At 39.4% G+C, this 72,089-nt stretch overlaps 3 protein-coding genes across 4 annotated transcripts; 1 reads left to right on the top strand and 2 right to left on the bottom strand.

Annotated features, from left to right (window-relative positions):
• The first annotated feature begins 29,883 nt into the window (after positions 1 to 29,883).
• Positions 29,884 to 32,536, top strand: fzd8a (frizzled class receptor 8a). The gene has a single exon (XM_079447510.1). The coding sequence runs from the start codon at positions 30,257 to 30,259 to the stop codon at positions 31,994 to 31,996; it is 1,740 nt and encodes a 579-aa protein (XP_079303636.1). The 5' UTR covers positions 29,884 to 30,256; the 3' UTR covers positions 31,997 to 32,536.
• Positions 32,537 to 36,669: 4,133 nt separating this feature from the next.
• Positions 36,670 to 38,514, bottom strand: gjd4 (gap junction protein delta 4; the record flags this gene model as incomplete). Its single annotated transcript, XM_079487972.1, has 2 exons — positions 36,670 to 37,862; positions 38,451 to 38,514. 2 exons carry the CDS (start codon positions 38,512 to 38,514, stop codon positions 36,670 to 36,672), a joined length of 1,257 nt encoding a protein of 418 aa, XP_079344098.1.
• Positions 38,515 to 40,715: 2,201 nt separating this feature from the next.
• Positions 40,716 to 71,649, bottom strand: ccny (cyclin Y). 2 transcript variants are annotated; one of them, XM_079488173.1, is made up of 11 exons: positions 70,983 to 71,544; positions 54,903 to 54,977; positions 54,475 to 54,495; positions 51,559 to 51,593; positions 50,772 to 50,875; positions 50,487 to 50,522; positions 48,826 to 48,883; positions 48,620 to 48,739; positions 46,444 to 46,610; positions 45,378 to 45,540; positions 40,716 to 44,006 (listed from the first exon to the last, which is right to left on the bottom strand). In XM_079488173.1, the coding sequence occupies exons 1-11, from the start codon at positions 71,134 to 71,136 to the stop codon at positions 43,890 to 43,892; spliced, it is 1,050 nt and encodes a 349-aa protein (XP_079344299.1). In that variant the 5' UTR covers positions 71,137 to 71,544; the 3' UTR covers positions 40,716 to 43,889. The 2 variants fall into 2 exon arrangements, with proteins under 2 accessions (XP_079344299.1, XP_079344300.1); XM_079488174.1 differs by lacking the exon at positions 54,475 to 54,495 and having other exon boundaries at positions 70,983 to 71,649.
• Positions 71,650 to 72,089: the final 440 nt, after the last annotated feature.

Genomic DNA, 72,089 nt, shown 5'->3' with positions numbered 1-72,089 from the left:
AACCTAACATTGCTATGTAGTTATTATGGTGATGTTTTTTTTCTTTTGATTTGGATCTCTATGTGGTTGCATATTTTTGTTTGTTTTCCATCACAAATATCAACTTCATAAATCATGACACATTTACTTAAGAAGCAACCATAACACTAGCAAAATAAATGAATTAAGTAGTAAATTTAGTTTAATTCATGTTTTTGACCCTTTTGACCATTTTTGTCGCATGCATAAACTCAATTGTGATATATACTGTATATGTAGGGGTACATGTACTGGTATTGACAATAACTGTGATATTAAAAATCATAATTATCATCTATGATTATGTATGGTTACAAAATCTCTGGCTGAGCCTCACACTTTTACACTTTTAAGTGTGATATGTTGGCAAAAAAGATGACAAATCAAAGATTCAAGTAAAACCCCTCCTGTCTTCTGATAATGGGAGGGTTATTTATACTGTAGCACCACTGAGGTTCCATATAGCACTTTTCAAGGCAGGGTTTTTGTGGAACCTTATAAAAAGGGTTTTATTTAGCACCAAAGAGGGTTCTACCGAAGAACCCAAAGTTTGAGCAATAGTAATACTCCTGCTGATGTTAAGACAGGTTACACACACACACATTCTCAATGAGAACATCAAGTAAGCTGTCTGCTTGCGTTAATAAACCTTCACTAACCTTCGACAGGCCTGCGTTGCCTGGAGTTATATGGTTGTAAATGAGCGTGCACCTGTCCTGTTTAACTGACAGCTTTAACCTTAGGCCTTGTTTCATTATATCTGCCTCTCATACCCCCAGGCTCCATTAAAACCCATGCAAACTGCAAAGAATGTTGTTCAGCGGTCAAAGTTTGTCCAAAACACCAATGTACTGTCTACAAGAAGCCTTTAATGGATTTGACTTAAGCTCTGGAAGAGACCCTAACCAGAGTGTGTTTTCTTCTGACGGAGGGGCTGATGGAAGGAAATGGCGGCGGTGTGCTTGTTAGTTTGAGTATTTGCAGTGGAAGTCGGGTTTAAGATGAGTTCTCAGGTTTGGCTGAACTTTTCTCTCTAAGTAGAAAAACATTAATGAAAATTGGCCCGCTTACATTATCCTCCCTGTTCTCAGCGGCGGCTTTAACAGCTTAAGGGGGGCTGTTAGATGACCAAACATTAGTTACCACATGAATCCAGCACTCTGTAATATGCTTCATGTCAAGGTTTGGGTAAATATTACGAAGAGAGGGTTCGCTCAGCTAGGCAGGAATTGGTCACTTGGAGTGGAATTACAAATTAATTGCAGTGGCTTTTGCTGGAAGGCACAATGCATTGTTGGTATCCGACTTGGGGGAGATTGGAGTCCAATGGTCTTATTTGACAAACCACACACAATTTCGAAGCAATCTCCCCACAAGGTTTCCTGCCCTAAAACGGTCAAACTTCATGTGGTTACGTGACCAATTGCCACCCTCTCTCTTCATTGTCAGTGTGTGTGCATATGTGCATTTACTTACATGGGTGTGTGCACGAATCTTCATACATTAGCGGGTCCTTGCACGTGTTGTGAAAAGGGCACTTGTCAAAACGAGAGCATCGAAATGACAGGCTGTCAAATAAAGTCTGTAAAATCAAAGAAGTCAACTACTCTGTTTTCTCTGTCCGTCTCGCTCTGTCCCTCAAGAATGACTTTGGCTCTGCTCATTTCCTACCGTTCAGGTGAGGATTTCACGGATGACATGCGTTGACCAAACACACCGTGAGCACATCTGTTAAAAGTGTGTGCCCAGAAAGACACAGAGGTGCTATTTTAGGGGATCCCCATCTGTAATGGGTAAACTGGGCAGAAAAACAAACGTCTGAGAGTAATGATGGGCATAACAGTGAACAGAATGAGGGGGATGATGTATTAATGTTGGCGGAAATATGTACACATCATATAGACACTCTTTAGGAATACAATCTATGCACTTTTATACTGCACATGAGGTCCCAGAACATAACCATACAGCAACAACCCAGAAACCACAAAACACTCTATACATGTATTATTATAATACCCTTACAAACATTACTATAAAGTATATAATTATCTTTACAACATAAAGGGGATAGTTCACTCAAAAATGCCTTCAAACAATACAATGTGTCAGTATTCAGTCTCTGTTAAACACATTAGCTTAGATTAGTGTGGCTTGCGTACATATAAACGTAGACCTGTGACGGTTAATGACAGTTTAATGGCAGTTTACCTAAACACAAGTGAATGATTCTATAACTACTTCTCTATTTCCACATTAAATCTTTATTTTTCGACTATTCTTTCAGCAGAAATGTCCTCCTCGCTTATACAGTGTCTGGTCCAAGCACAATAATGCCATATTTCATGCAGATCTGGTGCTCAATCCTTCATAGAGGTCTGAAAAACAATCTGTATTCGTTTCAACCCTCGTAGTTGTCAATAAAATAGAAATGTACTTTATGATTATAAAGCTTGGGCAGGAGCCATGGTGAAGAAAACACAACATCTATTCTTTTCTTTCCTTCGCTCTCTTTCTCTGTCTGCGGGATTTGGCAGATTTGTTGTGGTCAAGCGACACTCCATCCTATATATAATACAGCTGGCAGTAGTGGAAACGAGCCAACAACAGAGCAGATATTCTGTTTTCATTACCAGCCCCCGATCCATCGATCTATTTGAGACACGTTCACCCAAACATACAGATGTACAGATGAAAGCTTGCACACCTACAGCTATTCCGTCGCAAGCGTCTGCAAGAGGGACTTTTAATTAACAGAAACTTCCATATTTGCATGATGAGTCGTAATACGTTTGACACATCGCATATCGTGATGAAAACCTGTCCTACTTTCCCTCGCCTCCACTCCAAGAAAAATTATCTTTATGAGAACACTGCTGTTTGGTTAGACCCAGTCGATACAGCAGTCTGTGAGCCTGGAGAGAGGTGAATGGAATAAAAATACTGGATTATCAAAAACTATTTTCATCTTTTGAATGAAAAATTCTGTCAAAATTGAAAATGCTGTCACTATTTACTCACACTCATCTAGTTCATATAAGTGAATGTAGCACAGGGAACAGCTCACAGTGATTATGAAAATAAAAAGTGATCTGTGTGACTTGTGTGCAGTATCTTCTGAAGTGATATTACAGCTTTGTATGAGAAACCTCAAATGAGTTGTCAAAATTATTATGAGCCTCAGTTTTAATGTTTCTCTTTTTGACCTTTTAAATGATTTCCACAAATACGATTTTCTGTCATGCATGACAATGTTCTCCTGCCACTGGATTCTCATGTTTTTACTGTTATATGGTAGGGGGCGCTGTTATGCATCTTCAGAAATTGTACAGTAACTACTAGGGGTGTGACGAGACAGTTATCCCAGAGATGAGACACCAGTCTGGGTTCACGAGAACGAGACAAGATTTGTAGACTTTTAAAAGTTGAAAACAATGAAACAAAGTAAACTTCTATTTCAATGAATGATATTATGCAGTAATAAACAATATGTAAACGTTGCAAAATGTTTTGTCACAAACTCGACTGACAGTTGCACAGATATTTTGCTTTGCTTTCTTAACAGCCATGGTTGTTTTCCTCATATGCTTTTGCAAAGTGCTCATGTTAGCAGAGGTGGCGATCATATGACAGTAACACTGTCAATCCTCCTTCCTCCACTGACTCAACCCTCGTAGCCTTTGGAGACAAAGTAAAACTACATAAACATCATGTTTTGTGCTTACATTGCACATATGTAAGAGTCAGATGATCTGTTTTTGAAGAAATTTGCCTGTGAATGAATTTAAAATAACGTAATGAGAATTTACAATTGCTATACTGTACTCCTGAACTGCCGTAACACTAGCACTAGGTGCTGCAGGTGGGGGTGCTGTCCGTCTAGGGCATGTTTACTGTTTACATAGCAAAACAGTGGGAAAGTAGTGCCACCGGATGGAAAATCACATTGCCTATAAATTGTCTATGAATTTAGCTCACAGCACACACATACTTTGTGCAGATATTAGCGTGTTCTTTACAGTAATGAAAACAGGTCACACCGCAACAAAATGTGCACTCGCACAAATGCTGCAACATACTGTTTATATTGAGGTTGCCCAGGTTGAATTTAGGTTGCATATGCGACTAGAATGGTCGCATTTTCGAGCCCAGCACTCCATCATGCCAAGTGCGTATTACTGTGCGTTACTTGTATCTACTGATCCAAAAAACAAGTGAATGCTCCTTTTAACCGTGTGAAAAAAGCTCTGGCAATTTCTCAGATTACTGCTCCAATTTTTCTCATTTATTTATGAAACCCACATTCAAGTGTGGATAAATTAATAAAGAAAGTGTAGAAGACATTTATTTATTTGTTTATTCTAGAGGCTCTGTTATTTATCTTCATATGTTAAATGTTTGCAACTATATGCAACAGACATTCGAGAGAGTTTTGTCACTATAAATATTATGTCATAAAATATGATCAAACTTGCTGCCGCTGGCTGCCAACTAAAAAAAAACACAGGCGTGGATTGGCTAGACTGCTGTGGTCACAATATTGTTTAAAGAATATCCTGCCATGTTCCACACAGGAAATATACTATAGGTTTGGAACAACATGGGGTGAGTGTGAAATATCATCTTTAAGACACGTCCATTTGTGCAAAGGTGTTAAACAGGAAGCTGTCTGGTTTGCTGCTTGAATGAGTCATATCGAGCCATGCAAACACTCACATGCACTCACCCCGGATGCCGTTCGGGAGAGCTTGCACATCCCAAAGCGAGGTGAGTTGATCCACTCAGCAGAAGTGAGCTGCTAAAGCAATAATCATTCAAGCAAATACATAAACACACGGGCTAGCATCTCTCCTAGCTCACGTCAGGTAGGATTTATGCTGACGCTGTTCTCGGGTGTCCGAGAGCAAGGGTTCAGCTTAAAGCGAGCCAACGCGGTGTCAGTATTGACGGCAAGTGTTGGGTAACATTCTCCTTCAAGGCTCAATGCTGTTCAACTCTTAGTTTCACCGCTAACGCTTTTTCCGTGAGGATAAACAAACACGCAAGCAAAGGTCCGTATAAACATATCTAAATTTAACAAGTCCTCCCCATCTAACTAAGTTGTTTTCTTCCTTTTTTTCTACTCTCTTTCTTCATTTCGCTCTGCTTTTTCTCTTTCACATGCTTTTACAGTGAGGTGCTCTGAAAGCGCTCTTTGTTGCTACGCTCTACGGCGCCTGAATAGGGCCAAACAAATGGCCCTGTCCGCCAGGCCCTGGAGAAGAGGTTGTGAATAGAATTCCTACCCTGACTTCTCCCTCATGAGCTTTACAATGACAGACTACTCTTTTCTTCCTGTGTTCCCACTAATGGATAAGACAATATTTGCAGGAGCATGAGGTGGGGGTCTCTCTTCATTTCGCTTGAATATTCAGACTCCGTCCATGCCAGCCAAGCCACCCCCGTCTCTCCCTTCCCAGTAAACACTCTGCCCATTCCTCTTTGATTTTCTTCAGTGCTCTTGTTCCCCGGGACAGCGTTTGTTTCTCGCTTTTTGGATGCTCCGAATCGAAATATCAAAAAGGAAGGCAAAGAGAAAGCAACAGGTGTGAGTGTGGGACGAACGCGGTAGACGATGGCCATCAGATTACATCAGTTTCTCCCCAATGAGAGAAAGGAGGTGCGGATTGTTTGATTTGGTGGTGAGACGGGCACGATCTACCTTTCCCCACTCGAACAGAACAGTGGGGGCTTCAAGTAAATCTCTGAATGTTGAATAAATGAACTGTTAAAAAGAAATCACAAACATGGATTGAACACAGCTCTGGGTTAAACACAAAGAGATGTGAATATGGCCTGAGGAAATGGAAATTAGTTCTGTCTGTCACCAAAATTAAATAACAGCAGCGATGCATTACTATTTACCAACAGTGGGACAAGATTTTTTTTTAATTGTTGTGGTAACATGATATTGTGGGAAAAAGAAAACAAGTATGGGGGATTTTGTTTGAATCTGTATGAAGCCTAATGCTGACCTTCCTGGAATGAATAAGATAATATGAATTCAATCAACATCCATACCCAACTGCCATGATATTGTGTTGGTCATGCTGTTCCTTTTTTATACAGGCCTGTAGCCAGGGATTGTTTACGCTTATTTTCAAATAGCATATTACAATCAATTTAAAATAGTAAATGATATATTTTTTCATTTTTGCTTGAACTATGTTCTTCGCCACATTATTTCCCGTACACTCTCTCAGGCCTCATCTCTCTTATCTTTTTCTATTTTGACGACTGTGGAATGAGCGACTAATTGTCACGGCAATGTTTTCACAGCTAACAGGACGAAAGAAAATTCCAGTGGATAAACAACTGGAGCATCACGGTCCCTAACGCTCGCTCTGTGAGTCAACGTGGCACAGTGACAAAGAGAAACACAGTCTCAGATCATTATGGTTTAAATGGTTGTACTGGAAGTTCGCCAGTTGCTTTCAAGCCCCAAACAGACCTGTGGTTTTCCAACGCATACGCACATACTTTAAGAGGGATATATTTAGTCATTTCAAGTCATTCATATCAACAGTGAATGTATTTTTTAATTCAATACAAAATAAAAGCTCTTTGTAATTGTTCGAAAAGGTACATCATCAAATCAAATGACATTGAGGTTAGTGGTGCTTGCGATTTTAAGAGTTTAATCTGTCTGGGTGATGAAGGAGGGGCTCCTAACCTAGACACCAGGATATCATAGACTTACTACAAACCCTAGCAACCATCCAGAACACCCTAGCAACTACCTAAAAACTAACGGCGACCACCATAAAATAACTCAGTGACAAAACATCAACATTATGCAGTTGCAACAATCCAAAACACCCTAGCATCAAGTGCAAGAATTTTACCTGGGCAAGCAACAGACGTATTTTGTGGTAAAAAATAGTTATTTTCTCTTGGAGTTCTTACTCCAAACCAAGCAAACAAAATGACTTGAGCAGATGTTTATCATCGTGGAATCTTTCCGTTGTCAAAGTTTGGTCACAAGCAGCTGTCAAAGCAGGATGTTTTTTATCATAACGAATGTAAAATGTGTCTGTTCTGTGCTGTTTCTGGTGTTTCTTTAGTTATTTATGTGGCTGAGGTTCAGTCAATGAACTGTGAATTGTGTTTTTTGCACATTCTTTAGAGCTCCAGGAAATCGCTCATCTTTGTCTCTTTAATAACGTGCTAAAGAAGAAAGGTCGGACCAAACAAGAAACAATTAAGGTCCATTGACACCAAAGACATAAAGATAAAGTTTTTAAAATTATAAAGAGAGTAAGGAGAGAACAGTTATAACACCGAAGAGAAATGATCTGGTTAGATGACTATCAAGGTTTTTCAGCTTTGTATTCCAAATGATAAAACAGTAACAGTAAATCAAAGTCCAATGGAGAGCTTGCGCATAATGTGAAAAATGAAACCTCAGCACATGTGTTCGGGAATAAACAACATTATCATCTGTTGATGTGAACGGTAATATAATGATCATTATAGTTCGTATAGTATCGTGATTAATGTGAACAGACTGGGGTATTTAGTTTGCTGAATTCGAAAGGAAACAGAACCGCAAACAGAACATAGCACATGATAAGAACACAGCGACTAACCTGTTGTTTGGGTTAAAGAGTCCAACTTTGAAATCAAATATTCAAGACAAAATATTTGTACTTCATTGTGTGTTTTGTACTTCATATACCCCCAGAAAACAATAATCACAATTGAGATCTCTTTCATTTCTCATTTGTTTCTCAGAGAACAAATCTTTTTCTGTTACAAAGAACTAATGTCTCCACTTGAGTTTTAAAAGAGATCCCCAGGCTTCTACCAAATTTAAAATATTGTCTGATTTGTTTCCATTTTTATTGAATGAATTAATGAATTACCATTTATTTTTATGTTTTTATTGTACTTAAAGATATTATATTTTAGAAAACACTTTGAGATAAATATAAAAAATATCATATATCCATAATGTAAAAGAGCAGCTGGTCTATCTTTCTTGTAACCTGTTTACTTATTTATTTCATGTAGGCTACATGGGGATGTAATATATCAAGCAGCAGAAATTTCAATGAAACAACATAAAAAAGCACACCTGGTCATGAAGGTGTCTGTTTCATCCTGTCATTCAAAGAGCCATACGATTCCCAGGCTCATTGATGTAAACATGTTGTTTACAGTACCTTTAGCTTTAGTCTGTGAGGGGAACTAGCCCATAAAATGATGCTATTAATTTAGTTCACCCTGTTTTGATTTAGATCCGGGCTGACAATCCAAGTGATGTGCAACCCAGTCTCTGTGGCATAGACACGAAATTTGATATAACCTGGATTTGGCTAACCAACACCTTACTACAGCCTAAACCCTAAAGGTGGAGGAAGGAAGTTTAAGCGAACGGGACACTATATTGCTGAATCTCAAAAAAATGTGATAGAAAATATAAAGGCAACAATCTTCCGATTTTAAATAAATCTTCCCTACTAGTTGCATGGACCAACAACAGTGCCACTTGTGAAGTACAGTTAGTGAACAAATGTACTATGAGCTGAGCCTGTTTTTCTTTTTATTATCAATAACTGTAGACATTTTTGTTAGTGTTTATTTAGGAAACAATTATAGGTATGTGTTCTTGCAACAAAATCTCATGGCAACTCCTAACTATTTTACCAACTAATTAGATCTAATTCTTACAATCCTATTCGGACGATTTGATTGTAAGGGGATTTTTCCAATAATCTTATGTTATGAATGGAGTGGGTCAGAGATGACGTATTTTATGCCCGGAAGCGAGCTAGCATTCAAAGACTTCCAGCTCCATCGCTCCAAAATCTATAGGTTTTTGGCTAACAAATCCTCTAAATATTTTCACGTTTTAATCCATGACATAAAACACACCATTGATATCCTGCTTGTGATTTTTTAAAACCTTTATTGTGTCTTTAAGACGGCGGTGGATAACAAGTTGCTAAAAGCAACTACTTCCTTTGGCAACATGGGCACAAATGTCTCAAATCGTTGTTGGGGAGTCATTCTTGGATTAATAAATTACCAGGGAGCCAGCTTTTAATTAAATTTGAGAAAGTTGAGGCTTGCTGGTGGTGAGGTTGATATAGAGCAACCACATAGTCTGTTTATAGCATCATGTTAGCTTCTTACTGCTGCCCATTGTATGTAGGCTTAAAAAGTTGCAAATATTTTATCAATCTGTAAAGATTATTTTAATAAAGAAAACGTGTAAACACCATGAACATTTCTTAGTCACAGATCTTCAAAAGTCTATGGAAATGCATAGGCTTTCGGTCGAGGGAACAAGCGCGGCGCTTAGTTCAGGGTTAGCCTACAAAATACGTCATCTCTGAGCCACTCAATTCCTGTGAGATATTGATCCCCCGTCCCCCCAAACACATATTTGCCATTGGTCATGAAATACCTGAACTTTGCTGGTTGTATTATGTCTGCACATTTTGTGTAATCCAACAAATGTTTGCTGGCAACTAAACATAAATTTCTCAGTTCTGGTGACATGGAAAAAGAGTAACATTGTTCATGTACTGTCATTGTAACAATTCAAAGTGGATTCAAAATTGGTGAAGTTACACAAAAGCTTACTGGAATTATTAGTTTTATAAGTCTAGCATTAAAGCGTTTAAACATCCCCAAAACATCCCAAAAAAATTCACACATCACCTTTAAGAAAGTGGAGTTATAGGAGGATCCTTACAAGGAAGCAGAATCGTTAAATTCTTTACGAGTCCTTACGATCTGCAGAGCGAGACAGAGAGAACAAGCGATCACTTGGGCTTTCTCTCTGCCCTGATTCTTATGTAGTCTAAGTGATTCGACATGAGAATCTCTGGAGTCTCTTGGTTAATCATGAACACTCTGCATATCTGATCAGGTTTTCGCAATGAAGACAGAAGGGAAAGAAAGTGTCTGTGTGAGAGTGCTGTACAGAGTGAAGACCAGATAAATGTGTATGTGTTTGTATTGCTATTGCCTCAGCCAAGTCTATGTCTGCCTCCCGCCATACTCAATCCAGCCAGACTGCAGGGTTCTGAATAACTGCAGGCGATATCTTGGCCTGTCTGTCCATCTGGCTGTCTGTCTATCTTGTCTGGCTGCCTGCCCGCTTGAGACCGACTCTCCAACAACAGCGAGACATCCAGTCCAGCAGCAAGTGAGCGCACTTTACCACGGGGCAGGTCTTCACCCCGTCCATCTGCAGAATTAACAAGACGAACTGCCTACCCATCACAAATACCAAACCCTCTTCCTGTATGACAGCTAAACACACCGCTCTGTGTGCCAAGACCATCCTGGACAGCGTGTGAATGAAAAGATGGGCGGTAAAGCCAGAAGTACTGTGGTCACGTCAAGATATGACAGCTGGTAAAGGTTGCGGCTGCAACTTGATAAACTTGTGAACAACCAAATGGCGACACTGTGTTTATTTGTATTAAGTAAATTTCATGACTGTCATCACTTTAATTAAACAAATAGTTCACCATACAGTAAAAATGAGTAGATTGAGGTATTTTGGAAGGTTCCTCTCACTGACATGGTGGCAGAACTTCTAGCTCTTTAGAAGGTACATAAAATAATAATAACTGCAATGCATGCAATTGATCATGATTATATATACTTCAACCCAGCGCGGGGTCTAAAATGGACAAACCCAACAGTTGGGTTTAACCGGGTTGTTTCAAACCAAATGCTGGTTTGTTTTAACCCATTGTTGTGTCAAATATAAACATTCCTGTTGGTTAATTTAACCCAACCGTTGGGTTAAAATAACCCAATCTTTTGGTTTGGAGTGTATGTCTATGGGAAGTCCTAGGTAGCATATTGTATTTTGAAAACACATACAAATAAACCCATTAAATTGTGATTATCATGGGAGAAATGAATTAGGCAAGCTGCCTATTCCTGAGGCAAGGTAAATTGTGGTAATATTTTAAGTCTGTAAGAGAATAAGGATGGCTACGTAACACACCATGCAATTACCCTAAACCGTCCTCCCTTCCTAAATCATCATACTCCAGGAATTCTTTCCCGTGGCACTGTTGTTTCACTAGGATTAGTGGGTTTGTTATGGCTCTGATACACCTGCTTTACTGTATACTTAGACTGTCAGAGTCCCGCCCTGGGACTAGAACAGATCCACACGTTCCTGTCAGTAGAAATTGATGGCGCCTCCACAACCATTTTCATGATATTTTTACTCTGGGCCCGTCTGTTGGTTATACGGTTACTGCCATGCACAAGAGTGCATGTGAAATGTATGTTTTGTGGGCCCGCTGACTATGAATTTTAAATGAGACAATGTTATTCATGTTGGGGTTTTCTTTTAGGGGTTTGTTTCATTGCTGAAAGGCTGAATGAATGCATGAGGTTCTCTGTGTGCGGGTGACCCAGGGTCAAAGGTTACCATGGTATTCAGGTCAGAGGGGATGCGGCTTCGGTTTTCAACCAGCGAAAGGGCCGAACCGGGTCCATCTGTCATACAAACGATACGCACGTTCACACGGACATCCAGTGGTCTTTCTCACACACACACTTTTACTTACTGACCTGCTGCCTAGAACAATTATATGCGTATAATGCACAAAACAAGTAGAACGTACATAAAAATGTTTTTGATGCACACATACCTGACACTATTTGAGATCTGGCTATATTTGTAATTTGAAGAATTTTGTTTAGTTTCAACTCCGCATGGAATTCTGGGATTGCCGCATGCCTCTGCCTGGACTTGGATGCAATGCACTTGTCCCAGTCTGCATTGAATACTTCTTAAACCAAGGTGTGGATGCGCTTAAGCTCTTTAGCATGAAACATAAGCTTATGGGGGAAAAAAAGGATAGTGACAGAAAGAGCTGTTCAGAATTGCTAATAGAACATCAGGCCATTTCAAAGGCTCGTCTACATTCTCCTGCATCACGTTCCATCGCAAAATGAGCGCCCGATCAGATAGCAAAGCTCTATTCGATTCTGCGGAGGAAACATTAGCGCTGAGGAACGATATGGATTTCTCTGAGTACCGGCGCCACTGAGATAACAGGCTGCTTTAATCTTCCACCCAGGATTCAGATTTCTGCTATAGATGCCTCTCTCACGCTCACACACTCACTCTATGTATCTCCATAGCGTGTTAGAGCTGACATGCAGGCATCTGATTGGTTGAAAGTCTGGAGGGGTCAGTGGTGGTCTTCTTCTTTAGAACACATACCTGAAACCAAAGCCTGTAAGCTTGTATATTGTATGCGAGAGGACATGAAATAATTAGACCCATATATGTAAAGCGATAGCCAATGGCTTGCGATCAACTCTTAACCGTAGTGCTACTGTATTCAACCTGTCTCTGCTTGTTCCAGTGACCCAATTAAATCAGCCATTTTGTTGTTTTATACAAACAAATATTTGTGTTTTAGCAAACAGATTTCACAAACATTTAGGCATTTGGCAGACGCCTTTATCCAAAGCATTATCCTATACATTTTACATAGGTATCTGCAATCCCCTGAGATCAAACCCACAACCTTACGTAGTTAACGCAATGCTCTTACCACTGAGCTACAGGAAATCTGACAATAAGTATTAGGTCAGTCATTGGAGAATGTAAGCTACTTTAGCCAGACAACTTGTAAGCTACTCTATTAGCATGCAAATGAACCTAATTAGACATTATGAACTATTTTTTTCATTTAAATAGAAACATGTTTGGATGTAATAATACTTTAATACTTTCAAACATGATTTTAACATTTCTGCAATTTGTTTAGCCACTGTAGCTCAACGCCGTCTTCGATGCTTAAATACTCTGATAAGCCTAACTCCTGTTGTTCTAAAATTGAAAAGACTCACTTGCTGAGACAAGGCCCAGTGTTTGTGTGGATGCAGAAAAGCATGGTGGTCCTGGCCCACAGACAATGGGTCCCATCCTATTAGCGTTGTGTAAGGAGGCCTGCTGAGAGAGGACATGCTGAATTAGCCCCACCATGTTCGGCTCATCTGTCACTGCTGCCAGGCCATACGGCAAGTAGGACACAGTTGTAAAGTGACAATAGATATTACTAAAGTCTTTTGTTGGCCACCAAAGATTGACAGGCGTGGCGGTGTGCACCATAGCCAAGTAGCCGGATGTTTGTCAATGTGATGTTTTGTCCTAAGCAAAATGGAAATGTTTCAGATGGTAAGCGTTTCTAACATTGATTTTGATATAAAGTGAGGGACCAGTTACAAGCAGATGGGCCATTTTACCTAGCTCTGGTAAGAGGTGCCTAAAAAACATGAAAAACACCCCCCCTTCCCTTTCAAAGCACTACTGCGCCTGGGAGATAGCGAGAAGGAGATATTGTTTTTACGAACACGTTCTGTAGAGCAGTTTGTGCGTATAGGGCTACTCTAAAAACAACATGATGAATTCCATTTAAGTGGACGTGCGGTGTATGTACATAGAAATGGCTCATTCTAAGGTCATAATGCTTCATTATGTTAGGTCGTTATACACCTCTGAAGACCTCATGATATCACCTCAATAGCTCCGCCAAAGAATACCACATTGGACCTTTAACACACGTGAAGTCCAAGAGCCAATTTAAAATAGCCTGCAATTTTATGTTTCAAACAGAGATGGCGATTTGGATGCAAACGTTATAGGCTGCAGATTTAATGTTAATATGTGAGTTAACAAACACCAACAAACAAAACAGCACCTAACATTGCATCTTGTTGACAATCTGCTGGTTCGTTTGAATAAATATGTAAATACGTAAACATGCAGTAGAGTCCAGTATGTGAGTAGTGTGAAAGGAGGCAAAATTAATTCCCTCTGCCCGACGAAAGCTTTTTTTGCCATAGGCTATATCACAGAATTTTGCATGAAAAACATGACATTCGTGGAGGCAATATAATGGCCACTAAACACAACTGTGTTTCCAGTTGTGAAATCCAATTCGACCTTGGTGTTATCCTTTCAACTGTCTGGGGTAAACAGTCAAATCACGTTGATAATAAGCAGAAAATAGTAATCTTTTGATCGCAAATGGAAAGTCTATGCTTTTGGTCTGTGTCCAAGGCATTGACTCATTTACACAGCCCAATCATGGAGGTGCCAGTTTTTATGAAGACTGTGTGATAATCATCCAATTACGTATAATTGGTTTGGTATTCACCTGCTAGATTAAGTCTCTTAGTGAGACACCACCACCTAATTTGCAGGTTAACTCTAAAGATACAAAGACAATGTATTAGCTAGTTTGCAACACCTCACAATCGTGCAGAAACAATCCCAATTAAGCTTAAACATCAATCATCTGTGTAAACGCAAACACAACACACATATACACACCAGGGAGAGGTGAAGCTAAAAGTTAAGGGATCCAATGTTTGCTTTCCTGAGATTGAATATTTAACGAAGCGTGCGGTTAAACAGTAACGTAATGCTCCCGCATTGACAGGCTCATTAATTTTTAACCTGTCGCGCTGAGATTCCACTGTGTTCTGTGAAACTGGTTATGCATAAAGAATCAGGACATGACATGAAAGCTGGGAGTTTAAAAATGGATCAAAAGTCCAAATGGACATGTTGCTCATTTCTGGTGTCCTCTCATCTCTCACTTTTTGTAACTATGACAACTAACTATGACATTTGTGCGACATCGTGCTGCTTGTTGTCTTTTGTTGCTGGCCATGTCTCCTGGGTCAGCGCTGTGAACAAAACACTGATGACTTAGTCTCTACCATCTCACTTTTGCTCAAACTCCAAGGACTGAAAACAGTAAGTGCGAATGTGCATACCTGGTTCGTCGTTATGTAGACAACATTTGTTTTCACTTCAACTCAAGTCATTGCCAAAGTTGGGTTGACACAAGCATCTACAAATGTTGATGACATGACCTGTTCAAGCAAAGTTGTTCATCTAAATGAGCACTGACATGATCCAGTGACAGCCAATGGAACTGCAGTGAAGCTCACATGAACCGCCCCCAATACCGTAGTTAAGTAGGAAGGCCAAGTATAACAGCCAACAGTATAGCAAGTTGTGTCTTATGGACAGGTTTGCTGAACTCAGCATTTTCATTGGCCTGTACAGATCACCTGTCTGAGAATACCAGGGATTGTCATGGTCAACAGTATATGTTGTTGGATGAGGGAACTATTTGATAAGGGGTTATGTTTTATGTTGTAACTTGCCCAGCAGGGTTCAGCTGTATGTGCCGAGGGGGCAGTGAACCTGATGTTAAGCTTGCATTAGGTGCCTGAGGGCTCTGGTGTTCAGGTCAATGTATCATACAATGTACCAAGGGGTCCAGGTGTTCTGCTTGTGGTGTATGCAGAGAGGGACAAAGGTGCCCAGGGCTCAGTTCAAACTTAGGGGCAAGGGGGTCCCTAGTGGCCAGCTTGTGCTGTATGTCCAAAGCAGCCCCAGGCCTTAGTGGTCAGAGACACACAGAAACAACAGGAGACAGACAGCAAGGGTCTCCAATTATGAGAGAGCTAATATCACAATTTCCTAGTTTGCATATGTGCATTAGCGTGTGAGTATATGTCTTTCCCAGTTAATGTTTGAACATTCTTAGACACAGTCTAAAAAAACAGTCAAGCTAGAACATGAGTGGAAAAGTCTTGCTGTCCATCCCATCATCACTGGAGAACATGTGATCGTAGGCGTCCGCCATTAGCCTGCATACCAACGCATAGAGCCAAACCTCCTTAAAGAGCACAAGGCGCCAACACAAACAGAAATCACAGCAATAACGCAATATAAGATACTTTCTCTCCTTATATAAAAGGAATTCTGAGTCTTTCCTTTCTGTAGGAGCCAGGTGGCCTCTGGAATTAAACCAACATTGTTTTCTTAGCGAGACTGGAGTAAAATCGTCAAGGTTTTAACAGTGTCAGACCCCTCGACCCACATTAAATTACATCGCGGAGACAACAGGACTGGCTTCTTAAGAAGTAATTTATTTCTACTTCAGCAAATGAGTGTACTTAGAGAGTCACATAATCATTAGCACCTGCAAATAACAATGGAAGGGGCTGCAGGGAGGGTCAAAATAATGAGGACGAATGACATCCCCTAATTCTCTGCTTTCAGAAACAAAACACACATATCGGCATCTTTGAGGCACATTGTTAGCTACTGGAATAAACATTGAATTATGAGTCTGGAAGCTGGAGAAAATGTACTACTGAATACTTACAGAGATTTGTTCTGTTCCAAATGGCCCTACGCAAACAAATCGATTCAATACACCTTTTTCGTTGTGTAAATGTGTCTGGACACTAATGCAGAAGAAAAAACAGCACAATACATCGCAAATAAAAAATTACATTCATTGGCATGTCCTCACTGTTTTAGTAGGTTGCTCTACAACTGCAAGACTCTAGCACAATATAAAGACAATCTGTAAATACTTTTATAACATAAGTCATGTTCACATTTTGAAAAGTTTCAAAATCACCACTAACAAAAGTCCTGAAGGTAACACAGTATAGAGAGCAACACATAAACTGCAGGCTCTGTTCTGGGGTGTGGCAGATAGGGTCCGGATGTACGAGACCTCCACAAAAGGGCACTGATATGTCTGTTCAATGAGGCATGGAGCAGAGGCGCTGGGAAACAGCTCCATGGTCACTCTCTGAAACTGGAGACGGCCAGGAGATCCTTCAGAGAGACGAGACATGATACCACTCTCATTCAGTCCAGATACAAGCCAGCCAACAATGCAATGGATGCTGCCTGTTCCTCTAACCTGCGTTTCTTTCTGCCAGGAACTTGAAGAAAATGGTGACAGATGTTTCTCCACAAAGAAGGTCTGAATTGAATGGGGAAGGTTAAAGACGACTGAAACCAATCCTTTGAATCTACGACTACTTTCAATAGCATTTCACACGCCTAAATCTGTCAGACACCTTTCCGCTCCTTTATATCCTTCCTGTTAGTTTTTACTTACCATTCATTGTGACCATAGCAGCTTCACAGACATGTTCACTAGGAATACAAAATAACAGACGGCATTGGAACAACATGACAGTGAGAAAATGATTACAAAAATGTGAGTTTTGGGTGAACTACTCATTTAAAGTGTTTGCAACTTGCATCATCCACTTAATCATTCACACAAATAAAAGAACGTAAGGAAGAACGTTTTCCTGAAGCTTTACACAATTTTGTAGCAGTGACTACAACCTATTTTCTACAACAGCTGTATTAGGATGATACCCATCAACACAGAATGTAGGTCGCTAAAAAAATGATCTCCATTAACCTCCATTACATTGAAAGCCTTCGTGTGAATGGACAAAATTTACGCAGACAGGAAGCTGTTGTTTCCAGAGCTTGCCGTAAACAAAATGACATTACAGCACAACTGCTCGATTTGATCTACTTAGGCTTAATGTAAACAGGTTGTCAAACCGCGGGTCTGTAAAACTAGGAAAAGCAGCATAGGAGAGAAGGTAATCTTCAGGTTCATATTCCACTGAATTCTAATAAAAGAAGAATTTGTCAAGGCATCTGACGACTGAAAAGTTTTGTATGAGATGTATTTATGAATAAAGTATGCTTTCTTTTGACTGACTGAAACAAACAGGAAGACTTAGTTAAAAAGTTAGGAAGGCATACTAAATAAATATGAGTGTTGTACTCATTATTGTCATGAAAGAAAATCGCTCATGGGCGATGGGCGCTCATTACGCGCATATATTTTGACAATTTTGCATAATCCAGAAATTAATCCGAACGCTGCGCAGTCTCCTCCATAATGACAAAGATAACAAGAGCACGACTGCAATACTTGTGAACATAAATGCTGATAACGTTTTAGCTGTATTATTTTAATATTAGGATTTGCTTTAAGGCACGAAGGCACGCTGTTACTATTCAATGTGTGCATAACAGTGAAACAGACGAATTATTTCACGGTAACCGTATGGGGAACTTTACAGTGGCTCTGGTAAAAGAGTCATGCTAATTGCATGTCAATAATTCAATGCATGGTTCATTTACTCCGCACCGCCGAGCGAGTGATTAACTGAGATGGGAGATAAAGAGACTGCGGGGAGAGAGAGGAAAGCCAAGGTAGAGTATTCTTCTGATTTCCAAAGCTCCTTCCTCGCTGTTCAGAGGTTGCTAAAATTCCAAGCAATGCCTGAGCTCTTCAGTAGATTTGATTGATTACAGGTAGACAGACAGACACATAGACAGCGAGATGGCTATTTATAGATAGTATTTATGTTATATAGCATATATTTTAATGTTAAATCATATTTACTACATGTTATTTACATTTATACAGATTGATTGTTACTCTGTATAATTTATTGAAAATGATTTCCATGATGATTGTCTACAAACTTTCAATTCAATTAAACTTTATTTATATAGCGCTTTTCACAATTTGCATTGTTCCAAAGCAGCTTTACAGGAAAAAAAAGGGTAAAACACGCTACATGGTGTTTTATATAATAAATTAAATTATTTTAGTAAATAATATCTAACAACATAAATCATTTTTATTTGTGACTTTGTTAAAACGTTTACTTTTTTCAATATTCAGTTTTTTACCGTATTGTGAGCCAGTATTTTCTAAATTATGGACTTTTTTATAAAAAAAAGATTATAGATATATAAAAAATAGATTATAGATGATAGATGAAATGATTAAAGATTAATTTTTCTATTATTTATATTGTATTCTTTGTCAATAAATAACAAATTATTTTATTAGCATTTACTTTTTTCATTATTCTTTTTTCTTTATGCTATTTTGTTAAACTGAGACAGATTAAGACTGTTTTTAAAAAAGCTTGTCTTTCTTTCCACTTAAAAAGTTATGGGTTTTTTTTCACTTCTAGTGAAAGTAAACATTTCTGATATGCAAGAAAAAGCAGGAAGTTTGCTGAAGTGCGGGGAAGAAAAGCTCAAGTAAGGGGCTGGATTGTCCCCTGCCTGAGTTGTCCTAAATGAAGCAGGTCTGCATTCGGTATGTCCCTGACAATGGGCCTGACATCCTCTGTGCCTAATGGCTGCTGAGCTCCAGCCTTTGTCCTTTGATTAACTGCTCTATTCAGGGCTCAGCCTGCTAATTGCATAGTCTGTATAGCTCCCCTGCATTACTGTAAGAATTAATGAGACACAATTACTGCACCCAGAAAATCTCTAGCTAGTCAATGCTAAAGCCTCCCCCCTCCCCAACCCAGCCTGAGTGCACTAGAGACTCTGTAGATGTGCTTCATTGTGCAGAAAAAGAGGTTGTTCAGTCAAATAAACGTGTTTATTACAGGCGAGCTCATAATTAGGCCATAGAGTGAGTGATAGACTGAGACGGAGGCTGAAAAATAGAGGAAAAACGGACACGAATCATGTTTCTGATGTATGATAACTCAATGGAGTGTGGGGCTGTGGCATTACATTGTATGTACTATGGTGTTATCAGTGTTTGAGACATGCAACATGCTTTGTTGAACTATCAGTCAAGTTTAAACACAGAGACTTGTTCCACGTGATTCTAACAATACTTGATCTCAAGATGTAATTGGTTAGAACCCATTTTGGACAGGAACGTAAAGAAAAGGAGCCAACAAGTCTCATATAAGGAGAGCTGCTTCAACATTGTCTCTCAAGTCTGTTAAAAAGTATGCATGAAGTTGGTTGAGTGTGTAAAGCTTAATGCAGTCGGACGGTTGTTACATTGATGATGTAATATAAAATTTTTGGTACATCATTTCCATAGCTCCATTTGTTTTAATTTTTCTTGAGTATTCCTCTAAAACATTAATAATAAAGCCAGAATTAGTTTTTCAGAATTTGTTCATAAATAGTGTCAAAATGTGTACAGAGCAAGTACCACGTTATCATTCAAAACTATCAAAGTATTATGACATCACCGTAAAAGAAACAGGGGAAATTAATTGGAGACAGAGAGACACTTTTTGGCAAAAAGTATGCATACTACAAAACCCACCACAAAGACTTTGAATCAGAATTTCCACAAGGACGAACTACCACACCTGCTCTAGGTGAAACCTCGGTAGGCTAAAATCTGTCGACAGGTGGACTTTTCTTCAACAAAAGGGCAAGCAGTGGGACAGGACCACCAGCCTGAAAACGACCTTCATAATCAGCGGCAAAAAGCTTAGAAACATTTGTTTTAAAAGTTTAATAACTAACTATGTGTATGCGTGTAAATGTGCATGACTGTATTATTATAAAAAAATTAGTTTGTTCAAGCATCACTATTACTGTTGCTCATGCATCTACTCAGAACATTTCAGTGCTGCCTAGCAACACCCTGACGACCACCCACAACACCCTGGTGATGGGTTTAAATCGTTTGTTATGAACACTGTGTTTTTGTGACACACTACAATGAACCAGAAATGTTCACATATAAGCACTTGCATTGGAAATACTAAGAATGTTAGACTCATAAATGCCCTTTACTGTCAGTGGTAGGCCTACTCTGATAAACAACTTTCTAAATAGCAATTCTCATGATTGTCTCATAAAAACTGTCAAACACTATTCACTGAATCAATCGTATGAACTTTATCAGTTTGACGCCAGGCTGGGCAAGTACGTCTGCATGTTACCTCAATGATGTTTGACGAGAGATATATTACTTAATGTGCCTAGTGAACGCCACCAGAACAATCTCAAGTCCTCACCTGTAAAGACTCAAAAACTCATTTCTCATCGTAAGACTGCGATTGGTTTCTCAGGAAGTGAATGACTCACCAGCTTGCATATGAAAAGCTAAGCTGTTTCTTTTGTGTAACTGGATATGTACGAAGTAATCCGGGGTTTCTTTGACTACACTTCGAGCACAAAACAAACTACTACACGCAAATCCCAGCTCATCTATGCATTTAAAAATGCTAACCGCAATTCACGTAAGCGTATGCTTACTCGGTAAACAGCGGGTTTTGACGGCCAGCATAGATGAAAATGTTGAATTCGGTGCATGTGTGAGAAAAAGTGCAAGTGTGTTGTAAAGAAAAGACTTCTCCAATCCTGCTCGTGAAGGAGTGAATTGTCGAGTGTTGTGAAAGAGAAGTGAATTAGCGTTAGCGTCGTAGACACAAAAGAGGATTATTGCTGCTGAGTATGGCATATTTTCAATACTGGTAGCAATTTCTGGAATGTCTATTCGGATTTGGAGTGTTTACTCACCTGTCAATCACCTCTGTCTCACCCCTTTTCCCCAGCTGAAGAAAGCCCCTCTGCACCATTCATCTTTGTCCTCTGTGTAACAATGCAAACTCTTGTACATTAGCCTCTTCGCCCCTTCTTATCAGACCAGGAGAGCGTCTCGGTCTGTACCTGACTGCTCTTTGTTTCTCTGTGACCCCCTAGTGCAGGTCACTGCCTGCAGCCATTCCAAACTGGATTTGGACATCATCAGGTTTCAGGCTCTCACACACAGAGTAGGTCAGGGGCCCCGGGTGGATCTTCCGCCATCCTTGTCAATCAACTTTCTGTTTCTACCGTGATGGCGAACGGCCCTGCATTTTTGCACCTCACGTGAGCGCGATGAGTGGAGCTAGTGTAATGTAAAGTTCTGTTTCGGAGGTGTTTGGTGGAAATCATACTTTCCTGTCTGAGGGAAATTGTAGGGATGAAAGTGTTCATAAGGACAAAGTAAAAGTGTTATGCCCATGTAGTTAATTTCGGACGGCGAAGTTGAAGTATTAGTGCACCCAAAAATGACATTTCTTGCATCGTTTCACAGCTTGTTCCATCTTTACGGTGGAAGATAAAAGGAGAAATTCTGAAGAAGGACTGTAATGTTACAAATATGCATAAATGGTATCTGTGTAAAAATCTTGCTCGTTGTTATCTTAACACTGATGAAGCCAATTGCCACCTTACTAATCACCGTGTGGTAAGTTTGTATGTGTAAGATTTTACTTTTCATATTGATATGTTTCACTTTTAGTTCTTATAGGGAACATAAGAAGTCAGCATCATTATATATGGTATGCATATTCTAAAACATGCTGTAATATTTTAACCTGTGGTTGCATAAAGTATGGACAAACCCAAATGTAAGTTTAAATTCACTCTTTGTCCCAACCATGGGTTAAAATGACCAAGCATTTAGGTCGATTTAGGGCTCTCAAAATGATTCATCCCGATCGATCGCATCCAGACTAAAGGTCTGTGTACTGTGCCTATTTTATGATGTAATTATTTATATTTACCAATAATTTTAATGAAATATAACATTCATTTTTTTTTCTTAAACATATGCATGCATGTGTATGTTTTAATAAAATTCAAAATGAATATGCTCAGTCCAGAAACTTACTGTATATTAGGCGAACACAAACTTTTATTCTGGATGCGATTAATTGCGATTTGGTTGGGTTTGTTCATGTTTTACCAAACCATGGGTTGAAGTCACTAGCATTTGGTCACTGTAACATTCTTCACAATTTCTCCTTTTATGTTCCATGGACGAAATAAAGCCATAGATGATGAAAATGAACATTAAAGAGATGAATAACTATTCTCTGTATTAACCTTTGAAGTGGTTGTAAAATTACATTAATTGTATTATTGAGATGGCGATTGGATATAGCACTCTATCATCATTCTTCTGAGGTTCTCATCTACTGTGCTTGCCCATGTTGATCATGTAAAGTCAAATGTTGTATATAGATATACAGTTTAATCGTATGTGCAGCACATAAAGGAGAAGGGTGGATTGTGTAACTAGGAGTGCCTTTTGTTTGTTCTGGATATATATGTGGTGATTTAGATCAAATATAGCTTATATAGTGCTATTAGTTATCATTTGCAGTTTCATCTTATGCTTTTGTATTACATCTATTTTTGAAAGCAAAATGAATTGAAATGTTATATTTAAATTGGTTCCTCACCACAAATAAACCACATATATGCAACCATATGATATAGCCAACGGACTTTGCTTTACACAGACGAGCACCATAGGTCAACTCAATAAACATACAAAGATGTGAAGTTTAACTCCTCGAAACACCTCTGTATCTTTAAAAGATAAGATCTGCTATCTTAAATTACTCACTTAGTACTTTCTCTGCTCTCGTTTGATGAAATCACACCATATTAAAACACTCAGAAGAGTCCACCGACTAACCTAATTTAGCTAACACCACACAAAACATAAACACCTCCCGACATTATGCAAATTCAAATGGCCTAATTATCATCTGCCAAATTACAATAGGGTGAAATGGAAGCAGTCTCTTTTAATCTGGCATGTTCTTGTCTGTCTTTGTGTTTATTTGTGTTTTGTGCTTCTAATGAAGGCACAGCAGAGTGAAGTGCGTTTCATTAATCTTGCATGATCATGCTAATATTGAAACGCCGCATTTAGGCTTATTAAAAAGTTTAAAGCCGGAGCTGTTGCCGAGCTGTCTTAATTTTTCTGTGGTGCATTAATCAGGTCAGATGAGGTAATTTTCATTTTAGGGTTTGCTTTACCTAATGTTACATAAAATTATGCGGTTCCAGCCATAGTTAGTGTAATAGTTCTCCCAAATATGAAACTTCTGAAACCATTTACTCGCCCTTGTCATTTCAAACCTGTATGACTCTGCACAACACAAAAGAAGATAGTTTGAACGATGTTGTTGACTGGCCCCCATTCACAAGGATACGAGGTTTCAGAAAGACAGCAGCGATTTGTAAATATGAATGGATGTAATGCTAAATACCAACCAGTATGCTAATAGCTTTAGTTTTGAACCAAGCAGCCAAAGCCTGGCGATGCATGACTTGTCATGCTTACTAAACCTTAAGGTCATAGTTTATTGTCCTTATCGTTCAAAGATCAAGAAGTGTACACCAGGAGTCATACATTTTCCCCACCCTGGCAACTTTCCTTCCTCCTTTTCTTTACACCTTTACTCTCCCGTAACCTCGCCCAACCCTTCCTCAGTCACCGATAAAGTACATCTATAACCTCTTTTCTCTTGTTTCCTCTGTATCTTACAAATTAAACGTAACCACCGGCAATTAGCAGGAGATAAAAACAAGACAGTCATATCAACAACAGCTCTTTGTGCTAGTCATTATCCAGGGCATGTATTATTCAAAAGATGCCATATCCATCAACAAGCTTCCACTTTGAGAGGATGTGGGTGGAAAAAACGAAACCGGAATCCAGAGGTGGCTTCATCTCCCGGGTGAAAAGGTAGACGATCGTGGGCGATTACAGGTCTCCCAGGGATGAGCATTTCTTGACCCCCCCTGCCTCTGCGTCGCTGGGACCGTTACTTAGCTTCCATCAACCCGCGGTTGCGTGCCACCTCAACCCTCAGCAGATATCCTAATGCAGACTTCAAACACAGAGTGCACACTTGCATCAATTCCCTCTTATCCAACCTGTCAAGTGCACTCAACGTTAAGGGTAAATTCATAAATAAGCCCCCCCACCCACTCACGCTTTTAACGTGTAAATAAACATGTCTTAATCTTCTTGCTAATTAGCATTAGCGGGGGCCCGGGGTGGATTTTCGGGAGGTTTTTGCCCACGGAGCAGGAAAGTTTTGACAGAGTTATGCCCTAGAAAGAATGCACCATGCATGGGAGTTAATTTCACCTGTTTCTCCAGGTTTCATCTTCCGCAAATAAATGCAAATAGAAAATAAAATATTAAAAAATTGGAAAAAATATTTTTAGTAGTTTACATAATGAAACAATAACAATTAAGCATTCACGGTGTTTCACATAAACACAGAAAACCCATTAAAAAGTAAAAAAGTCTTTATTGATATAGCGAAACTAGAGTCAACCCTTGAACCCAGGGTGCTGTAAATGTAATAACACAGTTATTGTGGATATTCAAAAGACTTACAATTTACAGGGAACAAGTCTGTGGTGTTTTATACCTGCTTGTCTGTAAAGAACCATATTCCTAGTTCATGTTGCTTAACTGAAAGAGTGCGACTATGCAGAAGTTATGGGTTTGATTCCAACCAACTCCAAATACTTATACTGTTTTTGCGGATTCGTGTTCATACAATGGAACTCAATAATGTTTGGTTATCAACATTCTTTAAAATATCTTCTTTTGTGTTGTTCAGAAGAGCAACATGTAATTGTAATGACACGAGAATGAATAAACGCTTAAAGAATTTTCATTTTCAAGTCGACTCTCCTTTTACATGACATCTCTGGGAATAACTAACATTCTGCTAAATAAAGCAAAAGTCAGAATACATTGGACTGGATGTTTGAACACTCTGAATACTGATACATATGGTAATAACCTGCTGTTTTGAGGTACACAGACACAGCGAGTGGATGTTGGGGAATGATGTCGCGTCTTGCTTGCTCTCAGCGGTGTATTGATTAGCAGGGCTGGCCCTGTTTGTCAAGGTAATGAGGTGAAGGTGAAGGGACACCCAGGGAGCACGCTTCACCACCTCAGGGGACCGAAGAGGGGCTCCGGCCCCACCTGCAAATGATTAGCTGCAAAACACAAAGAAAACATGTGCTGATGAGGATGGGGGGCTGGGACGCCCTGCCCCCATCTCTATTCTATGTCGCTATGGAGGGAGATAGGGGCCTGCGGAAATTCAAAGACAAACGTAGCAAAACACTGCCCTCGTTTCTTAAAACAAGACTGTTAATTGATTTATGTTGCAGTCAACAACACATTGGTTGTGTTCTGAAACCAGAACGAGCTGTCTGGCGGTCTGCTGCCTGCAGAGGGGCTCATTTCTGAAGCTTCCTCACTGAACTGGAGGCTTCTAAGGGACCGATTTTCAATTTGCTAGATAAGCAACAAATCTGTTAAATGTTAAAATTAATAAAAATTTTATATAATGCAGAGCACCGGCTGAGTGAAGTCTGGCATTAGCATGATGCTAAGCTAACAACACAACACTATCAAAGGCATTTAAGTACACAATAGGCTACTTGAGTTCATGATTAAATATTTATTAATATTGACTTTTGATTCCAGACCTGACAAATCTGAGCTCAGTGACATTGTTGAGATCTGCTGAAAAGACATTTGGGTTTTCTTTCTAGGGATGAACGTTTGAGACATAGAAGACTGTATTCATTTGCTCTCTATTTAATCTTATAATTAATATACAGCTGCGGAATACATATTTCAAAATCTACTATGTTTTTTGATAAAATGACCATGTTCCAATATTTTTCCCAAATTTTAAATACAAATATGGTTTCTATTTACATGTATTTGCAGAAAATGAAAACTGCAGAAACAGGTATAAATAACAGAAAATGTGTATTGTATTTTTTAGAGTTCAGCGATTAGGTAATATTTCTAATAGTTTACGATAGTGAAGCGATACTCTGGATTTGTAGCACAGTTTTTATGTGTCTTTTCATTCTGCAGGTCTTTCACATCGCTGTTGGATGACTCTATGTCACTCCTGAGGTTTGATTTTGTTGAAATCCAACAGACACTGGACTTGAATGGCCACAATACATCTAGAAATGCTGATTAAATGAACCTTTGGAATTATATCTTATGTTTATCCGCGGCTGGATTTTAAAGATATCTCATCTGTGATTTTTCTTTCTTATGGATAATTGAATCTGCTCTTTAGATAGCACTCTTTACTATGGGCTCATCGATGCATTCTGAAATTGCTTTTTAAAACATTCATACATACATACAGTATAAGGCCCAAAAATGTTGAATAATAACTACTTTATCTTTGTGATGAGCAGCACATGTGCAATACAAAACGCACGCCGTCTAGAGCTTTTCAATTATTGACAGACAGCTACAGACAGTTTAATTGCGACAATAGGGTCTCCTCTTGACCCCAAGTAAATCTGGTATAAGACAACTAGCCCTGAACAACACTTTTCACATGCTCTCTGTCACTCAATAACTGCAACACGAAGCCATAAATGTGAGTTTAGCCGCAGTTCACAGTGAATGATTATCCCGTGCACTAAACGGTAATCATTATTGCTTCACACTCTCTCCCTCATATCTTATTCTTTCCCTCACTTTATGGATCCGGTGTATTCAAGATGTAGTAAAGTGCATGGCGTGTTGACTTGTGCTTCGGCTCTGGGCAAATACACATTCTGTGTTGGTCTGACTTAAAGCACTAATGAAACGTAAACATCCCCGATAAGATTCCGGCAGATGTGATCACACTGTGTACCCTATCAATACATACTATGCTAATGGCTTACACACACAGATAGTGTTTCATTTACTTGAGCAATGCCATTACTTGGAATGCTATATTGAGACGTGATTACCCGAAACAAGATTACTTAAAGGGATACTTCACCCAAAAAAGGAAAATTCTGTCATCATTTATTCACTTTCGAGCTGTTCCAAATCTGTATAAATGCATTTGTTCTGATGAGCACGGAGAAAGATATTATCAAGAATGCGTAAAATAGACAGATTTTGCCTCCTGTTTGACCACCATAGTAGGAAAAAATACTATGGTAGTCAAAGGTGCCCCAGAACTGTTTGCTGTCCTGAATTCTTCAAAATGTCTTCTTTTGTGATAAACGGAACAAAAAAATGATAAAGTTACTTTTCCTGGAGACAATGGGGGCAAGATCTGTTTGGTTATAAGCATCCCTCCAAATATTTAACTCTGTGTTTATCAGAACAAAGACATCTATACAGATTTGGAACAACTAGAAGGCGAGTAAATGATGGCAGAATTTTCAATGCTGGGTGAAGTGTCCCTTTAATTAAACTGTTAAGTGAAAATCCATAAACTGTAAAAAATATATTTTAGAGAAATGTTGAGGGTTCAAAGGATTGTTCGTGCATGATGTTTATTAACACAAAATGTACTCACATGCTACAGTATTTAAGATGTTTACAATAGCAGTGCAAGCTATACATTATATTCCAGACCAGTATCATTAACAATAAATCAAAGAATAACAAATATTTGTGGTTATGTCAAGATCAACGCTGTGACCGCACATCCAAAGCAACACAAGGGAAAGAAAACAAGAAAACAATTAATATTTTTTTTTACTTGAATTATGCCAGTGACAAACAATACCAAATACACTTTATTGTTTTATTCAAAGAATACCATACAATCTAAATAACTAGCTTCTAAAAATGTATTCCTTCCTTAATCTTCATAACCCAAATTTTAGAATAATAAAACCACACAAATAATCTATAGGCTTTACTGATACACGAGAATACGTGTTGTTCTGGCCGATTGGCCACCGGCCACCATTTTAGCGCTTTCTAAGGACTCATTCAATGGTGATTTGAAAATTAACTTTCGAACAGATGCACTAATTCCATTTGTACTCTGGAATGCCCGGGCACTATGTAACCCAAGCCAGGCCGGAGCTGGGCTAGATCCAGGGTAAAAGGTTACGCTCCAACTGCTGTAGACTAGCGCGCGCTCTATCTGCCTGTTAATCAATACGGCTTTGGGAATAATGGACGTAATCAGTGAAAGTGATTCTACTCTTCATCTGTCCGCATTTGCCACAAGCCTCAGAGGGCACACCTGTTCCTAAATCCTCACAAGTTTGCTCTTAAAAGAGGAATAAAATAATTATAGAGATTTTGGAGCTCAAAGACAAGAACAACAAACCAGCACAACAGGTTTTAGCTTCGCAGTGTCCCATAACGTCATGGCGGCTTTGTAATGGAAATCATTAAACAGTTTTTGCATAGGAACAGCTTTATAGATGTTACGTTGAGGCAAATGTAATTACTCTTGATGGACGTATGGGCCTTTTGAAGTAATGAACAAAAGTTCAAAGAGATCTCGCAGAAAAAATCTGTTAAACGTCTTTCGTGAATGTGTTTGTGCAGGAGCTCTTTAATCATTCGCTTTACTCTCTTTAATTTTACTATTAAATTGCGTTTCCTTTAAGACGGCTCTTGATAATGAGTTGGGGGAAGGGGATGCTTGTCCATCGCCACTGTTTAACAAACTGCTTAGCTTGTTCTTGAGTTTGCAGTAATTACATCCTCTGCAGGAGCTCTGTGCATCCACACCTCCATTAAAACATCAACTCCGCGCTCTACCGGCAAGACAACCCCCTGCTAGGCCCTATCATTCACAAATTAACCCCAATACATTAGGCGTTCCGACAGGCCCGACTGCTGCCGCGCTTATAATATCGCAACAGAATTGCCATAATTTGAACTAAAATGACTGGCCAATTAAAATGACATCATCATGTCTTGCACGGTGATAAAAATGTCATGCAGTTATTATATTTGTGCATTTTTAAAGTCACATTGCCAAAAATAGATATATAGCGATAATAAAAGAATATATAAGTCATATGAAACCGGATGCCAGTCACATAATCTTTTTTGTAAAAATAAGCTTTAGGGTTAATAAAAAAAAAGTTACCGTCTGCATTAAACTTTCAACTTCATTCAACTTAAAAAAAACATATTTGTGAACTAATGCATTTAATGCAAACTCACTATGTTAACTCATATTTTGAAGTTGAATTAATTCCCAATTTTAAGGCAGCCATGTTATTTTTTTAAGTTAAACCAACATTCCTTGTGTACAGCTATGAATGCAACATGTGGCTTGTTTTCAAACAAAAGCATCCCAAAACAAAACAATTCCGACATTCTAATGCTCTGCTTTTATTTCCAGCTATTTTGTTTATGCTGTGATCGCCTCCTCTCGGCATAAATTCGTCTCTTTTAATTCAATTTATGTGCAAACCCAAGAAATAATCGTTGCTGCAACTGTACACCTTGAGCAAACTTGATTGACACTCTTGGCGGTCCTCCTCCGCCGACCTGTGATTGGTCGAGCGCCCGCGGGGGGCGTGCCGGTCCGACTGTCTTTTATACGCGGTGCGTCCTACCCCACAGCACTGATTTGTATGGGAAAGGCTCTTGTCAACACCGTGAATGTAGAAATCGCATTTACACCGGGAGTTTTCTTTAACCGGGAAGTTTGCGATATTGGAAAGCGTCGATCTGCAGCGAAGAGACTCGAGAGACCCCCACCTGAGCGCGAGCACGGAGATTAAACAGGAGATTATACATATATAACGTTACCCTCAGCCATTTTGCCTTCGCCGGCCCGAGGGCTATTTATTCTCTGACCGCACGGTATGCAAACCTGCCGCAAGTCCGTGCCAAACAAGTGAAGCGGAGATGGGTTGGCTCTTCAAGATCTGAATTCAACTGAACTGTTTCCAGAGCCGCGTTGCTTTCATCGACGGGACAAACAAGACAGGACGGATAGGATGGAGTGCAACCTGTTGGGGATATACCTGTTCCTCGCACTTGCCCTACTGCCCCGGTCGAGCGGCACCACGGCCAAAGAGATCACCTGTCAGGAGATAGCCGTGCCTCTGTGCAAGGGCATCGGCTACAACTACACCTACATGCCCAACCAGTTCAACCACGACACGCAGGATGAAGCGGGCTTGGAGGTGCACCAGTTCTGGCCTCTCGTGGAGATCCAGTGCTCCCCGGATTTGAAGTTCTTCCTATGCAGCATGTACACCCCCATATGCCTCGAGGACTATAAGAAACCCCTGCCGCCGTGCCGGAGTGTATGCGAGCGAGCCAAGGCGGGTTGCGCTCCGCTCATGCGCCAGTACGGCTTTCCCTGGCCGGACCGGATGAGGTGCGATTTGCTGCCCGTGCAGGGCGCACCAGACTCGCTGTGCATGGACTACAACCGAACCGACTCCACCACGGTGTCCCCCGTGCTGTCCAAGCCCACCAACTACCCCAGCAAACCTTTTAACCCGCATAAGAAGAAGAACGGGCGAGTGGCTGTCGGACCTAAAGCGAGTAAACCCTGCGAAGCGGGCTGCCAGTGCCGCGCGCCGATGGTGGCTGTGAACAGCGACCGACACCCGCTGTACAACCGCGTCAAGACGGGTCAGATCCCGAACTGCGCAATGCCTTGTCACAACCCGTATTTCACCCAGGACGAGCGGACCTTCACGGCCTTCTGGATCGGACTTTGGTCGGTGCTGTGCTTCATATCCACGTTCGCCACCGTCGCTACGTTTCTAATCGACATGGAGCGATTTAAATACCCCGAACGGCCGATTATTTTCCTCTCGGCGTGTTACATGTTTGTGTCCATCGGCTACATCGTGCGCTTAATCGCCGGACACGAGAAAGTGGCGTGTAATCGGGAGTACGACGTGGAGCACATTCACTACGAGACCACCGGACCCGCACTTTGCACCGTCGTGTTTTTATTGATTTATTTTTTCGGGATGGCCAGTTCGATATGGTGGGTGATTCTCTCTCTAACCTGGTTCCTGGCGGCGGGCATGAAATGGGGCAACGAGGCCATCGCCGGGTATTCTCAGTACTTTCACCTGGCAGCCTGGCTTATCCCGTCCATGAAATCCATCGCCGTGCTGGCGTTGAGCTCGGTGGATGGTGACCCGGTGGCCGGGATCTGCTACGTGGGCAACCAGAACTTGGACAACCTGCGTGGCTTCGTGTTGGCGCCGTTGGTGATCTATTTATTCATTGGCACCATGTTCCTTCTGGCTGGATTTGTGTCGCTGTTTAGGATCAGAAGCGTCATTAAACAAGGCGGCACTAAGACTGATAAGCTGGAGAAGTTGATGATCCGAATCGGGATCTTCACGGTGCTCTACACGGTTCCCGCCACCATCATCGTGGCGTGTTACTTTTACGAGCAGCACAACAGACAAAGTTGGGAGATTACCCATAACTGTTCATGTTTATTAGAGCAAGAGATCAAGAGACCGGACTACGCTGTCTTCATGCTGAAATACTTTATGTGCCTTCTGGTGGGCATCACGTCCGGTGTGTGGACGTGGTCCGGGAAGACCCTCGAGTCGTGGAGGAGTTTCTGCACGCGCTGCTGCTGGGGCAGTAAAGGCTCGGGTGGCTCCATGTATAGTGACGTGAGCACGGGATTAACGTGGAGGTCCGGTACCGCCAGCTCAGTCTCCTGCCCCAAGCAGATGCCTTTGTCCCAGGTTTGAATCAAGAGAGCCCCGTTTATTGTTTCGGGTCTCTTGGTCGTTCACCCATTTGCATACAAATGAACTTGTTGATGGTTTATATTAGCTGAAGGACTGGTTTAACAATTCAACAATACAGAAACAATTACTTTTTGCTAATTCCATTCTATTGATATGGACATGCAATCAGTCATTCTTAAGGAGAATTTGGGCATTACATTGTTCCAGGTGGAGCAACGTCACCACAAATCTACCCAACTTGCAGCATTTTATGTCATTTACTTTTACAACCTTGTTGTAGGACAAGTTTTAAATTGTCTAAACAATCAAATATGGTTAAAATAAGCCTTAATGTCTTAGTGCCCATTTATTACAAATTATTATTATTATATACGGGTTGTTGTTTTCTAATTGCAAGATGTATTTATACAATGGTTGTGTACAAACTTGTAAATTGTGTATAAAAGAAGACTTATAAAATTATTGTAAATTTGTACATAGTGTAGATGCCACATGAGAAGCAAATATGACTTTTATTTTGACAATAAAAACTTTTTGAGGAATCTGAATCTCTCCAAATGCTTTAATGCCGAGGTCCGTGCCGAGAGGGTTCTGGTAATGAGTGCTGGCCATCGGCTCTTTGTGGTCATTCCCATTGAAGATGCTTTTGCAAAAGATGCTTTTGTGGGTTCTGTCGAGAGAAACTCTTTTCCCTATCTCAGGCCCAATTAGAGAAAAGGGACCTATGTTGGAGAATCTCCATAATTGTTGAAGCCTTCACGTGCTTGCTACTTAATTTACTAAAAGAGGGCCGGGGAATGGGCTTTAAATGCAGGAAACAGGCCCTTTTCATCTGGGAAAACTTTGATCTTTCTTTTAAAGTCTAGAATAAAGGTGCCATGTAGATAGAACCTTTAGACTGATGCGGCACGTTTTTTTAATGTCTCATTTGAAGCCGTTGTGCTTTGATCGACATTATAGAATTTTTTTTGAAGCGGGGCCCCAGCCAGGTTTTGTTAGAGGGAACCTGTGACAGTTAGATTTTTTTAACACTATAAAAACGTCCGTCTTGAATTTCAGCTGTGGTATTAATAGTATAGTTACACTCACTGAGCTATTGAATGGAAACCTACAGGTGGTCTCTTATGTAATCCAGAGAGCCTTTTTTTTGCCAAACTCTAAAAGAGTTCCTTTACACAAAGAATGACATAGACGATGTTACAATGAAATAGGTAACAGACTTGTTTCAGTTCTTTTTAAGGAAAATACTTTTTTGTACTGGCACAGCTCTGTGGTTTAAGCACATTTGTAAAATGGTGCATGATTAGGCTAGTAGCACAGCAGGACCGGAGATCATAATCCGCCAAAGTAGCAAGAAATCTCATTAAACTATTGTACAATTCTTACAGATTATTATACAAGTGCTTATTAAAAATTTCATTTTTATTTACTTTCATTGATTTATTGAAGGCTTTTATTTCAGTTGGTTTTAATACATTTCCCATTCCTGTAAACATTTCAAAGACACGTTCATACATTATTTTCAGGTTTTTTACATAAGCTCAAAACGTGAACAAAACAAAGAAAAACTGCATTCTTTAAACAACAAATTTTTTTATTCAGTCAAACAATGGAGAGATTTGACCAACAGTTATTTGTGCGTGATTTGACCTGTAGGCTATGATATTACTTTGATATGAAAATACAATGCATGTATTAAACCTTTCAGATGACACCCCACTTTTAGGCCTAGTTGAAAATGTCTCGTTCTTTTGTGGCGTGTCCCCATCTAGTGGTCAATCTGAATAAAACATTTATACTGTTAGCACATCTACATTCACATGACTGTAGTAACCCCAGATAAAGTTTGTTTAGCATTTTCAATTATCTGTTGTAGACCCGCTTCGACATTGATCGCATCTATTCCAAATAGCCTGTCCCAGAATAATACAGAGAATATGCATAAATTAGTTAGTTTTATTTAAAGTTTGACAAGGCAGGATATTGAAGGACAAATGACACCTGAAATGTGTCAAACAAAACACATACTCATAAACAACCTTATGTACCTAGTTAAAAATATAAAACAAACTAACAGGAGAAATAAAACAGATGTACAAAAAACCCTGAAATACACCAGGCTTTGTTTAAAAAAACCTGCAAGTTATTTATAAAACTATTTAAGAGCACGTGGAATAAACTAAAGTTCGTGTCTTTTTTATTTACTCCTGGGCCCAACAAATTCCCTACGCTGCCGATAAATATCAATAACTCAAAAGTGGACTGTGTCTGTTGTTTTTTACATTGGGGTCGACATGCAAGTGGTAACTTTTATTAAACATTTGAAACAAAGCAAACACGTCGTAGGCTACTAGTAACTAACAGTAACGCATTTCTTGGACGTGGTTTCAGAATGTTAAAGGTTGATAAATGTTATTACGGAAATAAATCGTCTTATTATGTTATGGCAGAAAGGCAAATTCCCAAAGGAGTCGCAATTTATCCCATAATAATTTCTGTCGAATTGTACAAAGCAGTATTATTGTGTAATCCAATAAATGCGAACATTATATAGGGTAGATTAATACTGTCCACACTTGTATTGTTTGAAACTGCAAATCCAGTGATCGGAAACTATTAGGCTATAAATGGTCACTGAGATACGTAACAATTGTCACGGGACAAAAATCGCAGTTTCCTGGCACCAGTTTACAACCGAATGACGATAAGGAATAAAAGTTAGAAATAAACAGTAAAGTGAAATACAATCAAATAAACGAACACTTCCCTTGTCTCTCTGCATGCATCCAGATTCTGCCACCAGATGGCATAAGGTCTCACCGAAAGCGCATGAAGCTTAAGCTCACAAGTGCTCAGTGATAATTGCTCAAATACCTACAGGACATTTATATGTAAAGGTATAACAAAAAGATCGACTCCAAAATCTAATTAAAAACACAAAAAAACAAAGCAACGTCATGCATTAAAATTTTCATAGAGGCAATTCAAACAAAGTTTTACTTTTACTTAAGGTGCATTGATATACAATCAAATGTATTCAAATGAATGATACAAATCATATTTGGTACATGTGATCAGACGCATTAAGGCAGTTTATTTGTATTTCTTTCTTGATTTATACCCTGGCATATATGAACATATTTTCACGTTAATAGAATAGAATAACAACAACACAACGCTGCAATATTGCAAATGTAGATGTGACGAGACTCTTGCGTGCAAACATCCGTAGTGTTCAAGTATTGTGCATCTTGAGCACTTGAATTGGGTGCATTTTAGACCACTAGAGGGCAGCGTGACTTATACGAACGGCATTTAATCAGTGTTTTACAAAGACGTCTGAACACAGCACACCTTTCTGTTTCAAGATTGAATTTATATGTCGGCACATAAATTTATTTGAGGAAAGAAATATTTAAATTCACAAATTGACTTTTCCATCTGAACTGTTCCACGGTCACACTATATGAAGGTTACCTAGGAAGGGAGCCATTCATCAAATAACATATTACTAAATATGTTGTGGTGATGATATATCTGTTGCCTGCCTTTCCGAAAAGAACCCACCTACGATAAAACAAGTCACAGCGTGCTTTGAAGTAATAGCAGCTGAATTGTTCCATCAAAGTGTATATGAAGAGTTCGGTTCCAAAAGGAGTTACAATAATATTTTTATGATGGTATTGGGTTTTTCTTGTGTTAGTTAGCTGGATTTGTTTAGTTATTGTGACTCGAATCAAAACAAACCATCTGCAGTTTTGATTGATATAAATTGGAATGCACACTAAAAAAAACATGATTTCTGACAATTTGGAACCAAGCTCTTCCTATTGCTTCTTCACTGCTCTCAGAGGGCATTTGGTCAGGCGAATCAAAACAATTCACATCAATCAAAAGACAAATCTATATTCAAAAGTAAAGATGAAAGGCTTGGCACATCAAATCATCATCCGTGACGCATATGGTTCTGACATAAAAAGACAATCCCAGAAGTCCCTGCTGCTTGTCTAATTTGGCACATGACTGACATTGTGAAGACAGCAGGGCCGCAGTCCAGGTGACTGCCCAAAGCTTACACGTCCAAACGTTTACATACTGCGGCTAGCTTTTGAGAGTCTGAAGGCGATTGCTTCCTTGCTCTCGTGTTACACCAGATTATGGAGCTCTATTTTAAGTGTTTGCTGTAAAGCTCCAAACCAAAGCCCAGTGGGTCCTCGAAATAGTGTAACAGCCACCTCCATAAATACAAAGCATAATTGCTTCAAAATGCGGGGTGATCGTCTGAAACTTGACAGCTCCTGTGTTTTCGAAAAAGGCAGGAATTACCACCTTACCAGCAGGGAAGGGGACTGTTTGACCATTCTTGTTTGTTGCCTGCCCCAGTCGAAGTCTTAGCTATTCAACCTCAGGGACCTTGGGTGGTTGCAACAGACCTGTTTTTAGAATGGCCCACCACCTTGTTGAAGGGAAGGCAGGTCAAGGACTGTCTGCTCGGTGAAAGAAAAAGAATGTTGTAACACAAACATGAGTGACAGTTGGATGTTGAAGGTCATATGTGATCTGAGCACTGGCATGTAGCGTGACGTCAAAGTCTTCCTCGTGTTTCACCTTGCATCCCCAACTGAAAGCTTACATGCATTTCAACGAAATTCGTTCATGCTCATAATTCTCCGTCACACCCACTCTGACCGCTTATCCTGCCCGTCTCCACCACAATCTCCACCACAATTTGGCATATCATCACTAGAGGTAATTTCTACAAGTGTATACTGCCCCATTCTCCTGGCACACACCGATGCTCCCGAGACATCCATCGCACCTTGAACGGCTGCTTTGTCTCGTCGCGGAGGTGGTGGAGGCTTAAGACGGCCACGTTTGCTAACCCGGATGGATCTGGGAGTCCCTAAAGTCTCATTGGGACACAACGCCACCTCACTTCCCCCTCGCACCATCCCTTCTTCCTGGTTGGGTTGGTAGTTACCGCTATCATCATTGTTGGAACCAGGCATTCCTCCAAGAGTTGATGCTGGCGGAGGGTCGTCATCCAAAAGGATGGAAGCCGCTTCACCGACACATGAGTCTCTGGTCCCTCTTTTCCGGAACCCTCCAGATGCCACCATGTCTTGAACCGGGGGGATGCTGGTGTCCAGAGCTTGACTCCCGTTCCCCGACAGGTAATACTGTTCCTCTGCATACATTTTCTCCACCAGCATTTTTCGTTTACTTTTATGCCTCACGGAGCGCTTGGCGGCACAGATCAGGTCACACACATTGAGCAGGAGAGACAGAGCGCCCCCCCCTAACATGAAGTTAAGCAAGATGGATTTCTCAGTTGGTCTGGAGATGTAACAGTCCACCATGGTTGTGCAGGGCGACTGCTGGCACATGAAGCGTTTGGGGACGCGAAAGCCAAACAGGTAGTAGTGGGCAGCTCCAAATCCAGCTTCTAGAAACATCCGAAGCAACAGATGCAAGATGTAAGCTCCTGTGAAATGCTGCACGCACCCCTTTCCGGCCGTCACGCCAGCCTTACAAAGAGACGCTCTCCTGAATGATTCTTGGTGGATCTTGTAGACGGAATCTGCTGTGATAGACTCAGAAGCACCATTGTCAACACCTGGACCAGAATTCACTTTGTGGATGACGTAGACGACAAACATCAAGTAAGGAAGGCAGATGGTGGTGAGCTGCACCAGCCAGAAGCGGAAAAGAGAAAGAGGGGCAAACATGTCATAGCAGACATTGGCACAACCGGGCTGAATGGTGTTGCACACAAAACGCTCCTGCTCATCTTGATAGAGGGGATATCCAGCAAACAACAAGATCAGGATCCTTAGGAATATCATCAGGATGAGCCATGCTTTCCCTAATGGGCAGGGTGAAAGAATATGTTTAGATTCAACACAGCAGCTTTTTGGATTTATTTGTGATACATTTACTACAATATATAAATCACACTTGATCATTTTATTTCGCACATGGATGAATACATACAGCATACTACTCCACGTGTAAAATAAGATTATTACATTTTTTGGATTATATTGAGTGTGAATCAGTTAAACCTTTGAAGCAATGGAAAATTATTTAGTCACCTAGCCGAAACATATAAGATGAAGGAGTGCAGTGTACAGTAAGTGACTTCATTGGATCGCATTAGCATGTACCACAAATGTACAATTTTTAAAAACTTGTACTATAATAAAGCATTCGTTGATTAAGTGGAATAGATATATGAAATCCGTACTCGGTTGTCACGGGTGGGTTCATACAGTCATGGCAGGTACATTTTATGTGCCACCAGCGTGTGACAACCAAACACTTCTTTTAAAATATTGAAATATCTAAGTTTTTGTTGTGCTCTCTTTTAACAAATGAACATCATATATTTCAAAGTCTCGTTATATTATGGCCATCATACATTTAATATAAACATCACAAAGTGTGCACGTACCTATGAGGGTGATGTTGCGGTTCAGTGTCTGGAAGATCATTTGTGATGCAGTCTGTTTTGCCATGCCGGCAGACTGAAGCCTCCAAACCCAGAGACAACTGCACTAGATATCACATGCAGCCCACTCGGTTCCACATAAGAGACAGAGTTTACAATCTGTATTAAACTTAGTCCCGGTAGGCTTTAAACTGTAATCCCTTTACAAGCACTCGGAATCCCGGCCGGAATAGATGGTCCTATTGGACCGGTCTGTGATAGTCCAAACTGGCAAAGACACTTGTAGCTCCCTAGCCTGCCTCCTGTCTTACCTCCACTGTCCTGACAACAACTGCTCTCAGACAACAGAAGACGAAAGATGTGAGGCTTCATTGTGGGGCTATTCTTACCCACCAAAGGCATGCCGGCACGCAAACATTGCTGTGATATTTGGGTTCCGTTTGTCCTTACAGGAAAATGGAACCAGCCTATGGACCCAGCATCAAATAACGTTTGATTCTTGTGTGTGATGGAAAACATTTCAGTGTCAGGTCATTTTTTGGTTTTATTTCACTTACATATTTCTGTTTCTTGACGTTTTAAATGTTTATGATTTCTCAGAAATGTAATTCATGATTTTTTCATTCATGGACACCATAAGACCCCTTTAGGTTAGGTTGGATTCTGTTAATGACAAACTAGGACACTCTAATGCTGTTAGAGTATTCAAAAGAATCCCCTCTTTAGCTCTGTCCTTGAGGGGTTTGACATGACTGAATGCCATGGGATCAGAGCAGATCATGGGGGAATCTCTAGAAGCTTTCAACCCTGTTTCAATGAGCTCTGAATGAGGGACATCCGGACAGAAGGTTTGAAGGACTTGCCTTTTAATGAATGGGGGCTTATGGCTAATCCAATTATATAGCGTATTTTGCATTGACAAAAAATGAACACCAACACATTCATTACAACATTTATTCGGTCCGGTCAACCACATCGCTCACAACCTCCAAAAAAACTACTTAAAACCCATCCCTTCTGTCAATACTTTAAAAAAAATCATTTGTCTGTTAAGTACACTAACCCTCTCTCTTCTCTCAACAGGTAGTGGTCTGGCTTTTGTTGAAACTAGTAACTTTGTATTAGCACCTATTGTACTATCGCTCTTTTATGACATATCGCTTATTGCCTCCTGAACTCTATGTAAGCCGCTTTGGATAAAAGCGTCTGCTAAATGTAAATTACAAATGATATCCTCAGCATAGTAATTACAGTTTAATGTTTACATTCACAGCTATCATGAACTTCATGCATGATTTATGAATATTGAGAATGGTATATTGTGGACTTTAAAACAAGAAAATTAGATTTTTGTACAAAAGAAAGCATGGCTAAGGTCACATGTTATGTTTGTTTTAATATGTGTATCACTTTAAACATAAAAACGAGCCATTATTTAGACATGAAAATTAAAGGAACAGTTAACGCCAAAATGCTCTCATAATGTATCCTTATCGAATCCCATATTTCTTTAGCTCACAGGTTTTTAAACTGTTTTGTCACATAAAATATTTAGAAAGTAAATATTTCAATACTGTAAAATAAATATTTGTTTTTTTCAACTAAAATAAAGTTGCCTTAAAAATATTAGTCAACATTTCATTAACTAAAAATGTTGAGTTGAATTAACTCAATTTCAGGCAACATGGTAACTTATTTTTTAAAAGTTGAATTATGTTTTGTGGTTTTTATTTGTAGTCTTTTACATAACTGTTGTGCATCCATGACATACAGTGTACCTCACAAATCCCCTTCAATTCCCTAGTCACGAACCCCACTGAACATGGACACACAAAAAGGTTATAAAATGTATCGAATTATATACATTCACACAAATGTATACATATACAGTACATATCCCTCATAAAATAGTTACAAATTGCCATCTGTTTGAGAATAAACGTATGACCGCAACAGCTATATGCTGCACTGAATGACTTCTATTTGGGTTCATTGTTCAATTACGTTTCTCTAAAAATAATGCAATCTGTTTAATAAAATTATAGGATATGCTCAATATAGTCAATAAAGTGTTTAGCTCCATTTAATATCAGCAGGCAGTGAATTTCAGTCCACACAAACAGTTTACTTCAGATAAAAGTTTGTAAAAAGTTAAAAAAAAATTGTAAAAGAAATAGTAAAATTCCATGCAAAACACTGTATTTTTCTGTATAGCAAAATTTTACACAAATGTGTGATCAGACACAAAAACACACATCACATCAGTTTTATTGCAACTTTTAAAAGTTTATTCTTGTGGCGGTTTCTAAACATTGCTTCTTGAACCGGGAGCATCAGTCAAAATCATAGTTTGAGAAAAGAAGACTGCATGCGATCATTGTAGTCTCCAGCTCCTGAGGTTGGTCACCGCAGGGAAGCCGGGTTCGCTTAGTTCAACGGAAAGTAGAATGAACTTATATAAGTAGAAGATAGAATTCAGCCTTTGGCACACTGAAAACAGATACCAAGGAAGGGTTTGACTTCGGAACAGAAACAAATGACAAAAACAACATTGTAATTACATTGTAATAACAGGCATTCAACAAGTGACTGAACATAAAATGGTAAAGTCACAACTACAGCAGTTTGCTTTCTCTTTTCACAGGAAACCACTTATAGTATAAATGTTTTGAAAGAGTTGAATTTGTAATTTCCTAGAAATCTCAAAGAAATTGAGAAAGATTACGAGAGAGAGAGAGATAGAGAGAGCAAGGAAGAGGTATAAATGGAAACAAAAACTCTATGCAGAGGTAGAGTTCCTTCCAGACGGCTAAAACACGCCACACGTCTGCCTACTGCCTTCCATCGCCAAGACTTGAGTTAACAACACTTTCTTAAGACCCCACAACGGGACAGGACCCTCACATGCTCACTTAAAATGAATGGAATACATTTTTCATTTAAATCTTCTCTTCTTGAATCGCTTTCCAAAAATGCTTTTCATGAACCTACTTAATTTCAAACCGTTCAACGCTATTGCAATGTGCAAAGGGAGTGTAATAGAGATGCCAGTTCCACAACCAGATGTTCATTGAGAAAAACTTTGGTACAAGTTCCGCTGTCTTTGAAATAAAGCAACACTGTTTCAGTTTCACGCATTGTCTGATATCACCTAACCTGGATATCTGTATGGTTTGGTCAGTGGATATATTTCACAGAACTTGTGAAGAACATGCCCGGCTCATATTTTACCCCAAAATAAAAAAGAATATTATGTGTAATATGGTAATGAGAATCATCCTTAGGAAAAAAAAACTTCAAATGAGAATATTGAATGCTTAATTGTCATAACCCCTTAGAATCTGAATGGTCCCAGTCTACTTATTTGTAAGATTTTGGGAGAAATGTTTGACATTGGCATGCACAAACTGATATATTTACTTATATATAAAGAATAAATAACACACAACACAATGAAAACCAAGAGACCTACTGCTTGACAATAATGGACATTTGGATATTTGTTAGGAGAATCATCAAATTCATTGCTTCGAAAATGTTAGAATAATAAAGAAAAGCTAATGCAGAGTTACATTCCCATCAGCATACTGTAACCTTGCAAAATTGCTCATGTCACTTTTGTGTTGAGGAAAAAACATAAAACGTCACTGAAGACAGACTCCAAAAAGATTTTAAGAAGTTTAACATCAACAAAAATTCCTTCAAAGCAACATACAGTATATCTTCAAAACTGAACCCATCACTGTTCAGAATTTAAGAATTAACAAAAGTAAATACTGCTCACATATAAATATCCTATTTAAATTTCTTTAAGCATGTTGAAGTATGTACAATATACAAAAAAATATTTTGTGAAGGTTTAATCCTAAATTCTCAATGTATTTATGAGTGAAGTTACATACACAGGAGAATTTCAGTCTGAAATAGCAGGTGAACCGCATAATACAACAGATATTTTGGAAATCACACATACAACAGCCGACATAATTCAATACTTGCTGATCTTCTAAAATGGGAAGAACTGATTTGAACTAAAAACATATTGTTGATAAAATTGAGTTTTTAGAGTAATCTTCACAGAGTACATGGAAGGCCCTATTCCCGCGAAATGCAGGCACTGTGGCTGAAGCGCGTGGCAGTGGATATAGCAGGACTCCCTCACATATCACAAAAAATTCAATGGTTCGGCGCATCAATATAAAAAACTTAAACGCAGTCTGTCTGACCATTTTTATCGCAGTGGCATCATCATTAATGACGCTTCTTTATTGTAATCCACTTCAAAATCCTATATCATGTCCCACAGACCTTCATTTATAAGCTTTAATCTGTCTAGAAGATATTATAGTGAATGGAGCACAGTGCGTGTATTGCTTTGAGAATTAGGGAGAATTTAAGTTGAGAGTGAGACAGCGTGTGTATATCTGTCATTTGGTGACGCAGGCATATAACTGTGACAACAGTGTGAAGGTTAAACACCTTAATGGCCACCGAGAATGGAATGTCATTGTTGACATTGTAAAAGGGTTTAGTTTTAAAACAGTGTAATAAAACCATCAATTTCAGTCTTGTCTATTAACCTGCCAGATCTATCAGACATTTTAAACGTCTGTTTGTTGGGTTTTCATGGTATTGAAGAATAAAGAAGAGACATTTCATATGACAATCGCTTCAAGAATATCACATTGAGACCTCCAGAGCACCCCTAATATTTCCCTTCATAAATACTCATCTACTCACATTCCAGCTTCTGTTACTTTTCCATAACAATATGAAACATCCTAAATGGCTTTATAATGCATTAAAACAATAAAAAGGTAAAAGACTAAAATGTAAATATAATCAGCCTTGCAATACACAGTATATAGGTATGTATGACCGAGGTCTAAACTTGATATTATATATTGTTGTTTAAGTCTAATTATAATTGAATAACCTGTAATTTAGGATGTTTTTACTTCAGATAAATCTTAATTGACTGACAAAATGTCAAATAACATTAACTGAAGCGGTTATCTTGCAAAGTTACTTTTGGCCATTCTGGTTTTTGGCTGTTAGGACACAACCTCGAGCAACAAACGAAATGTTTCTAACCATTCGTGAGGTGAAGAAAGACACCGTGAAAACGCATATGACAGAGCAGTTGGAATGCTGTTCCTGACGTTGGGGTTCCTTTATCATATTCACATCCTCTAATTATTCTGATCTGCAGCAGAATCCTCCTCCTCCTCCTCCCTGTCGTCTAAGCCACAGTTTTGAAAGTTATCATTGTCGTTTTGTATATACAGCAGCTGTCGGACAAGCAATGACAATCTTCAGAAGAAAAGCCTCTGGCTTAAGTGTCCTGCTGAGGTATTAAGCACATATCTGTCCTCTTAGAGAACGCTTCTTTTGTGAGTCTCTTCCTCTCTCTCACATGAGAGTTCCAAAAGTCCACCATTATTAGGATATAATGGCCGGGGACCATCTAACCACTGTTAGGTTATCCGCACTCACCGATCGCTTCTTAGCTGCTTTCCTCAAGTCTTTGTATTTGTCGTCACAAAGCCTGGAGATGGCCTGTAACATAAGACGACGAAATATTATGTATGTTGTCAATGCCATTCTTGTCAACAGTTTATCAAATGTTGTTAGCTAGATTAATCTTTGAAAGTACAGGCAAACTCAAAATTGTATTTCCCATTATCTTTTACAAGTCCAGTTCAGTGCAAGATTATTAACCAGAAATACAGTTCAGTCAATGCACTTCTTTTTCAAGGTATCCCTCAGGGCTCTGTTATAGGTCCTCTTATTTTCTTAAGTTTCCAGTTATCGCCAGTTTTTTCAACATTTTCAAAATCAGACAGTACATTTTCTGTAATGAATATACGGACAAAATATATATCAAATGAAAGACTATGGTCTCTGCTTTTAAACAAAATAAACCGTATTCCTCATTATTTGTTATTTTTATCACCTATTAAATGTGGGTAGGTTTCTTCAAAAATGCATTTTTTTAATTAAAAAGCTGAGATAATAAGCCTTTTTTGTTAAAGACTTAGCCCAGATTAGACTCGTTATAATTAGTTTTGGCAGGGAACCGTTGATTTTTAAATGACAAGATAACTTGTCAATGGTGGGGAAAGAGTTAATATAATAATCTCATATCATCTATCAATATAATTAAGTACACACGGATATAGTTAAATCCATCTGATACCGCTAAAGATAGCACACAATAAACATGGGGCAAGCCTGTGCTGTCTGATTTAACAATGATGATGAGTCTGGTGTCTGGTGAGTGGTGACTCCAATAATAAGTGGGAGCATGCTTCAATGTTGAGGCAAGAGGGAACTTGTGGTTGTTATTTTCAGATGCTATCTGATTGCAAGTTGGGGTGTGCATTAACAGTGCTAGATGGCACAAGGGGTCAGTACACGTAAAGGAAAAAGTCACAGCGGGGGACCACTGACCCTAGAAAGGCTAGTGGGGCCTTAAGAGCTGCCTATGCTTGACTTTCGGTGTCTGTCTCATGCACAAACGCGATTGCACAGCTTTTTGAGCATACTCAATTGCATAGAAGCACGGAAAGACTATACTTACGGCCGGACTATACTTTTGCCTTTACATTCATTATAGGTCTTTTCGGTCTATAGTTGGGCAGTATCAATGCTAAAGTTTGGCAAAAGACACACAAGGGGATTCGGCCAGCTTTTCTTCTCAGCTGCTACTGAACCAACAGAGTATGCGCTAACAACACAAGCTTTCGAGTTTCAGTGTCATACTTATCACATTTTGACGGAAGAGTGCTAGCAGGCAAAATGCTCTGAACTTATTGAACTTTCAAGAAAACCACAGACCACTGGGACACAAACAAGATCTTGAATAACAATCGCAGATAAATATCCAGAGCTATATAACAAAGTCAACGATCTGGATAGACCCCTCACCTCCAGTTTCTGGGCCTTGTCTCTGCTCAGAGGCTCCAGGGGGATGTTGAGATTGTTAGCCTCGGAAAGCGAACGCAGGTCGAAGTAGTACTTGGCGTAGACGCTGGATGGAACATTAATATTGAACTGCAGCAGCTCCAGAAACTGACGTTCCAGCTCGTTCCTGGTGGGAACAAGCAAAGATAATTAGCTTTGCACATGTTCATTTCCACACATGTCAGTGGGTGGAAATATGAAAAGAAAAAATTCTGACAGTTTGCTATTCAAGGAAATTCTGATTTAGCATCTCTTAAACAAGCTGAAGAAAGAAATACAAACAAAAGTGAAGCGTTCGAATGTCAGGCTGTGATCCTGACAAGAAAGCATCTTTATCACGAATGGATGGGTTTCTTTCTACACCTTTACAATTCTCAACACTTCAACTCATTTAAGTTTTAAATAAACACATTTCTGTCATCCTTTCCTACTAGCCACCTAATTATTCTTACTGTGTGGCGAAATCAAACTGCTAAACAAAGCCAGTCGCAAAACAAGACAACAAAAACACAATGTTTTCTTTTGCGGCAGTCAAAGCCGTCCTTAAAATAACTGTGTGTTCAGCTGGAGTTGAAAGGGCAGATGTGACAACATGCTGAAAAAGTGTCAGGCATCACCCTTTAAATATCTTCAGCTATTTACAAAGGTCTGAGTATTTTGCTTTCGGGGATATGATATATGCTGCCTTGTGTATGGGATGTAGTATTGCGTTTTTTTACAAGGCATTATAAATGTCAAACCTTTCAATGTCCAGCACGTTTTGTTACCTTAGTAAATGTAAGTAGTAAATAATGTAATATGTCCATAACAAGTCTCGGATTGATTTTGCTTTTATACAATAGTTCAATGGACAACAAAATGTAAATATTGAACGTATAATCAGGTATTTGCTGTACTGTCTGATTCAATATAAAAAAATATTTACATGAATGAGAAATCTTGTATTTCTTGATGCGAAACATAATAAATAAGCACTGAATTTCCATAAAGACAAAACATCCACACAAACATGAAACACACACACACTCACATGTCTTCAACCGTGATGTCTTTGAGAATCTGGCAGTAGTCGACATTCCACACAGCCTGATCGTCCCACACTTTAGATGCCAACAGGATGGCACCCAAAACAATCCTCTTCCAGTTAGCAGGACAGATGTCAATCTCAGCGTATGTTAATAATCTCTCTAGATAAACCTGATGCAGAGAAAGAGAGCATTTTTTAAAAGACGATGAACGATAATCTTCGTGCACATTCATTGAACATTTTAATTTAACATACAAATGTGTCTTTAATAAGAGATCTGTCACTCAACTTGGATTCAGTGTCTAATCATCCATTTCGTTTTCTTGGAAAATGGCTCATATGTTGGATGTGTCTGACATGTTTATTTGAATAAGCAAATACACAGTGTAGCCTTTTTTTATTGATGAGACACAAGCGCCTTTTGTCAAACCCTAAAGACAAAAATATCTAAACATTTGCACAAATATTTCACGATTCTTAAGGGAAAGGTAAATCCGCCCACTCCATCATACAAAATTCACCCGTCTCGTTTGACTCTTAAATTTCCACAAATCTTCAGATGCCTTAAATGTGCAGACAGGGAAATCTATCCCGACGAAAGTCATTCCTGAGGTGCTCATAAAATCTCAATGTTTGTCTGTTCTGTGAGATTGCATAAACCAAAATTGTACTGTTTATCACAGCAGAACGTAAAAGCTCAATTTGTTTGAGAAATCTCATTTTTTGCTTATGAATGTGATCATATTGATGCTCGACCCAAACTCCATTAATACATTTATTGTATGTATTGATGACTTATAAACTGAATAGAGAGCCTTTGTTCTGATTGTCAGTGCATGACAGCCATGGGCGTCTCCAGCATTTGTGAACGCTGCTGGTGAAAGTACGTGAACAAAGACGTCCTTATGAAATTAATGCAATGATGCATACGGCGAACGAAACAAAGATTGTGCAGCGTAAACGCACACATTCACTCAACAAGGAACAAGTATGACAAATAACATCAGTTTCACGCCACGGTAATAAAGAAATCCAATAATGGATATCACACATTTAATTGGTTTCACTGCTCAGGGGTCTCAGACCCCAAATATGCTGGCGTGTTGGCGTAGAGTTCTGAGAAAACATCACGGCACCAAGTCTAAAAGCCATAATAGTAAAATAGAACTGTTTTGTATGTGATGGTATCAGATCCCAGGGTAGATTTATACCATGAAACGATATGACTGATGTTCCTATAACATGACATTAACAAAGAACTCAAAGATACATTAAAGAGATACATTAAAGAAGACCATAGTAGTTCTGTGGTTACGTCCAAAAGAAAAAAAGTGTGGCAAGTGTAGGGTAACTAAATCAAACGTGATCTAAAGCTATACTAAATACGCAGTGAGACATCTTTACGAACAAATAAATAAAGCTCGGATTGATTGGTTAAATTGGCTGATTTGGTGGAAAGTGTGCCGGCACAAAGATCGCAACTCGATACCCGAGGGAAATCATGAGGACCTCTTCACCGTCTGCAGTGACTCAAGAGTTTTTCTTCAATAATGGACGAATCCGCGAAAGCCAGGCGGATTAAACAGGCACCTCTCCACCTGTTGCCCTCTACGGGTCAAGGAACTCTATCCGTCTCAATCTACATATAGCAACATGACACAGACACACAGAAACTCACAGAAGAATACATCGCGTGCACACCAAATCAAATCCAGAGATCGCAAGAGAGACCCACAAAAGAAATCAAACCGTATCTTCATTGTGAAAGTGCAGATATTTCATCATTTATGTACCCTCATGTCATTCTAAACCTGTATGACTTCCTTTCTTTATCGGAAAACAGATATGATCAATTTGACATGTCTAGAGCGTGCTTTATGACACCCCGTAAAGGAATGTGGTTGGGGAAATAAGGCAACTTGGCTCTCTAAAGAAGGATTTAATAACAGCAAAAGAACAGTTACCACAAAGACAGCTGCTAGGCTTAACGCCTGCTAATAAAGCGATAAATATGACAACCTTTTTTAACCGAGGTGATGGTAAATCCCCCTCACTGATGGTAAACGCTATTTTTACTTGTGCTACCTGCTCCAACGCCTTCACCAACCAATCGAAAAAAATGGCACAGCTGTGGGGGGTTTGACTGGACCACCCCTAAGTCACATGACCTGAAACTCACCAGAGTAACTATGGCACACTCGGCTGTGAGCTGGGCGGCACTGAAGAGCGTCCGGACGAATCGGTAGATCTGCTTCTGTTCCGGGTGGTGTTTGTCATAGTCTGACGGCACCTCTGATTTCTGCAACAAGGGAAGAGTGGAGAAGATAAAACAGGGTGGTTCATATACAGTGTGTGTGTTTACAAACAAAATGCAGAAAGACTTACTGAAAGCGGATGAAGTTTTTCATCAAATATGTCTAACAGCATTCGACCGTCAATATTCCTGAAGGGAGAGGAGTGACAGTAGATAAGGCAGAATGTGTAATGTGATATTTAGATATGCAATAAACTAAATGTTAAATCTGAAGACATTAAGGTTTAAAATGAAATGTACTCAATAGGGCTATCACAATATCACATATTATCTCGGTATTTATAAATAAATATGCCACCAGTGAAATTCATTTTTATTTGATGTTTTGTCTGTTATTTGGTCAATGAATCACACTTGTGTATGAAGCCAGAGGAAGAGTTTGGTGACATTTTTAATGGGTGCCGAATGCATTAGATTGTGCGAAGATTTTCGATAATTGTGGTTTTTAATATCCCGATTATAGTCAATACTGGTATATTGTGACACCCCTTATACCCCTTAATGAATGTATACTTGTATTTAGCTCCTAAAAGTCCCAAAAGTGAAAATGAATGCACTTTTAATTCACTGTGTGATGTTCACTGAGAATCACTCGGTCAAATCTATTTTCATCTCAGAATGATCTATTGTGGAAATCTAACAGTTTGTACAAAGTAGTTAACAATGACACATTTTTCTTATTTGATCAAAATTCTCAAATATTTAAAGCTGGAATCCGTAACTTTTTTGGTTAAAATTAAACAAAGATTAGTTATTGTACGAGTACCAGAGTTATTATAGTTTTATTAATATGTTAAATCAACTTTCATTTTTCATTTTTAGTTGTGATGTAAATTTTAGTTACATTTTTAGCTATTTGCTTACATGCTTTAGCCATTTTTTTCTTTCTTTCTTTCAGTTGGTATATAAGATTCATTATTTCGTAATTTTGAGGTTTTTTTGTGTATTATAATCTTTGGGCCATGAACTCGTTTCAGTTTATTTCTGAGGCAACATTTTTCATTTGGTTTAAGAAAAATATGAAAACTTTTAACTTTAACAAACTAGAATAACCTTGAAACGTTCATAAACAATCAGTTATTAAAATCTCTATAATAATATTTTTACTTGACCTGTCGAAACAATTTTGCTTGAAATGTCATTGAGCACAAATATGAGTCAGTCAAGTAACTTGCAGTTTTACATTTTAAATGTTGCTTATTTATTTTACAATATAAATTATACAAAAAATGATAACGGATTTAAAATACTGTGGATTTCCCTGTTTAAACCGGATTTTGTTTTTCAGATTGTTACCGTGGTCTCCGACCTAAATAAAGAACTGCATTTGTTGCATGTTGTTGTCTGAATGTGGCCTTCTTGGGATTTAAGGTCGAGGACCTCTGCATCACATTATGAGTAAAATATGACTGCAAAACTGTCATAACTTGGGCCCTACACCCCTTCTCGTACTCTCACACTCGCGCACGTCTTTGCGGACAGCAGGACGATCAATATGTCTCTTACCCGCTGTGCACTGCCACACATGTGGTCCGGAGTGCTATTGCAACCCGTGAGACCAGATCCATTTCAGAAACTACAGGCTGTCTTTTTAAAATGTAACCCACACTGCTGGACTTCACAACTCCATTAAGCGGTACAAATGAGACAAGGTTTTCCCGCTGTGCCATTCACATTTTACGGTCCGAGACCTCATATCAATAGCATCTGATGAGAGAGACCGTAATCATACCTGTTCTTTATGTGGTAGTATATTGCAAGGGCAACGCTGTAGACAGAAAAAAGCATGTGTAATAATCGATTAGTAAAACTGAATAAATATCCGCTAAAAATCCTAATTTGATCTGACGCTCTCTCTCAAAACTCAACCAGGTAAAATACGGTGCATAAAGATGCGATGACCTAGATCTTTTTAACATTTTATCTCAGTCATAAATGGTTAAATGTGTGAAAATTCTGCCCTGTGCATATTGATAAATGCCAAACTAAAGCGGTGTCAGCTGGATGGCTTGAGTACCATTTGATGGTGTATTTGAGGTTGGGTTGGCTGACGGTGCTGTCGTCCAGGAAGATCGTCGAACAGGAGCTGTACTTGCGTCTCACTGGACCAGACGGATGTTGCTGGACACGTACAATGCAAACAAACGCATCAGTTCACAAAAACACACACAAACGTTCAAGCCTAAAACTGAAGCCACCTGGAGCCCCAAAGAACCCATTATCTTCTCATTTCATCCTGACTGATTCTCACGTAATGCGTTTATGTGTGTGCAACAACAAACACACACCTCCGTTACAAATGTTGCTTGCCAAGACTTTTACAGCAAAATATCAAGCAAGCTATTATAAGCAATACTGATGCAAATAAATCATTACAATGTCAAAACAGATACAACAGATTTGAAGGAAATAAAGAGCAATATATGCTTGATATACTTTACCTTTGACTCCGCAATGTGTGTTAACTTGCAAAATAATGAAAGACGTTAAAACAGGAACAAAAGCGTAAGCTGTTCATTGCAAGTATTCATTGGTATGAATAGCATGCAACTGTGAAATAAAGAAAATGGAGCCATGCTTGCTGAATTTTGTATAGAATTGAAGAATGGAATTTTAAAGAAGTGTAAGGCTTGTAAAGGTGCAAGAAACGAGCTATGAGAGTCATGCAATATGAGTTTCTACTTTCAGACGTATTGGATTTGATTAGTTCTGTGGGTGTTGTGACACTCGAGGGAGATGCTTTAACTGCAGGCACACAATGAGCTTTCTAACAAGAAACAACCAACATCGCCGATGGTACTCACATGGTTGACATACAGACTTTTCCTTTTCTCCCGAACTGAAAATAAAAATATAAAGAGTTATGAAACGCCAATTGGAATACAGTACCAAGATTTCAGGACTCAGGAGGATTATATTCTGCAGCAGATAGGGGGCAGCCTTTCCTGTCTCGCTAAAAAAGTGGCCAAGAGCAGGCGACCAAAAAAAGACCACAACAGTAAAAATGATAATATTTCACTTTTATTATTAGATTCATTATTTTATATTTCTGTTTTACGAGGCAAGATGTGAATTATAAAAAAAGTGTGATTATTAAAAAATGTAGGCATGAAAGCCCCACACAAAACTGTTTAATAGGGTGAAAGCAGCAGATAGCAAAAAACGTACAATTTGAATGATTTCATTTAATACAAATTAGCCACCAATATGCAAGAACTAAAAAAAGTTATGAATGAATATAATATTGTATTGATTATACTGCAACAATGTTGTGGACCTACTTGGACCTTAGTATTTAGCTCCATCATAAGTTTCTGTTATGCAACGCAAAATAACAATTGAATAACTGTCGATCGGTTTCCTGCAAACATGAACCTGTGTGGCAATGATTTTACTCAATAGGGATTTTGACAGAAGCTTGTACGAACAGAGAAAAAAATCTGTATATATAGACTATTAAAGAGTTTGTGTTCTGGTGATGTTTGCATAGGGTTTAGTATTTGAACTGATGTTGTACACCGACTAAACTGAAAAGCTTCATAAAGCTCTCTTCATTTATTTGTCATCGCAGGTCTTTATTGAGCCCTGTAGGTCTCGTTCCAGTGACAGTGTTTCATACGGGGAGCATATATCATGGAAAACAAGATTTCCATTGCTCTTTAAAAGAGTTTGATATACTACATAGACAGACAAAAAAAAATTAAAAATCACGCAAAGCTTCCTCTCCAGTCCAACAGCACTGTTAATAAAGCAGTACCTTGAGCGTATGACTGGTTAACAGAAGTCCTTTGCATATACATTTAAAGTCCCAGCGAAATAAAAAATTACAATTCCTATTTTTCACGAAATATTACAGTGTTTATTGTAAATAGTTTATCAATGGGTGTTATTCTCTTTTTCACAACCGTGTGCCCTCATAAACATCAGATAAACTCTGAAAATGCACTTCCGTCCTGTAATGACTATCCATCTTAAATTACATATGTTAGACGGCTTGGGCGGAGCATCCGTTAACTTTTTATACGTCCAATCAAATCACACAGAAAGACAAAACCACGCCCACTATTTTTCAAATTCAAAACTCGCTCTGAAATGCGTCAAAATACAGAAGTAAAATCGCAACTTCCGGTACACGGGGACTTTAAAGGTACAGTAACAAAAACACCCTGTTCAACTGCATACAAATGGTACAAATGTACACTTAATCTAGACCTTTTCAAAGCGTACCCATAAGCCCTTTCCATTAGTACCAATTACTGCAGTCATTGAGAAACCTAAAGAAATGAACTTCATTTACGATTATCTTCAATGGACTGAGTGGGAGGGGCTTGTTAACTTGATCGACAGATGATGTGTTGACTGTCGACAGATGACTACAGACTGAGCCATTGTTTTTATGGTTCGCACAAATGAGAGTGCAGGTGAAAATGAAGAGGCAGTTGACATGACTTTGGATGGCACACAAATCTTAGATTACACATCGGCTCTGTTGAACTAAACTATGGTACCCACGGAGAAGTCACAGCGTACACACAAACCAATACAACAGCTGCAAAGCGAGACAAACAGATCCGGTTAGTAAAGCACTGCCAACATGCATTGAATTTGTTTACTTGAAAACTTTAATCGCAGATTCATTTGAATCATTCCTCAATAGTGTTACCAAAAGTCCCGGCCATTGCTAATAGACTTCATACATTAATGCTGGTAAACTACCATAAACTTACCAGAAATGTTTAAGATCCCTTTTACACACCAGCACCAAAATACTGGTAACTGTGATGTCACTAAGCGTCAGTTTCCTCTAAACAGCTGCGGTGCCACGGTTTGCGTTTGTGAAAACATAGTTGGGAATGACTTTGAATGACTGAATGTACAACAGGCCACATTTTCATTTTTGTGGCAAACTTGACTTGTTATGCCACCAGCATTGTATTAGGTAAGTGGTACAGCCAGATGCGTGTCATCATAGTATCATAGTAATATGTCTTATTAGTGATTTACAAGATCTAAATATATATGTGAACAGGGTGGGCTTGTAGTAGTTTGGTAGTTTTCACTACCAGTCAAAAGTGATGTGAAAAGTTTCTCATTATTAAAAAACTAATGTTTGATCTAAATGTGTATGCTTAAATGTCTTAAGTTACTTTACTACTTTTTTAAATTACAAAAATGTAATTTTGCAAATATGAACTAATATTTTATTTCATAAAAATGCTTCTGAAATGGAGACCTTCGACTGAAAAAGGAAGAAAGATCAGCCAATACGAGCTCAGATTAGAAGGAAACTTCTTTGATATTGCTTAAAAAGCGACACGCCACGGCACACTGTTCTAATGGATTGTCATCCAGTGTGGTCAATATGTGAAATTATAATGGCTTCTAATGCGTCCTATTGTCTTTTGTTGCATCCGGTGCAGACGCAGTGTTAGAACGGTTTCGCTTTGTATTAAGTAACAATGTCGTAATCTAGTTTGGCTATTTAATAGTCTCTTTAAACAACTTCAATGCCGATGAGCGTTTGTTCGAATTCGGTCGAGAAGCTTAACTGCTTTTGCTGAAGCGTAACCACAGATTAACTACTTTAAATTATACGAGAGCATTAATAAATGTTGCTTAGCACTACTGTATAAAATGAACACATAGCAGCCTGAGGCATAATAAAAGCTTCAACAGAACACAAAGCAGCAGACTAACAGACACGCCGAGACCGAACGTACCTTTCTTGTTGGGTAAAAGAACTGAAAAACAAAAGGGCAATGATTTCTAAATGAAACTCTCAAATACAGACGACAGTTTCAATTTACCGAATTATCCTTTGTTATGTTATTGAAGCCATGGGCCGCAGTCACATAACATCGCACTAATAACTCCCCAAGAAACGATGCAAATATCAAAACATTAGACCGGCTAGAAATATCGCCCGCTGGCTAACGCACACAGTTTCAACAAAGCACCGTTGTCCAGAGGCAACAAATTAAACACAACAAAAATGATCTCTGAGGAGGGAATGTTTGGTCTGACTAAGTATGGGCCATCTGTGCTCTTGCCCGTTTCATTTGCACCGAATTGAAGGCATCCAGAGCGAAGCTTTCGTTATAATTAACGTTCCCTTCCAGCATGCAGTCCTAAAGGGACACTCTCTCACCGTCTGTCTGGGACTTGCTGAGAAAGATGGTGCTGGCACGCGGGTGGTCCGAAGGGTTGTACTCCATGTTGAGTTCTGAGGAGGGGAGAAAAGAACAAGACAATTTAAGACTGAGGCTTGTGTTTGTAATAGAACGCTCAAAACATTGTTTCTAAGGAAATGCTGGCAAACATCGAGTCGGGCAAACCAAAACATTGACAAGCTGTTGTGTACACGCTGCTTTGAGATGACAAACACTTCGTGGAATGTTAAGTATGTTAGGAAGGGACAAAGACACGCAGAAAAAACTAAGAGATCATTCCAAATGTTCATTTGATCATCAATTCTGGATGTATTGGGGTCATTCCAGTCCAGTGTCTGTTGAATTTCAATAAAATCAAACCTCAGGAATGACATGCAGTCATCCAACAGCGATGTGAACGAGTGACACGAAATATAGATTTTCAATCTTTTCCTAACAACATGTATGAATAGTGCTTAAAAAAAGTGATTATGAACTTTGCAGTATTTGAGGTCTGAAAAAAAACAGAGCGTCTTTCTGGTATTTTCATCCGTTCCTCCAGTTTTTATTTTCTGTAAATACATGCAAATCGAATCAATATAATTGGCAAAAACACTGTCAGTAGTTCACCGAATAAGTGTACCTATAAATAGTAAACTCAGAAAAAATGAAAATGGTCTTATCTTATACATACCTTAAAATAAAGGAGTACTAAAGTAACATACCAATCCATATATACCTGTCACCGTATCATTGGAAGTTACCCTGGCTATGCGATTTTTCAAACACTAGGGGGCAGAACAATGACTATAGGAACCACATCTTAAATAAAGCCTTTAAAATAAGGGCTATAGTATGCTTCGAGTATTAAAGACTAACAGGCCTACAAACCTTTACTTCTATTCTACAGAAGATTCTACAAATCTGCATTTCCCTTATGAACACCATGCAAATGCAAAGTATTGGGTCTTTCGGAAGAGTTCAAACGCATCACATGCTGTACGTTTCACCAGGAGGCTGCTTGAATTGAGACTATGGAAATATATTACGTCTGGGCCTCACACAACATGGGACATGATTCTCTTTTGTTACCTCCCGATGATAGCCCTGCTTTAAACTGGAAACAGCCATAAAGGACATTAAAGAATCATTTAAGCGAAAACATTAACACACGGCCACCGCACCAATATAGAGTGCAACTTCCTTTTGTCTTTCACAGATTCCCACCCTTTCATATACACACACATCGTGACTTTCACGCCTGTTCAGCAGCAAATGCACGCAGATGATGTCATGAGAGGAAAAGTGTCACGCCCCAGCCAGGAAAAAGGGAAATCCAAGAGTTCAGAGCTTCTAAACGTAAACCGGTCAATGCTTAAACACGCAGTTTCCTGAATGTCTTCCATACTGTAGAGTTTATGTGACAGTTGTGACACGCATGTTAAAATCTGCGAAATTAGAAAACCGCGATCGAGAAATAAGCCATCGCCTGGCTCAAGGACAGCAACCATCCGAGCGGGCGAGTGTATTGTGTTGGTAGTCTTTTGAACTGCCGTCTTTTGTGTGGGAGTGCCACTCGAATCTGAATGGAGTGTCGCCTGCGAGACATACAGAGGACCAGTATGAGAAAAAAAAAAGATAAATCAAAGATGCAGCTTAGTCCGGGGGAGAGAAATATTAAACGTGTGGCTGGTCTCAGAAAGGTCTATGGCTATTAGAAAACATATATATGGACGAGGAATAGGAATGTATAAAGCATTTCTGTGATATAAAATGACAGAGTTTGGTCTTATAGGGTTGACATATGCACTGTATACAATTAGCGTACATGAAGTATTCTGTTGTTTGAGAAAGTAAGTGTGCACATATTGTGTGGTATATCAAGATTTTTCTATGACGCGTGTCATTTCCTCTTTCCTGTGACTCCGCCCTCTGTATATTGTGAGGAGAGGTTAGCGGTTCAGAGAGAGTCGAGTCTATACACCCCATCACTTCTCACAGTCATGAAGGATCTGCGCCATTGTAGTGACATCTATGCATGAAAGGTTTTTAGTAAAATTATATTGTAAAATATCATGTAATATGGGATTCATTAAAACGCAAAGAAAATTGTCGTCATCAATGAGGTCAATAAATGTTTCTGACCCGAATTACAGCTCAGTATAGCCACACCAGCTGTGGCCTGACACCGGCCAGCCAAGCAGCATCTGCCTGTGGGTATGACCAGCTGATACCCAGCGGCCTGCCTGGCACCGGTGCCCATAGCTAACAACATATCTCCCTCAGTGACTGACACATAAAGGATACACACGGTGTCAGACCAGCAGAGAAGAACAACCACGTGAAGATGTCCAGGATTGGACCAGATAAATAGCCACTGATGTGTGTAGTGCAGTATGGCCCAGGCACATTATCTCCTACACATCTACTAAAATCTAAATCTGATGTTTTGAATTGGAGAATCTCCAGCACTGAGTGGCAAGAGAACTGATATTTTATCTAGGCTAACTTGAAGGGGTCGTATGGCGCGAATACATGTTTTTCTGTGTCTTTGGTGTGTTATAAGTTGCCCATGCATGTATGAGACACATAAAATTGCAAACATTAACGTGTCAGAACAAAAGATGCGTTCTATCTAAAAGTGAATGCTCACCCAGACCTGCCTGAAAAGCCTTGTGTAACCACACCCCCACAAATCTACGTCAGCTTGTGGTAATATTTGACAATAATTTGGCAGTAGATGTCCATGAATTCATTAAAAACATTTTTAATACTTTTTAAACATTTCTATAAACGTTTTATTATAACATCCTATAAATACATTGTAAAAAGTGCAAATGTCGAAGTAATATAATAGGAATTACAATTTCAAGTAAATAAATACAACAAAAAATAATGATAGTAAAACAATCAACATAATAAATCATTCTTAAATTATATTACAAAAATGTACTCTTTTTTTTTTCCAGAGTATTGAACAGAAAGCTTCTTGCAAACTACACATCTAGACAGCTGTAGCTATATCTACTTGAAAAAGCTTGGATACAATGGGTGTCATGAACTAACAGTTAGCTAAGGTAGCGTCCAATTCCTTTTACCCTAACCGGGCAACTCAACAGAGCGGTCACAGTTATTTTCTGAGGTTAAAATTCTCCTGATATGTCAGTTCTCAATCTGACAGTAATCACATCCTCGCCCGACTTGTTTCTGTCACCCCGGTAGATCGATGACAAAGACGGGTTCCTTTGCCCCAGACATAAAGAAACACTTGTTCCTTTCATCCTGAGATTTAAAGCTCATAGATTAAGATTTCTTTATCAATTCATTCAGCATCATTTAGAATTAACATTTGTTGTGTTCAATGGTTGTAAAAAAAATGCAGTGTTTTGAACTCACGACCCTTTATTAAAAAACTACGAAACAAAGACGTGTTGACAAATATGTCATTTTGAAAAGGGTCATACTGTTAAGTGATGTCACCATCAAGCACCAAGTGATCCACTCAATGTGTGTTTAACAGCTTTGTTGACCTATCTGGCAACGCCATGTGCTTTCAGCATGGACAAGAGACCTTCTCGGTTGCTTGTATATCAGCTATTTAAAAATAACCTCAAGACAGCTCAGTCAAATATCTTAAACTGCTTTCAGGGCTTCTGTATCAACTGAAATTATAATGTGCACCGATGCTAAACAAATAATCTAACACACATAATTCACTGGCTTCTAAAAAAGGCATTGTACATTATTATTTACATATGAACATTTCGAAATATATACGTGTAAAAAAACCATACACGGTTATAAAATCTTTAAGACGATCTAAAAATACTCTTGCATTCCACACACCCCTCTGTTTTGTGAAAACACTGTAAAGCGGCTTCTTCAAAACCTTTAGAGCTCATGGAATCATTTCTAAGCAAACCCGAGTATCATGACTTAATCACACGTGAGAAGATCAACCAATCAGGAGTGTGCATTAAGAGCGGAAAGTAAGCGGTGCTAGGATGTGGAAACGTAAGGAATAATTTTCAAATGCAAGACAATCAAAAGTGTAAACAGACATCCATCATCCATAAAACTAAAGAGCCAAATGCAGTGATAAAACATCAACACGATGGTGCAATAAATCATTGAGTGTGTGTGTAAAGACAGCTGGTGTCAGAAGCGAGATAACAGGACAGTTTCTGGGCATCATGCGCACTTGCAAACACACTGCACACATGCACACAGAAAAATAGAAAGTGCCACCTGGCCACCATTCATAATGACCAAACACTGACACAAACCCACGATGAGATCCAAAAAACTCAAAGTCCACTTGTTGCTCAGGGAAATTCGCAAAACTGGTCTTATCACAGGCATGATACATTAACTCAAGTATGATTACGGTTTCAGTGAAAATAAAATACACATCAATAAATGTTGATCGCTATCAACAGCATTACAATTATTATTTTTTATTAATGAACCCGAAACATTCCTCTAAAATCATTTAGCTCTAAAAAGAAAATAAGTATATTTATGGAGGTTTTCTGTGTTCTGAGGATATCTCTCAATACACGCATTTAACTCTCACATGATACAAGATGTCACGTGACTCCTCAAAAGACTGAAGTCTGAAAAAGTTCTGAGAGCCCATTGTCTCTCTTTCTCATGGCTTAAATAACGCCGCCCGATTCCCGTGAGTTTGCGTCTATTCATGTCTTTTTGTATGTAATGTATTCGCGCAAAACGCTTAATTCGTGTTTGGTGTGAACCCAGCAGTAGTCCCCTCGCAAACAAACTCTGGTGTGGTTGGACCGGAATATAAACGAAAATATAAAAAAATACCCATATTTCTAAATAACTTCGTTCCGTCGCAAATTACATGTGAAACAAATGACCAATCGGGTTGTGATCTGATGCTTATGCGTATGCCTGTTCCGTATCGTATCTTTAGGTTTGGTGTTAAAAATGTGAACGCAAAGTGAAGCATTTGCTTTTTGGTCGGGACAAAAATAACTAAGAAAACCGAACTACAAGTATGAACACACAAAGTCCGGAAGCATAATAGGAACTATGAAGCGGTTTTTAGCATTGTGAATTTTCTTAACGTTGTGACATTGACAGTTTTCTACGTTCTAAATCTGCCTTTTTGCCCCCGAATTTGAATAGACAGACATTTGGACGGCGATGATATTTTAATGTGAGCCATTAGCTGGTGCAAATGAGCCATCTGTGACCTGACACATGCCTCTGTGCCTCAATCATACTTCCTGTGAGCCCAGTTCCTGTCCGGAGACGACATCATATCCTCTCACGCTCAATTCTGCCGAGCAAACAATGATACGTTTCATAAAAAAACTAAAGCGATTTAGAACAACAGAACAACAGACTGGGACAAAATGTCAATGCAGATGGCATGAGGTAAGTTTCAGACTCAGAGGATTAGTTCATCCCGAAATAAATATTCAGTCATTATTTTGACTGGCTAATCCGTAAGATTGTCTCTTATTTGCAACTCAAAAGGAGAAGGAGTTGTTTCTTTCCATAATAAAAAGGACAATTTTGTCAGACTCTGAAAAGTACGGAAACATGAAAAGCTAAACCATTTTGTGTGAAAAACAGATGGAAATTAAAGCCGCTTGGACATTTTGCCTAAACATTTTTTTACAAAAGAAATATGTAATAAGTAACATGGCTATTAAATGACATTTGGGTTATGAAACTACACAACTGTTACTTTGGGGAGAACAATTCAGTTAATGACAACGACACACACAAAAGTGGATGGTCATTTGTTTTCGGTTTCCCTCTATAGAATGGCCAACACCCCTCCTCATCCCATGTAATGCTTTCTAAAACAAGGGGTTAAACAAATCAAAGCCTTGCTGAACCGACGCGCTTCAGCCATTAGCCGGAAACGAAGTCAATCGTGTTTCCAACACTATAAAGCCTGACAGAAAGACATGACACATTCAAAGTCACATGCATAAACTTCGGTCCCTCTCAAATGAGATCCGCCCACAAATAGTCCCTTGAAACATCTCGAGGCCAAAATTGCCATCATTCTTTAGAAATGACAGTAAATTGAGATAAAATGTGTAATAATGTGCAGAACCACCATATCCAGAGAGTACTGTACTGTATGTATGTACATATGGGTGATGAACGTTGTGTGTGTGTGTGTGTTTGAGAGACAGGGAGGGAGTGGTGGGGTTGAAGTATGCAGTAATTATCTAGTGTTAATACTTTGTTCTGTCTTGTCGTCGCATCCTTGACTGTCGCCTGGGCAGCAGCACCATGGAAACAGCAGATAAAGGACACAGAACAGTTTCTCTCTCTCACCTAATGCTTCGGCCAGTATCACAGACTTTATGGACTAACACTAATAACACACACACAGTAAACTGACTACTCATATTATGAGCGGGTGGGAACCGTTTGGTTCGGGGTGGGACTCAGAATCGATACTTAGGGTCACGATTCAGAATAGATTCTTGATGTACTCAGCGTATTTAAGATTGAATATGTCTTTGCGTCATGTTTGAGCTCAGAGTTAGAGAAGTGTTGGTTCTTTGGCTTCTACTCCGTCACATATTGGATTTTAATACAACTAAGTGCCCAGTAAAGCCATTCTCATTGACGTATTCTGCTGTGAGATATTAAAACCGGTATATACTAGTAATTAAACGTGACTCATGAGTGCCCTATGTTAAACAACATTAGACCGATATTAGAGTACTAGTCCCGTGCAGCACACCCAGTGCGTCCGTCTGGCTAACAAACTGTGCATATTTACAGAAGCGTGTTCATGTTCTTAAGTCTTTAAGGTTTATACATCATACAGGTTCGGAACAGAATGAGGGTGAATATAAAATGACAATTGTTTTATTTTTGGCTGAACCCTCCCTTTTAATAACATATCGTATGCTTTTGAAATGGCAAAGATTTTTTTTTAACCCAGATCCTACACAGTTGTCCTACATGTACGTTGTTGCCTGGAGAACAAGGTAACTCTGCAATTTAACAACATAAAACGAAAGAATTGTACAGATTGTAGCTTCCAACTAACATCACACATTAATCTGCCCAGCTCATATTAGAGACCCCCCCTGAGTGTTTGAGAGCCGTCCAAATAGTGCCAGTGCAGTGGCAGCTGTGAGTCGTGTTAATGTGTGGCCAGCGGCACCAGCTGAAGTGATCAGAGCCCAGATTTAAGATCAGTGCAGAGCCGAGGTGTCAACAGGTGCCTCAATGAACACAAACTCAATGAAGCTTCACACATATGCTGAGCTTGGATACATGGTCGGAGAAACATTTTCTTAACCATAATTAGAGCCTTTTGTCTTGACGGCTGCTGCAAGTTCACCATTGTTTTGGTAATTGCTTCAAGAAAAGCAATACAGACACATGAGAACTCGCTGTGCCAAAAGCCCCAAAACCATTAGAAATAACTTTTAAACACTTGAAATATATAACAAGTGTCTCGTGGTTTGTAATTGGTCTGAACACTTTCGAAAAGGAAACATTTTATACTAGATACTTAACAAACTGCAAAACTTGGGCTGCGTCCAAAATCGCCTACTTCCGTTATGGAAGTTCCATACTATACAGTAGGCGAAAATGAGTTTGAGTCATGAATAGCACGTCCGAAACCCCAGTTTGCGAAATACAGTAGGCGAGAAATTCCCGGATGGTCTACTACTTCCGCCGAGATTTGTGAGTGTGGATCGGTTGGACACTTCTCTATCCCATGATGCCACGGGAGCTGAGCAACAGTCAAATTTCAAAAGTAAATCAAATAAATATAGTGGAAAACTTGCCGATACATTTATTTCTCATGACTAAATGATGTTCGTATCCACGCTGACGTGTAGGTTGATTTTCAATACGTCATAGGTCAAAGAGCATATGGGTCACATGACCATAAAACATGGCGGACGCAGTTTGTCAGAAATGTATTCGTACTACTGCTACTCTACTATATAGAACATACTGTTTTAACGGCGATAGGTAGGTACTTCTTTCAATTCAGTACGTACTATAACAGTATGCAGTTTCGGACGCAGCGTTGGTTTCGCAAACGTTATACAGATCTTGCCTATGGTTGGTTAAAAAGATGTCTTATGACATATCGCTTTATTGCTCCCCAACTCTTTGTAAGTCGCTTTGGATAAAAGCGTCTGCTAATTGACTAAATGTAAATGTAAGATAGCCCCACCCCCAGACTCATACCATTGGTTGAGTCAACGTCACTATATCAGGCTTGTTGGGCTGCTCAATCAATCAATGGAAAAGCACCACAAAGCCACATTTTCCACACTTTTTGGCAAAGAAACATCAATGTGCTATTGCTATAAACTATCTCAAACATCCGAAGAATGTGCACCGAAGTACATCTGTAAAAAGCCACAAAAAGCTAAGTGTAAACCGCATTGTGCATATCTTGAGTGAATATTGAGCGAGTCCTACTCGATTAACTTAAGGAATGGCTCTCCGCTGCAGCGTGAATGTAAGTGTGTGCGTTTCACGCTGTGAAGGAAGCAGGCCTGACTGTGATGCCATCTGTGTCGGCACCACACTGCCTTCCTGACATTTAAACATGGCATTATATTGCAAGACGCCCATTACGCACACCCTCCACTAGACTACAAGTACACTACTGTAACAACAGTATATGATTTTATATTATTGCACTTCTGCTTGGCCAATCGCTACATTCCAAGGCAATGTTTAATATTACACAAAAGTTAAATATAAATGTATTTTACATATATGACATATTTGCAATGATTAAACCAGTTTTTTTTACGAAACATTAAATATAAAAAACATTCAAACTTCACACTTCTCTTTTCAAATACCACGATCCCTTTTATAATTCCAAATGTTTTTGGTTTCAATAAGGAATAAATCAACACTTAAAGCTGTGCTTAAAAAACGATTTCACTCGTTTAGTTATTTTTTGTTGTGTAAATAAATACTACATTTTGTTGTGGTCAAATTAGCATTAAGAATACCAATTCACGATATTGTTTTTTAACTATATAGAAAAGCCCAAGTTGCTCTTTCCTGTCCATTTGTGAGCCCCGTCCAGGCTGTTTCATTTCTGAGAGCTTTCAATTCAGGTCATCGGAGGTTCTGTAAACATGTTCACAGGCCACGCCCCCTCACTGCATATTCATAAGGTCTCTTCATCATGAGGCACCTTCTCACACAACAACACTGAACAGCTGCAATGATCTCCCAGGACCAGCTTCCCGGCATCTCAGCTGCTTCACAAGTCTAGAAAATCGCTTGAAAATACACTCTTCACGATGCCATAGAAGAACCGATTTTCTCTAAATGGTTCCACCTTTAATATTCATGGAATCTTTCTGTTTCACAAAAGGTTCTTTGTGGCGAAGACGTTTCTTAACAATGTAAGGAAAGAGATGCTTCTCTATAGTACGTGTGAATGAATGGTTCTTCTAAGGCATCGTTGTGAAGAACCTTTCAATCGTCTTTATTTTTAAGAGTCTCTTTGCATGTGGCACAAAAGTCATTTATTTGTAACTAAAATCCATTTTCACAGAATTGTATTCTGTACCTCTTTACACTTGATTAACTTTATACTTGACGGCTAACCTTAAAAAACGCACGTCACTTCAGAATATTTCTTTTAGAATCGCTCAATGCATTAAAACAGAAGAGCAAATACTGACGCAAAACCGCTTTGAGGGAGAAAAATCCAATTGGCATCGGCCTACAGTGGCATGCATGATAGCTAAAATTCAAGCTCCACCCCCTGAGATGCTCAAAGGGCTGGTATGGGTTTCCTTAGAGTTGTTAACAGAGGAGGCCCGACGCATTACTGTAACCACGCTACAGACAGAGAGATAAAGAGGCAGAAAAGAGCTCAGATCAGAAGAAAGGGGGATTTCACCAGCTGGCTGTTGTCTGTGTGGTTTAATGAAAGGATTGGGTGATATTTATGCATGTCTCTGAAGCTGGGCTATGACTCCTACACCCGCCAAACAATAGCCCCCACAGACTCGCCCGCCGCACATTCGATGCTACCACCAGCCTATTAATGCCCCAAAGAAAACAAAACACAGACTCTGTGTTAGGAGAAAAACTGTCGTCATTTCCACACCCTTGAATTATTTCACTCCTCAATTACTTACTTTCGTCCATCACACACTGAAAGGAGGCCACAGCATTCTCAGAAGTACCCAGTGACCAGGACTGTCAAGGTCCAAAAAGTATTAACCAGGATCATAAAATAGTACATGACTTTCGCTTAAGATTCCAACAGCTTTCTGTGAGGAATAGCTTGAAATCAAAGTTATTATTTACTGTAAATGTTGTCCTTTGCCAAGGTCTCAAATGTCACCAAAGGTGCTTCTCATGTCCTGCAACCCCATATGATGCAACGAATAAGTCATGAGTTCGATCCCAAAAAAAACACATGCTACTTACATGGCAATTAAACAATGTGTATCGCTTTGGGTAAAACTGTCAGCAAAATGTGTCAAATAAATAAATATAGCATCAAAACCAACGGCTTACTTTACCACTCGCCCTCCCTAACAAATGTTCACATTGCACCTTTCAAGTATCATGTTGTGGTCACGTTAGCCTGTCACACTTAAACCTTCTGCAAATACACAAAAAAATGTTACAAAATGTGGTTGATCAACATGCGGTTATTGACTGGAGTGTTTATTCAAAGCATTTTACGGACCGGCTCAAAGGATTTTCTTATCTTTTAATGATGGATATGCAAATAACCAGAGCTACTGCTAAACACATCGTACTACTTGGCTCATTGTGATGGTCATTTGGCTTTACAAAACCAACAGGTATGATTTTAGTGGATATTTTTGGCTGTAGCAATGAGTGACAGCTTGAATCTGATTCACTTTCGATTCATGTGGCTCTTAAGTCGCTCTAGAGAGCAGGAAAAGTTGCAGTCTGGCTGACGTACCGAAACTAAAATGTACTAAAATTTTGTTATCACAGAAATGTGAATTTCATGTTTATTGAAAATAGGTTATAGACGGATTCATAGGACGCATGCACCTGGCCCCAAGATAACTTCTGGTCTGTGTTTGTTCATGTAACTACTTATGTTTTAATTCATTGATATATTTATACTATCATTTTATTGTATAGTATTTAGGGGTGTAACGGTACGTCTATTCGTACCAAACCGTCATGGGGAAAATTCCAAATGAAGTCATCGTTCCTATGCCCTACCTACTCCCTTCGAAGGCCAGAGCCCTTTGAGTTTAGACTTAGGAGTGAACAGGGCATTTGCGTGCCGTGCCATTAGTAGACGTTTGGAATGCACTTGGCAAAGGAAGCGACTTATGTCATTTCAATCCTATATCACTTTCTTTCTGCGGAACTCTAAAGAATATATTTGAAGAAAGTTGGTTACAAGGCAACACTGAACCCCTGTTTGTGTTCAACGGAAGAAAGCGCAAGGTTTTGGACAACATGAGGTGAATAAATGACAGAATTTTCATTTTCAGGTGAACTATCGCCTTTTATTGTCATGCAAGAGTAAATCTGCTCAAAGCAAACAAAATGAAACCGATGTAACAGTTCGTTTTCAAAAAACATGCACAAAAGGTATTCGTTGAATGAACATCTATGAACGTGAATGATATAATAATTCCACAGAGTTCCTCGTGGCAGAAAACTGTTTATGCATTTTCCACTCATTTAAAGAACAAATCCGCATCAGCAGGCAAGGATTACTCTGACAGGCTAATATATTTCCCCCACTTCATTATAGCTTCGAGAGCATCTTGCTGGAACTATGAGAGGTTTCCAGGGCTACAGTACTTAAGGGCTGAATATATTCATACAACGGCAATCTACGAAGGCCTCCTCAAGACGCCTCCATTGAGGAAACGGCCAAGCTCACCTTTGATGTTTACTAAATAGACGGATGTTTTTTCTGAAGCGAGTGTAGCTCGGCAAAGTTATGAGATAACAGCACGTGAAATGTGATATTGGGGTCAAATAAATTGTGTGATTCAATCACAAAAGACTGGCCGTTAATAAAAGTGTCAGCGTAGGAGAGAATCTGTGAAAGAGGTCTGCTGGCCTTGTTGACCAGGTGCTGGAAATAGGCCGGACATTTCCATATAATAACTCCAAAAGGTGCAATATAAGAATGAACACAATATATGTCACATTACTGTACTTGCCATATAAAAAGAAAGGGCTCTGATAAATATAGCAATATTCCAATGTGCCTTTAAGATCATCTTATTGAAGATCATGCACTAGATAAATATAGTCCGACTCATTGTGTACTGTATGTTTGGATCAAACCGTTTCAAGGCTTTGCTGTTGGGTTAATGAAAACGGGTTCTCTGATTTTTTCAAACTTGCAACTTCAGAGCGCAAGACCAGCTGTATTGCACAGAACAAGAAAGAACAAACCTTCATATTTCTGAAGCGTCAGTCTACATGAAACAATCTAACACACGGATGCAGAAGTGGAAGGGAAACCAATGCACATCCTGCATGTCATTTCCTTCAAGGGACAAAAACCACAATGAGACTATCACAGACAGAATCTCAGCCAGTCACGCGCGACTCCTTTCATGAACAAGCGTGATAAGAGAGCATTCTAAAGCTGACTCATAAAATGATGCTCTTTCATTTGTGCTGCTATAAGCTGCCACATTAAGATGCAGAAGAGCTATATTCCTCAGCTCTGACTTACTCCGACTGTCCTCCACTACATTTCCAGAATATTCAGAATTATTCAGTGTATGTTCGGTAAATCCCAGGCTGTGTTAATCCAGGAGGATTTTAAAATACTACTTATCGCCAGACCTGAACACCGATGCGAAAGCAGGAATGAACACAAACCTCTTTATCATTTCTGCCAGAGCAAATATAAGGCCTGCATGTTGTGGCCAAAATTAGCCTTGTTTTGAGTTTGCTCGTGTCACATGAGATGATTTTGAAATGAATCTGCAAATAAGAACTGTTTGCTGGCAAATTACTGCTGATAGCTATTCATTTTCAGTACCCATTTTTGTTGGTACCTTTTTAACAAATATTTAGTTTTTGCCAGGGGTGACCCCGAATAGTCAAGGTTCGATGCGTCGATAGGAGGAGCCTGATTCAACTACCGATCTCACTGTCGAATCTTCGCAAAGGTGTTAAGCAATTGTGATTTTGCCATTTTGGACAGCGCTCAAATATTCTTAATGATGTAAAGAAATGGGACAGTTTAAGGGTTTGGTACCGAAACACCGCCGCATATGAGCGTGAGGTCTGGCTATGACCCAGCGCAGGATCGCATCTCTCCACGTCTTCTGTGCTGTGAGACCGGTAAAGAGAAGCAGCACATTCCGCACGCATCCGCAGATGACTCGCAGATGAATGTGAACACCGTTCCCAAACATTTGACAATTACTGAATGTCTGGGCGTATCAATATGAATTAACACTTTGTCTGTAAATGCACGCAGTTCGTCTCTTTGACTGAACTTTGCTCTGCATGATACAAAAAAAGAATAATATATCTCATCTAGCAAGTGGCACAGCATTGTTACGTGATGTTTAAGGAAAATGTCCACTCATTTTACTATTTGTGGCTTGTGTTTTGAATTTATATTCCCCTGCATTTCAGACATTTTGCCTAAACTAATTTATTTTGCACATTATTGTGACTTGAATCTCATAATAATTCATTATTACACAAAGACAGATATTTGGGAATAATGTTAGCAACCAACAGTTCTGAAGCACCATTGACTGCCATAATAGGAAAAAACGTTTGGTTCTGTTGAACACAAAACAATATATATTTTTAGGAATGTAGGAAAACAAACAGTTCTGGGGTAAAACTACTTCTGACTTTTAAATTGTTCCTATACTACGGCCGTCAATAGTGCTTCAGAACTGTTGGTTGATAACATTATATAAGAGAGGAAGATTCTGAGATCATGAAAACACTGAGAGTAGGAGAGTCCAGCAGTAAAGAAATACTAACAGCAGGAAAACAACTCTGGCGGATAAACCGAGTGGAAGAGAACTTGAAGACGCACTACCGGTTTTCAAGCATGATGTTTTAGGGTCCACAGTCAGTGGACCTGATGTCTGACTTTACCCAAGTCACAGATTTGTATGGGGAGTCACAGTTATAAACACAAGCCTGAGGCAATGCTCATGTACGCACACCCTCTTACTAACAAACGGCCAACTGTACTGCGTTTCCAATCATGCCACAGTCACACTGTGCTGCCGGTGCCTCCAGAGAGAAGACGTGCTTGAGAATCAGATGAACCCGTGGTCTGATGACATCCTGAGGAAAGGTGAAAAGCATAATAAACTAATCCTAAAAGTGCATTTCGCCTCCGCCAGGCACGGAGATGCCAACGCTAAAGTCAGGGGTTTGCTTTCCAGAGAATGCATTTGTTGAAAAAAATTTTTAATAGTTGTGTAATCTACAGTTTAGATTTCAACGGGTGATTTCAGAAAACCCCTTTACGGCCTGTGAGCTGAGCTATAAAAGTATAAAAACTCTTAAGGAAGATACAAAGTAAAGACAAAACATTACTGCCATATAAGTAAGGCTATGTATTGTGTTATTCTGCATGCTTGTTATACAATTACCTCCATGTAAAGATATCATTATTAAACACATTAGGCAGCTTTTAACAATGAGGATCTAGAACTGGGTGTATTCTCTAGGATGAAGCTGATTCACACAGTAGCTGTGTGAATCACAATGGGCTGTGTTAATCACACTACAGTTCCATACCCATCTCCGGAGACTGGCACAGAACCACCTCACGCTCAAGAGAGTATCTTTACCCAACAAAACCCCTCTCATCTCCAGGGAGAAAAACTCAAATATAACGCTATGACACACTCGACAGTACCACATTGAGTGTGTGCGCGGATAATAATGTTTTGGGTCTTAAGCATATCTATGTTTCTTAGACCATGATCAAAGGTGCCCGTCATGAAGTGTACTTTGGGTTACAGCATTTCCATCACTTCCAGGCACTCAGATTCTCAGGCCTCACACAGATAGCTTCTATGTCTGAGCCCTGCCCTGAGTATGTCTGCCTGCGGTCTCATGACACCTCCATCAGCCCCTCTCTCTCCTTTCAGATGTTAAATTACATTAGAACATATCTGGATCCAATCTCCGCTACACCAGATGTCCGGCATGTAAGCTCCATTATCTGCACATCTCGGATCACACCTACTGTAAGATTTGCAGCGCAGCACATGATCGAATACTGCAAACTTAAGCAGTGGTGAGCAGAGTGCAGGCTATGACACAATAACATTCGACAAGGATCCACATCGGAATTAAAGAGGACTACAGTGATAGTACAGGATGAAATGTCTGCAACTGGGATGTAGTCCACTATTCGTGTATATATGCACGGTTTTGTTTCCAAAACGTTCGTTGTGACAGTACGGTGGAAGATGTGTATCAAACTGATCAAATGTAAGTACCGTGGCCATTTCTGTGGTACTGCAAGGACCTTCCAAAACTATTGTGGTCCGGTCATAAAACATAGACCATATAAAACATAGAACACATGGCCAAAAACAGGGTTGTATAGCAATACGCGTTGCACTTTATGTACTGTGTCCCCAAAACAACTGTAACTACTTGAAACATAGTAAATGAACACATGATGTGTATAAGACTTTTCAAACAATCTTGTCTGAGTTTATCTTTATACCAATAAACTGTAGTACATCCATGGCACCTTGTTTGCGGTGTTTATAGGCCTAGCTAATGTCCCAGTGGTTTACACGAAAGTAGTTGTGACATGTTACAGTGTTTGTACTGACTATAACACCATGGTAGGCTACTGAACATAATTCATTTATTCATCTATGTAATGCATTTGCATGCTACCAGAGACCACATGGTTAGCGTTGGTATTATGGAACAACCTCGTCCAATAATGATATCAACGCTATACGTTCTGGCACTTTCTGGTTCTCTACTACCCTGACCCGTTATCTTGCAGACACTGACCCGAGAACAGAGATCAATCAATAGATCAGCATTTATTTCCAGCGTGCGCACTGACGCCGGAGCAACACACCCACCGTCTATGTTCTCTCTGTCGCTGATGTGCTGGAGGTTGCAGCCCGTGTCCTCTCGACTGAGCTCCGGTTCGGGCCGGTACGACTCCAGCCTCGAGTGCGCGTTCCTCCGGAGCTTCGGGCTGGACGACACGCAGCACGAAGTGCTGTTCCCCATGATTCCTGGTGTCTGGAGATATTAACGCCGATATATATCCGCCCACTGATCGACGGAGCCCGCCCGACAGACGATGGGGCGTAACAGCAGCCGCGGATGATGGGATCAAACACTGGAGTCGCGATCCGCTATAAAATCATTGCAGTATGCCGAGCGGATTAAAATGCTCACGTAAAGCCATTGAAATTAAACGATGCATTTAAATCACCGATCGGCGCTGTTCGTATCACGACTTTCCACCCCTCCTGAAAACAACAAGCGCTGAATAATAACGCCTCTGTGCGTTGTTTGCATCGAGAGATTATGCGCTGTTACATTGTATCAGCTGTCAGTGTATCGCCGAGCCCACTATCAAGCGACACACGCATACGCATACAGCCGCGATCAGCACGGAACAGCTTCCGGTTCAGCGCCTGACGTCACACAGAACGATACATCTGAAGACTGCAATGGCCGTGTTGCACTCGGCTCAAGACTACACAATACACCAAACCTAGTTCACTATACTGCATTATGGCGGTATTTCGCTATTTCGCTTTAATGTCATTTTTAACAACATTTTTATTACAAATACAACTTGCTATAGAATTGACAACATTCAAGGGCTAATTTGACTTTTCTGTATGTCAATTAATAGCAATTGAATAGGTCTATCAGTGAAAAACAAAGAACATTCGAAGCTCAGTTGAAGCAGTGAAACATACACAATACATTCAAATATATATGTCATATTGGACGGTTGGACCATCAGACCTAGTTAGTACTAAATGTGATCTGGATTGGTTGATTCCTTGCTTTTCTCTAACTGTTCCACATTTATTATACTCCGGAGTTTGTTTTCATGTCTTGTTTGTAAACATTCATTGCCTTTAACATAAACATGATATTTTAGAAAAATGAAATTTACATTTAGTCATTTAGCAGATGTTTTTATCCAAAGGAAACATTGGAAG

Source organism: Barbatula barbatula (genome assembly GCF_947034865.1).
Source record: "Barbatula barbatula genome assembly, chromosome: 23".
NCBI classification, from domain to species: Eukaryota; Metazoa; Chordata; class Actinopteri; order Cypriniformes; family Nemacheilidae; genus Barbatula; species Barbatula barbatula.
This window is presented reverse-complemented; position numbering and strand designations above follow the sequence as displayed.

Coding starts and splice junctions, on each gene's coding strand:
- fzd8a (XM_079447510.1), top strand. CDS start 30,257: ATGGAGTGCAACCTGTTGGGGATATACCTGTTCCTCGCACTTGCCCTA.
- ccny (XM_079488173.1), bottom strand. CDS start 71,136: ATGGGGAACAGCACTTCGTGCTGCGTGTCGTCCAGCCCGAAGCTCCGG. Junction 46,611..48,619: donor AGTGTGCCATAGTTACTCTG/GTGAGTTTCAGG, acceptor TCTCTGCATCAG/GTTTATCTAGAGAGATTATT. Junction 45,541..46,443: donor GACATCACGGTTGAAGACAT/GTGAGTGTGTGT, acceptor TGTTCCCACCAG/GAACGAGCTGGAACGTCAGT.